The 60,948-nt window shown below is 41.2% G+C and overlaps 2 protein-coding genes, 2 long non-coding RNA genes and 1 pseudogene across 5 annotated transcripts in view; 1 reads left to right on the plus strand and 4 right to left on the minus strand.

The window, feature by feature from the left end:
• Positions 1 to 6,670, minus strand: part of arhgap19 (Rho GTPase activating protein 19) — an 11,367-nt gene extending 4,697 nt beyond the window's left edge. Inside the window, exons 1-6 of one of the 2 annotated variants that reach the window (XM_042066290.1) lie at positions 6,477 to 6,670; positions 3,608 to 3,861; positions 2,003 to 2,083; positions 1,277 to 1,486; positions 721 to 947; positions 515 to 601 (exon numbers count right to left, since the gene is read on the minus strand). In XM_042066290.1, coding sequence (XP_041922224.1) covers positions 515 to 601; positions 721 to 947; positions 1,277 to 1,486; positions 2,003 to 2,083; positions 3,608 to 3,861; positions 6,477 to 6,520 — 903 coding nt within the window. In that variant the 5' untranslated portion in view covers positions 6,521 to 6,670. Of the gene's footprint in view, positions 1 to 514; positions 602 to 720; positions 948 to 1,276; positions 1,487 to 2,002; positions 2,084 to 3,607; positions 3,862 to 6,155; positions 6,275 to 6,476 lie in introns of those variants that run through there. The other variant, XM_042066291.1, reaches the window with a different exon arrangement.
• A 337-nt stretch (positions 6,671 to 7,007) lies between these two features.
• LOC121685343 (neurotensin receptor type 1-like) lies at positions 7,008 to 10,053 on the minus strand. The gene is made up of 3 exons (XM_042065812.1): positions 9,952 to 10,053; positions 8,086 to 9,045; positions 7,008 to 7,987 (listed from the first exon to the last, which is right to left on the minus strand). The coding sequence occupies exons 2-3, from the start codon at positions 8,960 to 8,962 to the stop codon at positions 7,593 to 7,595; spliced, it is 1,272 nt and encodes a 423-aa protein (XP_041921746.1). The 5' UTR covers positions 8,963 to 9,045; positions 9,952 to 10,053; the 3' UTR covers positions 7,008 to 7,592.
• Positions 10,054 to 14,889: 4,836 nt separating this feature from the next.
• Positions 14,890 to 50,970, minus strand: LOC121684893 (annotated as a pseudogene).
• LOC121684895 lies at positions 43,317 to 45,954 on the minus strand. Its single transcript, XR_006023211.1, has 4 exons — positions 45,830 to 45,954; positions 45,646 to 45,737; positions 45,221 to 45,538; positions 43,317 to 44,807 (listed from the first exon to the last, which is right to left on the minus strand). It is a non-coding gene; the product is annotated as an uncharacterized LOC121684895 (long non-coding RNA).
• Positions 50,971 to 59,831: 8,861 nt separating the features above from the next.
• On the plus strand, positions 59,832 to 60,681 carry LOC121684897. Its single transcript, XR_006023212.1, has 3 exons — positions 59,832 to 59,900; positions 60,012 to 60,428; positions 60,509 to 60,681. It is a non-coding gene; the product is annotated as an uncharacterized LOC121684897 (long non-coding RNA).
• Positions 60,682 to 60,948: the final 267 nt, after the last annotated feature.

Consider the following 60,948-nt stretch of genomic DNA (forward strand, 5'->3'; position numbering starts at 1 on the left):
ATGTCGTTTAGATATACGGCCCTACCGTTTAACATCGGCAGAACCTCCGGTCTTACAAGTATGTCTGAAAGCGCTAAGTATGTCAGGGAGAGGGAAGAGGGACATCAAAGTCAGGCAAAGAGAAGGACATTTTTCAGGGTCTATTCACATGCAAATTGAGGCATGGATTGTTTGTCCAGAGTAGACATGGGAACAAGGACCCTTACCTTAAATATTCTGTATTTGGCATTGCAGACAAAGAAATATCAAAACAGAAACTGTTTATAGCTTAACACGACCTATCCTATTATGCAGTTAAATAGTGATGACAAAGACAATATGTGGCATTATCAGAGACCTTAATGAGGCTATTCACACCAACATTGCAGTCAAGTGGGATAAAATCTGATGCATCAAAACTGACCCAAGGAATACAATACCTCTGAGCCTTGCATAAATAAACAGCTGCACCAAGTCGGCTCGCACATCGAAATAAGCCACACAATTATCCAGGTACTGAATGATGGATCCTTACCCTGAACAATTTTTGAGAGTGCTTGATGAGAAAAGTGGTGCTGTCGTTCAGCTTGTTAATATTCTCCTTCAGATCATTTGCATGCACCTGCCGATAAATTCAGACAAAACAGTTAACACGGGAAATATACTGGCATGGTGCCACACAATTACAACTAAAAGAACTGTAGAAAGTCTGGCAATGAGAATGTGGCTCCTGAAACATACTTTTTTGGGCCAAATGATGTGCGGGGCAAACATGAGTGCCAGATTAGAGGCCGACATTTTGTTTTTGTCTTGGTGTTTGGCCGTCTGGTAGAGTAAGTCCAGGAGGAGCTTAAGCATACTGCGGTTGGCAGGGGGCAGAAGCATGAGCAGGAGCTGGAGAGCCTGGATCTGACGTTCCTTATCTGGAGTGCTGGTTCTGTTGCCCTTCTCATCCAGCAATGTGAGCTCTGAACGCAAAGCAGAGGTCATCAATGGATGAATTCCATGTGTGCAATTCAAGTTTCAAAAGTAAGGTATCTCTAGCCGGCTTTTAAAATCTGCCTCAATTAACGATGTGGACCCAAAGAAATGCTATTGTTCATGCAAAAGATACCAAAAAAAAAACAACAAAAAAAATCATGGAATGTAGCAAAAGCAAAGAGCTTTCAGCCTTTTTCTGCACTATTGATACATGGATGACACGATCCCAATATATTCTCTTCTTAGCCTCAATGGTACCACACAAAACATAAATCAGGCTTGGAGAATTTCTCTCCCTTCAATGTGATGAACGTACCAACTATTTTCAAATGGGCATGGAAGTGTCGTTGAGTCAGTAGTGGTTCAGGCAGCTCTCCCAGGAAGACCTTGAGAACAGTGGCCACGTCATTGGGATGGTAGTCCCCCGTCTCCAGGTCAATGTCCGCCCCGTTGTTCAGCATCTCTCGCAGGGCCTGCTGCCGGATGCTGTTCCCCGGCACTCGGAACAGACCCTCCACATGCAGGTCTGACAGGGGCAGAGCAAAGTGCTTCAGCATCTATTATTTACCAACCATTCATTCCCTGTCCACTTTTTTTTGCAGGAGATGACATCATTCTGAGTCAAAAATAAACGATGAGCTCATGCTCTTCCCTCTGCCTCCCCTGAGTTGTTCGCCTCAGTTAGAGAACATCCAATAAAGCCATTTATGCCAAAAATAAGTCAGCAGAGAATGAACTATTAGCAGTGACGTCATGCATTCGGACAAAGTCTAAAAGAAAAGAAAAAAAAAATCTAGGCCTTAGGGAAGCAGTGTTTCCCACAGAATTGAATTCCATTTGTGGTGGTAGATTTGCAGAATTAACTTGAATGCAACAGTTTTTAACAAATTAGCACAGCGTGGTTATGATGCTAACCAGCTTTAAGCACAATTTAGTACAACCTGGAAAATCATTGTGTGGTGGTCAATGTTGATACTGTGGTGGGCCGCCACAAATAAGTCAATGTATGGGAAACACTGGGAAGATAGGGTATTAAACTTACTTTTGCTGAGGTACTCAATGAGTTGGTATATTTGAGCTATTCCCTCCTCTGTTAGAGGAGCTCCAAATATGACTCCCTTATCTGAACAGAAATCAAAGGACTCAATAAAATACATGCAACTGGCCAACCATTATAATGCTGTGACGCATGGCATAATGAACATAGCAAAGACTTCTAAAGAACTAAATGAGAACAATTAAGTGCCAGTTAAAAGCGGGTCATTCCACGTCAATTCAACCAGGGCCCACGCACTTAGGTCTCAAAAAATTATGAAAAAATTACCAGGTGTACCTATGTTACCCAGGAGACACACTGTAAAATTACTCTTATGTAAGATCAATACTTTCCAAGACACAGCCAGTTTTACAGGGGGAGGGGGGTGTCGATTTTGTCCAGCCTCTTTTTTTTGTCAAAGTTCACAAGCCCACAGCGCAAGAACTAAACCATGTAGGAGGCTCAAATTTTGCATGCTGGTACATAAATAGGAATAGTATGTAGCAAAATCGTCACGTTTGGTCTGGATAATCCTGCATGGTCATAGCTGTCCCTCAAAGTTGATACAAATTTTATTGGAGTTTTTGGCTGGGCTCTGTTTAAGCCTTCAGAAGACATATTTGTACTCAACATAGGCTCTTGATTTATTTTCCTTACTGAGATAAGTAGAAACACTCACAAAAAACAATGAACAGAAAATAAATTCCTTCAGGGTCTGAACAGCAGACCTTAGAAGTCTAAAAAATCATTTTGGTTCTCATTTTCAGAGCACCTAAACACCTTGTGGGAATATACAAAGATTTGTTTAATATTTTTTTCTTTATTCTCCATGATCTTTTTAAAAACACCCATTTGACTTGTCTTATGCAAATCTTTCTTCTTCACTTTCCACCCTGAACATGGGCAAAATGCACCATTGACATCAATATGTTTTGTATAGAGCTACCACAGGTTACTCTATACAACCACAGGTGGCAGTGTGGTGACTATATAAAACATATTGATGTCAATGGGGCATTTTGCCCATGTTCAGAGTGGAAAATAAAAAAGAAAGATTTGCATAAGACAAGTCAAATTGGTGTTTTCAAAAAGAAGGGATCATGGAGAATAAGGAAAAACATATTTAAATCTTTGTATATTCCCACAAGGTGTTTGGGTGCTCTGAAAATGATAACCAAAAAGATTTTTCAGACTTGTGAGGTCTGCTGTTCAGACCCTGAAGGGATTTATTTTCTGTTTATTGCTTTTTGTGAGAGTGTTTCTACTTATCTCAGTAAGGAAAATAAATCAAGAGCCTATGTTGAGTACAAATATGTCTTCTGAAGACTTAAACAGAGCCCAGCCAAAAACTCCAATACCCCCCTCCCCCTGTGGGTAACATAGGTACACCTGGTAATTTTTTCAGAATTTTTTGAGACCCAAGTGCATGGGCCCTGGTTGAACTGACGTGGAATGACCCAAGCATATTAATACACCAGTAAGTATTGTATGAGACAAATGTAATACATTTTACATCACTGGCCTTGGCTTTTCCAGGTTTGACATCACCATCTCTTTGGTCTAAAGAGCAGAGCAACACGCTACAATGCATAAACATTCATATGCGAATACCTTTGCGTTTGAGGAAGTTGAAGGATCGGAGGAAGCCAGTTGAGGCAGGTATTTTTGTTTCAACCTCTCCCAAAAGTTGAGCAAATTCTACCCCTGGCAAATCAATGAGCCGAGTGATGTTGCTTAGCACCAGCTCTGTAAAAATGTCTGGCTTTTCATGACGAAGTTTCTCCACAAAGAAGTCGGGGTTGAAAATGACAGGCTGGCCCTTTGGGTTCATGTCGTGATTGTTCACAACGCTGCACAAGGTTTCTCTGGAAATTAAATAAATAATGATATCGATGTACTTTATCTCTCTGGCATTGTAAGAACAGAAATATGCAAGTTTTGCAAGACTGCAATGCTTTGCTTAAAGGAATTATCCAGAGTAAAATGCACTTTAGATTAATTTACGGATGATTGGGAGTACATATGTTGAGTTGACATCCAAATCATGTCATTCGGATGTGTTTTGAGAAAGTTCGATGTTACCGTTTTTAGTCAAAACTCGTTAGCCTGGAAGTGACGCGGGCATATCATTTCGCAGCTACAAAACGCTATTTTTATACCTCTTCTACAGTTCCAAACAACATTACACTTACGTGGTAGTGAGTAGAGGGTCCCTAAAGCCAAACCGAAGTATCCCGAGGTCTTTATGTAGTCGGATAGAGTCCAGAATGAATTTATATATATAAGTATATATACTCTTTTGATCCCGTGAGGGAAATTTTATCTCTGCATTTATCCCAATCCGTGAATTAGTGAAACACACACAGCGCACAGTGTACACACAGTGAGGTGAAGCACACACTAATCCCGGCGCAGTGAGCTGCCTGCATCAACAGCGGAGCTCGGAGAGCAGTGAGGGGTTAGGTGCCTTGCTCAAGGGCACTTCAGCCGTGCCTACTGGTCAGGGTTCGAACCGGCAACCCTCCGGTTACAGGTCCGAAGTGCTAACCAGTAGGCCACGGCTGCCCCATAAAAATTTCATCAAGCCAATACCTTTCCGGAAATGTTGCCATCTTTGCTGCCATTCTCAGGGGAAAGTAGAAGTCGATTGCTGAGTGTGGACTAACACGGTCTGGAAATTCACAATTTCGTCGCCGTTTAAAAAAAAAAGAAAAGAAAAAAAAGTCCAGTCCACACAACTTAATTTCAATTTCGAAAGAAATACTGGACTATGTTTAAAAAAAAAAAAAAAAAAAAAGCGACGAAATTGTGAATTTCCAGGGCGTGTTAGTCCACACTCCCTGAAGATGGCAGCAAAGATGGCAAAATTTCCGGAAAGGTACTGGCTTGATGAAATTCATTCTGGACTCTCTATCCGACCACATAAAGACCTCGGGATACTACGTATGTACTCCCAATCATCCGTAAATTGATCTAAAGCAGTGTTTCTCAAACTTTTTCAGACCAAGGACCACTTAACCAATAAAAAAAAAAACCCTCACGGACCACCTACAGTAGCTACAAAAAGAGTAGTAGGCCTACACAATAGGCCTACTCACTGAACCACCTTGCTTATTGTCTTTGCACCTTGCTTATTGTGTCAGAGGATTAATATGATTTAAACTGGCATAGCTTACATAGGCAATATTGCAGAACTGTTTTGATTTACATACAAGTTGGTTCAATATTGCATCTATACTATATTTCACCACGTCTGCTCGCGGACCATCAGTGGTCCCCGGACCACACTTTGAGAAACACTGATCTAAAGTGCATTTTACTCCGGATAATTCCTTTAACATCGGTTATTACATGGCTCTTCAGAGTGCTGCAGAAAGTTCCATTCACATGAATGGGCCTTCCCAACGTTCGGGCCTATGTTAAATCTATATAAATCACCGGCAAAGTATATAATCACCGCTGTTAATGGCAACGGGTTGATTAACGTCTTTCATATCCCTCCGCAAGAATTCCGTTCGCTTATTGCAATGGAATTTCATTGAAAGGGAAAGTAAACCTGAACTGACACCTGAAACTGTCAAGTTCTGTCTGTGTGGCGAACTATTTATTTTGTCAGCGGAAGACACGAAACGGTAGCAAAATCATTTTTAAAGATTCATTGTGTTAGGTTTCTTTTCTCGTTTTGGCAAGTAGCCGTGTAATAAGCGGGATAATGTATTGTCCGCCGGTAATTATCAGAAAATAAGTCCCGACAGGGAGAACAGAACCCCGACGCGCAGCGGACAATACATTATTCCTTACATAATCAATGCTGGTTGACGTTAACTCACTGCTAGGCATGATATTACTTTTTCCAACTGATGCTGTTTTGAAATTACCCAGCTAACGTTAGCAAGCTACACAATTTCAAAATGCATGTTGATTACAACACATTGCAATTGTAACGTCAGACGTTACTTAAGATTCAATTGCAAACTGTCAAATAATGGCAAGGTGAGGCTTGGTTGGTGTGGTTTCCAACTTATGCTAGCCAGCTATCGTTAGCTAACGTTAACGTAATGTTACTTACAAGCCAAGCTTGCACACCGTTTAAATTGCGTCTTGATGATAAACGATGATTTAGTATCATGCAGTAATTTGAAAATAGAAAAGTACTCACTTGTAACTTAAATACAGCGTTATCAAACTACGCGATGTGTCAAGACATACAGTTTTTTTAATGGATATATAAGCTGGCAAACCTCACTAACGTTTCTCTTTTTCAGTTGCTATCCAAACTAACGTTAGCTGTTGCTAGCTAATTTAACCAGCTTATGTTGTTTTAGCTAGGTAGTTTTAGGCAAACTTCCGCCTAGCTTCTAGCCATATGTGAAACTATGTTTAGGTATGAATAGAGGCTTTTAACTCCTCTATTAGTAGATTTTGTATTTTCAATATAATAGTCTGGGTGGCTGCAAACAACTTTACTCAAAGACGTTACCTCCTGATTTGTTTATTTTCGTCGACATCCTTATCGGCCGCCATGTTCAGTTTGAATCTTCCGCTGTTTTACTTTGGAAGGCACCTATCTTTCTTCCGATTGGTTTGGTACCAAAATTGGGCGTGGCAGTAAAACCGTCTGTCCAGTCCAAGAAAGACATACAGCTTTTCAAAAACAGTAGGACCTAGGACCCTATGTAGCCTACACTTCTGATCATGCTGTGTTAATTGTGCCGTATGATAAATACCTTATACATTTTCTGTGCTCTTTGCACTTATGACATACCATAGTGTACTTTGCAATGTGCAGTATTAATTTCGCTGTATGAAGCCACATACTAGGCTACCAGTAGGGGGAGGCATTGCACTTGACGAGAAGCTAAAATGTCAGAAAGCAACTTTTCTCTTTTGAAGTTTATTGTGACATAAGACACGACACCAGATACAATTATATACAATTGCAAAAAACTGTCAGCTGTAGGCCTGCTTGGTGCCATCAACTCATTAAAAGGCTACATTCAATTACTCAGGATCGTATGGCAGGCACCACAATGTCCTTGGCAATATACAGAAGGGAAGTCAAAAAAGGCAATGAAAATGAATGCTTCTCTACACACTGAGCCCAACATCCAATGTATAACCAGCAGACATAGAATAAAAGGTCCTTCAAAGGTCCAATATAGAGGGTAATAATAACAAACCATAGGCCTACCTAACAAATAAAGACTGAAAAGTGTTTATCCACTTAACATCACAGAGCAACAACAATGTACAGAATACAATCCACATCACTACAACACAGTTGCTTTAATTCCAGCGATTTTTCACATCTCTGTTTCTTGAGGTCATGAACATGCCCCCAGAGCGTAGCACTAGCTGCCTGGTATAGCTGTTGGCTGCAGCAACTCAAGCTAAAACCAATTTATTTTCGTACTGACAGTACTCTGTGACTCTGAAACAGAGATCTATGTGAAACATCGCTGAAATTCTCCTTTAAAAGAGCAGATTGCACCTTCCTAAGTGTTGTTTATTTAACACTGTTGAACTGAGTTTAACATAATCACCTTTTTAGAAATAAGTTAGAAAGAAAATGAAGTCCTCGCAAAGACATTGGTTCCTACATTCTGCAACTGTGCAGAGCTATGAACTGAGTGTTTTCTGCTTCTAGTTGCCTTATCCTAAGCTCACTTGCCTCTCGGCACGACGCACTCCCAGATGTCTGACTCAAATGGCTGGTCACCAGTGCATGCCGGTTACTCTGCAACATCCTTGGACACCTGGGCTTCAGTGACCTCAGGGTCATCCAGCAGGCCCTTCGAAAGGTTTTGGAGGAGATGCAGAAGAGCACAGGGTCCAGGGCGCTGTTTACATACCACAGTGGCACAGAGAAGTAGGTCTTGACCACGGTATAAATGTTGAGTAAATGTGTGGACCAGACGCTATGGTAAGCCTGCATGAGTGACGAGGCAATGTCTGGGAAATTGCAAAGAAAAAACGCCACCACCACTGCACCTGTTGAAAAAAACACAAGACAAGAAACAAATTGAGAAACAAACCAAGACACAAATGCTAAAAATCAGCTGTAGAATAATTAGACATTTTACCCTCACCCATAAGCCGTAGAGCTCTTTTCTCTTGACACAGTAGCTTCCCATTTTGATGGCAGGGTACGTTATTCTCCATGGCCATTGTCCTGGTCAGGCCCATGGCCTGTCTTTGGTGGCAGTTCTGTCTGAGGTGGCTGATAATGAGGATGTAGAGGACCAAAATGCAGATCAGAGGCACTAGGAAACAGAGGATGGCTCTCAGCAGAATGGCTGTCTTGTACAGCAGATAGGGCTTGGCCTCTGTCATCTCACACATCGTGGATGCTTTGAAAAGCTTGTCTAGGGAGTGGGCGGTGTAATCCATGATGCAGGCGCGGTCGTGGCTGTAGACCAGCGCAAAGGGCACCGCAGACGCCAGGGAGAACAGCCACACCAAGGCCAGCAGGTACGGCAAGTGCGACTTCTGCAGGCTGGACACAGACCACATGGTGTGGCAGATAGCTATGTAGCGCTCCATGGTGAAACCCAGGATGATCCAGCTTGTGGTGGCGCAGTAAATCTGCCGGGCCATGAAGTAGGCTTTGCACAGCGCCCCTCCCAGCCGCCACGGGTAGATCTCCCAGTAGTAGCGGTAGAGCGTGATGGGGATGGTGAGCAGCTGCATGATGTCGGAGATCACAAGGTTGAGCAAGTAGAGCTGGATGGCACTGGCCTTCATCCGTGTGTCCATGAGCAACGTCAGGATGCTTACACCATTGAGGAGGACGCCAAAGATGAAGAGCAGACAATAGAAGATGGTCATAGGGATGGCAATGTGGTAGGGCTCGCTCTTCATCGCACCAACAAAGACCGGAGGCTCAGAGCCCCGTGTATAGTTGCAATAGAACTGGATTATAGGCTCTGTGTCATTCATGATCACATCCATGTCAATGGCCTTCATTGAATTGGATTTACAAAAAAAAAACACTTATATGCAGAGTTCACAGCCAACGCATGAGATGCTTGCTAGTTTGTCCATAGAACCTGTGGGAGCATAATGAACACAAAGATATTTTCAGTTTGGTGGGAGAAGAGAATTCACAGTTTATTGGAGAAAAAAAGAAAGAAAATCCACATTTTAGAGCACGGCAGCCTCATATTGGGGAGGACTGAAGTCATAAAAAGGCAAAGAATAGCTCTAGATGTCTAGATCTCGTTCCTCCTCATAATCTGATCAAATATAATTTCACATTGTGGACAGTGTTACATTTTCTCTGCCAAAGTCCCTGGTGGTGAGATGTTCTTATGTCTAAAAATTAATTTAAAATGCCTAAGGGCATATGCTGCGCTGACTAGTACTACTGCTTCCTTCATATCCATCCAACTGAGCATAAAGACAGACAAGACAGACTGTTTTGAACTGAGTTATTGGAATGTGAAAAGGATGGTGCTGTTTACACAAGGATTTAAATAAACATGGACTGCCATATCCAGTTATGTAAATGAATAGCCATCTCCCCTAACAAATATCTATGTTCAAGAAATTATTGTAGCAAAATGTCTTCATAGTACAAATGAATGAACAACATCAGGGTCTCAACATTGCAACACAATATGTTATATATAGTGTCAAAGGAGCATTTTGTGTTTGCAGGCAATGTATTACATTACGCCATTCCAAGAGGTAATGAGAAGTTATATGGAAGGATGCACTTCATCTGTCTCAACCCTGATAATTAACACCTGATGCTATCCAAAGAGTGTATGCCCTCTCTACTGTAGTCTCCCCCTTATTCTGTCTTCTTCACATGTAAAGCAACCTTGGGTTCACAAAATGTGTTATACCTAATTTTCACAGACCAAACACTAGAAACATGTTATTGATACTCAACATTTAATCAATCATAATTTAACTGCAACAAAGATGAAAACTGTACAAAACATACTTACAGCACGGTTCCCTGTTAATTCCACTATCAAAAGGGAAAGATTCCTGCTGGTGTGAGTCCATGAAATAGAATGAAAGTCTCCCTGCTCCTTCCTCCTCCTCCTGCTACCAGCCCCTCTCTCTCTCATTTTCTTACTCCCTCCTCCTTCAATCCGCCACCTAGATTGTCTTTGCCTATAAAAGCGCCAGCAAACCTCTTCTCATACCCACTCAAACGTTATACCCACACACAAAGGCACTTTTTAAAATCCCCCCCCCTTCTGTTTATTTTACTCTTTGAAGTCTCACCCCCAGCATTGGAAACAAATGTCCATGCTTTATGCATATGCTCAGATGTGCACCTGTGTCAGCCCATGTCTATGTAAGAGATGACCATGAGTTTTGAGGTGTCATATTAGCATGCTACTGTCTTATTATCAAAATTATTCAATATCTCAAACTGTCATTCCATGGGAGATCAGATTAGACAATGGGAGTTCTCAATTCTCCTTGACACAAGCTATATTAACACTTTAGTCACAGAGCCATTTGGCTTCCATAAACATGGCAAAATAATATAATTGATAGAAATATGGTATATTCCTGGATAATAATTTATAATTATGAACCTCCACTGAGTGCTGGTCATTAAAATGATATTGCCATAATTATGGGCATACCAGATATGAATCTCTTGGCCCTTTTAACTGATGCAGAAACAATGGTTAGCATGGCAACCAACATGATATCCCATAGTCTTTTCATAATGAGTCCATATGATGGTGTTTAAAACTCCTCATTCATTCAGTGACAATATGATTTATTACTGGATAGATGAAACAGGAAATCCATTGTTTTTTCCAGTCATGGACAGCATGTTTATTTAAATATAAAATAAATGTACAAAAGTAAGAGATTTCACAATAGCTTCGGCTAAAACTGTGCAAAACACTGGACAATATATCACATCAGCCTGATACCGAATGGACAATTTAAATGTGACATGTATAAATCATTTTAAAAACGGAAATGTCAGTGGTACAAATGTGGAAGATAAACAAACAAAAAAGATACAGCGATATGAAGTACTACAATGTGTAGATCCTACATGCAGGTCTTCTATCTCGTCACACTTACAGTGCACTATAGTCAAGAGAGGTAATTCAAGCATCCTTTGCCATAGAGAAGAAGTGCCCCAGCTTCTGGAACAATGCACTAGGTGAATCAAACTCCACTATCTTGCCAGCATCCAACACCATCACTCTAGAATGGATAGGGACACAAACACCTCAGATGTTAAAAATTAAAAAAAAAAAAAATCCCCTCCACTTTTCCCGATAGAAAGATAAAAAAAAGATGCAAAATCAGTGACCACAGTCAGCTACTGATTGATCTGTCTAAATATAGATTTTTTGACAACCTGTATTGACCAGGATAGACAGCCGATTTAGCTGTATTGGTATTTATGCCTTCCCCCAGACACCCCTACCCTCGTAATCAACAAATAATATAGCACGTATAGATGGCCATTACAATGACCAAGATAACTAGCTTTTCTTAGATTAACAAGCTGAACAACACAGGTGACCTCTGCATAGAGTGCTGAAATGTACACTATTTTTGACCATTTCTTAACTGTGAAACTCAGCAAATATGCTTTGTGGTTGTGAACATATGCAGTATCATTATTCCACCTGTGTGTGTGCATGGTTAAAATTCTGAAGTGCAAAATAGTTTAGGCTGCAGCACAAATATTTCCATCCATAGATAAAAAAATAAGCAAGTCTAACCTCTGAATTACTTGTCAAAGTGCATTGATGCATTTAAACATGAAAATATACAACATTTTCTTGCACGCCCCCAGACCCCCATAGGGGGACTTGTGGGGGGCGTGTTCCGGCGCAAACGGTCCCTGTTGATATTTTGCAGTTACAGAAAACAACTCCGCCACAGACCAGGAACCTCCTGGTCTAAAGTCAGTGGCGCAAATTCAGATGCTATTTTAAGGGCGCACGCATGGCCACTGGCCTGCAGGAATGAATGCTATGCACACCGATCTACAGACACCCTGTGCACAGATGGAAACATTCAAAGCCTTAATAATATTTGTCTGTTTCCCGGTTTTGTTCGTGCATTGGTCAACTAAAAATGTAGTAGCCTATATAGTACATCTACATGCAATATCTTTACAACAACAACACCTAATTACAACCTATTAATTTGGACAACTTTATACAGCCCTATAAAGGCTAGTTACCTTTAGTTTTGTTCCAATTTACCGTTGTGTATGGTTTTAAACATCGTGTGCACTTTAACACCAGCCTATAAGCATTATTCCATCTGCGCTAAGGTTTTGACAAGCACCACAATTTTGCCTACCTTGTTGTAGCCCATCTGAAATAACTCCAAGCTTTGCTATGTTCCCTCCATCCTTTCGTTGTTTTCAAAAAACGTTTTATATCCATGAAGGCCTTGAAGTCTTGAGTTTGTGAATTAGCTTAAATCAGCTTATTATGTGCTGTTAACCATAGATAGTAAAAGAAAGCAGTAAGTAGCCTTGGCTACAATTTCTGTAGTTGCTGCGTCCATTCATTGTTATTCTCTCTCCTGCTCAAACAAAAGTTGTGCGTGCATTAAGTTGATGATAACATGTTTACAAACTCTACATAAAATATTGTGAATAGCCTACTGTCATGCAGTTAATGGGATACTGTGCAGAGTTGGAAAGGTAGGTCAACTTGAAAACTGTTTCTCGTTGTTGAGTTGCCTGATCGTAAGGTACAGCTGTAGCTTACACCTGCAGGAGCGCTTGCTTGGGCGCCTGTGTTGCGCAATGCACTTTGCTCCTCTCATCTATACGATGCAGTTCCCATTTCTCCAAACCATACATAGTTACAAGGACAAATATTGCTACACGAGGGAAATCAGTGTGGTGTCCGATGTGAAAAAATACCTATTTTCCGGACTATAAGTCGCTCCTGAATATAAGTCGCATCAGTCAAAAAATGCCTCATGAGCAGAAAAAAAAAACATATATAAGTCGCACCGGACTATAAGTCGCATTTATTTAGAAATGTATTTTACAAAATCCAAAACCAAAAACAGAGACTATGGATCCAGAGACTGGATTATTGAGGCCTAAAAGATGCATGTTAATGAAGATGAAGGAGTGAAGGCAGCCAGAAGGAGGGCAGGAAGGTAATTGCAAAGCAAAAGATCCACTGAAAGAAAATGCCATGTGGTAGACCAAAATGTATCTAAAATGTGGAGAATACAATGCAATCAAGCATTTTTTCGGCGATGTGGAGTCACAAGCTGGCAGCAGATTAAATGCTCACAAGAGAGAAAAAGATGCAGTTTTAAAAGGACGTGACCGAAGCAAGCAGGCGATAGGCCTATAGGCCCGACGGTAATTGTAAAGCAATTTACAAAAGATTCACTGAACAAAAATGCTGATATGGTACATGAAAATTTAGCTAAAAATGTGGAGAATGCAATGCAATCAAGCATTTTGGACGATGTGGAGACACAAGCCGGCAGCAGATTAAATGCTGGAGAGAGAAAAAGATGCGGTTTTAAAAGGAAGTGCAGACCGAAGCTGCTGCAAGCAGGTGATATTTACAAATATTTCAGAAAATCCAAGACCAAGAACAGACAGGCTATGTAACTGGACACATTGAGGCCAAAAATATTGAGAATTCTACAGGGAATGTTACTGAAGACGAATGAGTGATTATGGCAAGAGGCAAGCAGAAGGCTGCTGACAAGGGCCCTGACGCTAATTATAAAGTGATGTGATGTGGTACATGAAAATTTAGCTAAAAATGTGGAGAATGCAATGCAATCAAGCATTTTGGACGATATATTGGCACAGGCTGGCAGCAGAACAATTGCTTGGCTGGCCACCTCCGAGAGAGCGAGAGAAAAAAAGATGCGCATTTAAAACCAGTGTCTAAATTTCAGCATTGCGGGTATTGCGAATAAATTATTACTTAGTATTGAGCATAATAATAAAAGTCCCGCAAATCTAGCCATCATAATGCGAGAAATTCCCACACATTTTACAGCGCTGTCTGACGTTAATATAATAATAGAGCGGCCTGAATGCGGGACTATTGACGGACCAACTCTGACTTCAATTGAACCCCATGCAGAGACACGCACATGCGCGCGCAGGACCACTTTGGGGGTGCCTCTCTCTCGTTGCTCTCTCTCTCTCTCAGCAGGATTTGTCACCGCTGAAGTCAAATTGACCTTTCGCCTCAGAACGTGTACTGTCCAATCCTACGTTAGCAACGGTCGCCATCCAAGGAAGGTCTGTCAAACATTGGGCTTTTTTCGGTCATGCCTAAACGCTGCGCATACGGTACCTGCCACTCGGATACGAGATATCCAGAAAGATTGGAGGGTGGTGTCTGTTTTTTCCCCTTCCCCTTCCCCAAAACCCAACATGAGAGATGCCTTCAGTGGATTAAACTATGTGGGAGACTGCATAGTCAGCTCAACCCAACGAAAATAAATAAAAATACCTACGTCTGCTCCAAGGTAAGTTGTTGATAGTACGAACTAACTTGTCATCTCACTGTTTAGTTCATATAGTTCGACTAGATTTTATTATACATCGTTAAAAAGGTAATGTAGTTAGTATGTAATAACATTATAGGCTAGCGTATGAAACCAGTGTTATGCTAGTGTGTGCCCAATGAACTAACGTAGCAGCTGTAACTGTAGCTAACTGCAGCAGACCAACAGTTAGCTATCTAGCTTCTATCTATTCTGGTCTTGTCAAAACAATTAATTGATTGCACCATTTAACTTTTGCAAAGACAGCCTAGGATGTATCATTCTAAATATGGCGAAACAATATATTTCTTGTTTTTAAAGAGCGGACATCTCTGTAACTCTTAGAAACAAGGACCAACGTGTTGTGTTATCATTGCAGCATTTCGTAAATGGGATTATCCAAATCCCGTCGGCATAGCAACACCAGGCCAAACCAGAGACCTTGGAGGCTGCAGAAAGCCCCCAGCTAAACGGTAAGTATGTTAAAAAATACATAGAAATATGGCATTAAGAACATGTTATTATGTTGTTATTTTTGCACAGATGGAAAAGTGATGGTCAGTCCTCCATCTCCCTCACTACTGATGAAGAAGAAGAGAATAATGCTAGTGACAAAGGTAAGTGATATTTATTGTTTGTGATATTTATTGCCCTCAAGTAGTAATTGAAAAAGAAAGAGTCAAGCTTGTTCTTCATTTGCTCCCATTTGGCCTCATCAAAGCATATCCGCTCCAGCTGGTAGTTTTGTACACACAGTACAAAGAAGTCACACCACTTCAAACCACTAATGCCAAGCTGGCCCATCACCTGGTAATAGTAGCAGTGGGACTCTTTTAGTTTGTACCTTCCATCTTCCAGCTTCGCAAGATAAGTTAAGGTTTCAAAGCTGTCCTTAGTAGGGCATTTTATCTCAAGAAGTCCATATTCTGGGTTGTTGCTCTGTCCTCCCTCTATTACTTTATAGTCTGGTGAAGCACCAAGGTGTGGGGCATGGGGATTTACAACAAACCCACAGGGTAACACAATATTGTTACTTAGTTTTGTGTATTCTGTTGCTGCTACACTCTCTAATGCCAAGCCCCTTCTCATAGCCTTGGTCTGCACTGCTGATTTGTGCTTAAGGCTTGTTGCAAGTTTTTCATAATCTGCTCTCCTAGAGCAGATTCTTTTAAAATCACTTGCTGTAAGACGCTGTGATCTAGCATCAAACCACAGAGTTGATCTACTTTGAGGTTTGGTGTTGTATTCTAATAATTTACAAGCTGATAATGGCATTGTTAATTTGTTGTAGCGTTGCATGGCAATTTGACTCATTACTGTGGTGAAATGAGAGGGTTGGGGTGGTAAAGGGAAATCAGGAAATTCAGGTTGTTGGGCCGAAGATTCTCCATCAGTAGGTATTTCTGTGTTAGTAACAAGGGGAAGCTGTGAAAAAGAAAAGAGAAGTGGTAAATATAATGAAATGGAAGGAGTTGATGTATAACTATTTGTCTTTCCAGAGAATCTTCAGAGTCCAGAGTCTGAACACCAGGATACCCTGGAACAACAAGCACAACTGGAGAGAGTGAAGAAGTTAGAGGAAGAGAATGAAAAGTTAAGGGAGAAATTGGATTTAAAAGAAAAAGAGATTGTAAGCTTGACAGTACACGTACACACACTCCGAAACAAGATGGTAACACCTGAACTGCTACAAGACAATCATAGCCCTAAAATGTTCCAATACAGCACTGGTTTTACATATGACCGCTTTAATCAGTTGTGCGCCCTATTTGGCATTCCAAAAGATCCTCTGTGCAGTCTACCAAAAAGTCCCATAGCATACATCAGAAAAGACAGAAGCACTGATGAGATGCCCATACGCAGCCAGCTGCTTTTTGTTTTAATGAAACTACGCAATAATGCAGATCTGCAAAACCTTTCCTTGTCCTTCAACCTTAGTGTACAAAGTGCTAGCAATATTTTCAATTCGTGGATCCATTACATGTACAACATACTAGGTGAATTGCCCATTTGGCCCCATAGAAACATTATTGCACAGAACATGCCCACTAATTATAAGGAAGACTATCCAACAACATTTGCTCTATTAGACTGCACTGAATTAAAAATTGAACGCCCGACTTCTCTTGTTTTACAAAGCCAAAGTTATTCAAATTACAAAAGCACAAACACTTTAAAATCACTTATAGCGTGTGACCCCCGTGGCGCTGTGATGTTTACATCAACACTTTACACAGGCTCCGTGTCGGACAAGGAAATAGTTAAACAGTGTGGAATCATTCCACAGCTGGAAAGATTCATTGAGAAAGGGTACTTGCATAAGGGTGATGGTGTAATGGCAGACAAAGGATTTCTTATAGAGGATGAACTCAATTCAATAGGCATTCAGTTAAACATGCCACCCTTTGCAAAGTCCAAAATGCAGATGCCAGTTGGTGATGTTGTTGAAACAAAGCGTATAGCAAAGCATAGGGTGCATGTAGAGAGGGCTATTGCCAAAATAAAAAAGTTTAAAATAGTGTCACACAAAATTCCAAACACAAGACTGGGAAATATTAATCAGATTTGGTATGTGGTGAGTGTACTGTCCAATTTCCAGCCTCATATTTTGAGAAAGTAACAACTGTGAGTGTGATGTGTTGGTTGGCAATGTGATAAGACTATGCTTATAGTATGTATATATGTATATATTCTCAATATAAGAACACATAATAAAACAAAAATTATAAACCTGGATACTGCATCTTTTTTTGTTATTTCTCTCACCTGGTGGCTTAGACCACATCCCAAGGCATATTTCTGGCCTTTCACTTCTAGCTGAGGTGGATCTTTATCTACAAGGTAGCTGATAGGTGCATCTGTAATTTCCCTCAGCAGATCGAATATTTCTTGCCCTAGTTCACATGTACATTAATACATTGTTTGTTTGTAAATACAAGTTTTTGACAATGTGCTGAAGAGAGAAACATCTTACTTCTTGTGTGTGTAGGTATTGACAATTGGTTTCCTTTTTCTTTGAATTTTGGCCTTGGCAACCACTAAATTTACTACAGGTGTGGCTGCTATTTTGGTCCCTCTTGGTTGATGCCATGTTTGTGGAACACTTGTTGAAGCTACCTCTTCTTGTTTCGCACGCCAGAGGTCCAGCGTGTATACCAGACCCACAACATGGGCACAGTAACCTGGCAAGCTAATATAGAAATCCTTAGTTTCAGTTAGCTACGTGTTGGCCACACACACACACTGTAGTGTACTTTTTATTTATTCATTCGCTCGTATGTGACAGTACATTGTTAGAACAGTAGCTGTTAGTCTAACTTGTAGCCTAACGGTATCATTAACGTAAGTACAAGCACAGGCCTAAAGGCTCTGGCATGGTCCTGCGTCACATTTGCGCGTGTCCAAGACGTGCGTCATTTTTGCCGTGGACGTGAAGCATACTCCAATTTCTGCTGTCCTGAATGCGCGTTAAATTGTTAAGGTTAGCGCCTGCGCACTACGGATTAACTGTGATACTCTGCCCCACCAACTGGGGGCGGTACGTCGAGCCTGAAAGTAGGACACAACCACCAAAGAAGCCTGAAACGCCTGAAGAAAAGAAGAACTTGGGATGTGCGAGCACTGAACGAAGGAAGAGCTGATGAAGGAAAAAGCACCATGAGTACGTTCGCCTGTCTGCTGGGAAGTTTGATAAGCTGGCCCATCGCATCGCTCCATTTATCATCCACCAGAACACACCTGTTGGTATAGCTGAGAGACTAGCTTAGCCTACTTGCTTATTAGGCTACTTAGCCTATAGCTATAGCTTAGCCTATAGCTAAGTGAGTCGGTGCTGCGAGGGCAGCAATATTGGTGTGATACAAAGTAAAGACATTTTTCTAAACACAGCAGTGTCATGGTAAGAAAGAGTTGTGCGTACAGATGTCCTCAATTAAATTTGTATTGAGTCTTCACACCTGCCTCATACCAAAAAGTATGAACCAAAAACCTGTAAATATGACGTGTCAATAAAAGTTTTGAAGTAACTATTTGTGTTCATAATGTATAATGTCTCACTGTGATAATGGGTGTATTTAGAGCGAGAGGTAGCCTCTTCAATTATTATTATGATAACGCATTATCTGGTGTTGACAGGCGAGTTTCGAGATTTGAGTTCAGCATTGTTCAGGAGTAGGCTAGGTGATAATGATTGCACCTGGGAGAGGTAGGCTACATTCCCTTTATTATTATAATCACTATTGATAACGCATTATATACGGAACAGGCGAGAATGCATCTCGATCAGCAAGTGTTACTGGGTTTCGCCTGAGCGTTGTAGATAGATACCAAAGATTCTAAAGCTTTGTTCTAGAATCTTTGATAGATACCTTTATATGGCTCTGGGTTTCGCGATTTGATTTCAGCATACGCTCATTTTTAAAAGATGCATTTAATCCGAAGTCATGTCAGCTCTCTATGCAAGGAGTAGGGCTGTCACTTTTTATTTGAACATGACGTGAAATATCTGTAGTCAAACTATAAATAAACTATTCGGTTTTTAGTGCTGTGTAGCGCATTTCTACAGTCTATGATTAGTTTTATTTTATTGCTCATTCAGTGCTATATGATCCAGGGCTCATGACCAAATCAAGCCAATATAATAGCCAGTAGTCACAATGAGCCCATGCAGCCACCCTGTTTCGACAATCAAAGGTAACGCACAGAACGGCCAGCAGACAGATAATTACGTCCCCAACTCATCTAAAATGTGGTGTCTTGAAATACTTTGGGTTCTACACCATAGATGGTAAAGTGACCGTTAAATATAATGTTAAAGAATGTATCTGTGGATTGTGGCTTTACATCGGTCGAAGTTGACTCCATGTCGTGGTGTCTCACGTAACTCAAAGCCAGGCAAGCTGAGGACAGGCGCTCTGTTCCATCGTCGTTATGGTAACCAAACAAGTCTTCTTCTGTCTAGGTTTGTTTTTAGGTTTAAGTGTTGTTCTTCTATGTGGTCCACCTACTGGAGGGAAGTGTTTACAGCAGTTCCGTTTCACACATGCGCAGTCTACGCGTCACTTTGACGCACAGTCTTAAATTTCGGTCGACTCAAAGAATCGACGCATGCTGTAAAAATGACGCAATTCTCGTCATGCGCTCACCAGTGCCGCAGACGCGGGACCGTACCATAGGCTTTAGTCACTATGTGTAACAGATATCAAAGATAGCTATTCATTTAGCTGATGCTTTAAGTGAAAGCGACCAGCTGTATTTTTTTTAACTTACCCTACAGTACACGAACATGACTGGTCCACAATAGTATTACTAGTATATTGTAAAAAAAGTTGGTGAGGCTTCTCGTTTTTACATTGGGACCGATAGGCTTTAGCTCAAATTGTATTACTACCCCCCTCGTTTGTAAACTCTAAATTGTGAATATAGCCCTCCACAGCGAACTGCAAACCCTTTTGCCTTGCTCTCGATGATATCAAAGATGTATTTCTCCAAAATATTTCGCTTAATTCTTCATTAAAATCCTCCATACTCGGTCTCCCCCCTTGTTGTCAATGGTTGTTTACGGCTACTTCCTGGTTAATTCCGCAATGTTTGACAGACGTAGCAACAGTATCTAAGGTCTTAGAACACTTGCGAAAGGTCAATTATAGCCTAGGTGCTTCAACTTCAACCGCTATCGACAGGAAAGATTACGTGAAAGATAATTAGTAGCAAAACAGCGATCAAATATTAGGCTACATGGCAGTGAGTTTTGTTTTCAAATGTTTTCATGCATGTCTAGATAACGGGTGAGGAATGTTTAGGAGACTCATAAATCCTCAAATTTAGGCTGCGCAAAGCACAGCACCTTTATTTGGCCATGGCTTGTATTCGAGTCAGCTATATAGTCCTTTATTTCTTGCGTTTTATTGTGAGACATAGGCCTACTTTTCGTTTGGAGCGGCATGGGTAGGCTATCAAAGCAGATGTTCAATTTGAGATTTAATTTACGTTTGGACTGTTTGATTATATTGCTAAATATCGGGACTGATGACCACTGAAATCTGTGGGGTATTTAATGGCTCACTATTAAGTTTCATATAGTGTCGGGATTTCGATTGCCATCCACTTATTGCGAGATAAAGTATCCGTGCTTTCATTCATTCATAGAACGTCTGCTGCATGTGCTGCAAGGGAAACCTTATTCCGTATAGCCAAAGAGGTCTAAGATAGCCTAAATGTAGTTATTTTTTAAATTATGCATGATTTACTTTTTTATAAAATTCATAGGCTGATGCCTGGCAGCAACAATTGTGTTTAAATGTAGGTTACTGCTTCAGTCTCTAGCTCACAAGGGAGCGGCATGCAGCTTGAGAGCAATGAGAGCAATGTGTTGGAGACTCATGGTGTAGGACAATGACTTTTCATTGGCAACAATACCAACCAACAATATAAAATATTAAGAAGAGCTCTTTTATGAGTTAAATTGAAACACAATTATACTGGCTTTTATTTGTCCAAATCTGAGGCCCGGCTATGAATAGAATCCCGGCCATAATTTGACGATTTAGGTATGCACATGTGTTTCAGGCATAGCCAAGCACTAATCTCTGACTGAAAGTGCACAGGACTTGTGCATTTGAGAGCACTCTCTCGCGGCTGTAGACGTAATGTTTACCGTAGGGTTCATGTCAGTTAATATAAATTAACATTTAAAAACATGTTCAATTATATATTTTTTTCATATATAAGTTGAACCTGACTATAAGTCGCAGGACCAGCCAAACTATGAAAAAAGTGTGACTTATAGTCCGGAAAATACGGTAGGTATAAATCTAGCGTACACATTTCTACGAATCACGGATGTGTTGATGACATAAATTAGGAAATATTAGAGGACTTAATGAGACGTGATGTTGAACTGCATGCCGATGCCATTTAACCCAAATGCCCCAGCAGCAGCATGGGAGAGGAGAGCTTATCTGACAGAAGATCTGCATTGTCTATAGTGAGGTAATGTTAGATTACATTGCAAAAATATCACCATGCATTCATAACCTTGTGATTTAGTGAGAGTGATCCCGGAACATCCCGGAACATCGGAAAGTGACATTTCTGTATTACATTTTGTCAAGAGGAAAAATCAATAGCAAACTGTTCCCAACTGACTATAGCGCTGTGAACCGTTCCTGGCTGCGCCTGGCAAATCCGCCATCATAATAGCAATCCGCTATGGAACAAGCGTGCCTGTTGTTAAAGGGAATGTGAGATGACGCTCTGATTGGTTTATTGCACGTTACGCCCAAACCACACCCATGAGTAATGTAGCTACTACAGACCACCCCATTTTAGATTTGCGTCGGGCGCAACAGTCAATATCCCGCCGGTAAAATAGCAACAGCGCCCAAGATCTGCCCACAAAGTGATTTGCGAAAAGTCAATTGCGCTGGAGTGGAAGATAGAGCCCTGTCAGTGTTCTTAAGGGGCAATAAAGTATCATTATCATACTGTGGTAGCCATGTCTGTGGACACATTTGTATGCATTCACATGGTTATGATGCCCTATGTCAGTGTTTCTCAAACTTTTTCAGACGAAGGACCACTTAACCAATAAAAAAGAAACGCACGGACCACCTAGCTAAAAAAGATTAGACCTACTTCAACAGTATATTAGCCTACACAATAGGCCTACTCACTGAACCACCTTGCTTATTGTCTTTCCACTTTGCTTATTGTGTCAGAGGATTCATATAATTTAAACTGGCATATCCTACCTAGACAGTGTGACAGAACTGTTTGGATTTACATACAACTCATCTATATTATATTTTACCACGTCTGCTCGCGGACCACTTGGGATAGCTTGCGGACCACCAGTGGTCCCCGGACCACACTTTGAGAAACACTGCCCTATGTGATACACTACAACGTTCCTTGTGCACAGTCACCTCCCCTTACCTTTTTAGTGAAAAAGACAGGGCATGGGAGTTCACAAAGTGGGAGCACACTCAGATCTCGCACACCTGTGGCTACTTGACTTTCATCTATATTTATTTCCATTGTACTGGCTATTAATGCGGCAGCTTTGAAAGCTTTCTTTTTAAGACTACCTGATTGAATTTATTTATTATTTTTGATTTCTCCTCCATCTACCCATGTCCTTGATTGCCTAGCCTTTCTGCCCCCCCCACCCCACCCCACCCCCATCCCCAACACACACACTTACATCATCACTGTCATCACTTCACATACCCCCCCCTCCCCCCCCCCCCCCCTACATACACAGCACATTGTCTTCAGGATCTTCTCCAACACACATCCTCTACATACTTACAGCACACTGCCCCCACCTACACACACACACACACAGTCACTGCTCCACTCCCCTCCCGCCCACACACACATCTTCACTGTCATCACTCACATACATCATACATACAGTACTCTGCTTGCAATAGTAAGTCCTGAATCAGGTCATCTGTCTCCAGGTCCACGGCAGCTGTGGCCTCATCCAAGATCAGGATGCAGGACTTCCTAAGCAGAGCCCTGGCCAGCCCTGCAAACAAACAAAAAATAGCAAAAATATATCAGCTGTATATATTTGGGATCTGCAGTTATAAAGTACCATACAAACATCTCATTGAAAGTGAATTTAAAAAAGTGAACTGAAATATAATAAAAAAAAGCCTAATTATGTCACAGAATAGGTTAGATGAGAGTTGTGAGTTCTATCAATTTTAAAGGACTTTCAAGAAATGTGATAGAATAGCAAGAATAGTTACTGTGCCATTCTTTGTAGATCTGTCGTATTCAATTAATTTAATACTGGTATTCTCCATTTCCAGTGACATAAAAAAATATCACCTGCAAAGAGCTATGTTCATCTAATCATCTAATTAAGAGTTAGAGTGAAACTGCAATGGCAAGAATGATGCCACGAGCATGTTAAAGAGAGCTGATGTCTGTCCCTCAGCTGTGAGGAATAATTATGTCAGAGAGAAGAGACAATCTCTGAATAGTTTTCTTGAATGAAATCCAAAAAGAATGCATTAATTAAGTAGTCCACGGCAACTGGAGGATGCAAAGCGGCCAGCACTGGCTTATGTGACAGCTGTTAGGTGGCCCTACACGATTCGAAAAAGAAATGCTTGGCAACACAAGGCGTTGTCCTTGCCGTTGGCCACCTGAGGTTCTGGCCTCCTTCCGAGACTTCATAGAGCAGCTGTTCTGGCAGACCCTGTGCAAACTCCTTCAAGTGGGAGAGCTCCAATGCTCTCCACAGCTCCTCATTGCTAAACTTCTCAAACGGGTCCAGATTCATGCAGAGACTTCCAGAGAACAGCACGGGATCCTGCCGAGATGGGCGTGAGAAAACCATGAAGATCTCAGATCACATCTCACAAATATGATCTTGCAAAGCTGACCATATTCTAATTTTGATTTTATATGCTGAACCCATATTTACATTTCTGGAGTTGATATCCATATTTCATTTAAGGTGGCGTAGACATGAAAAGAAAAACACAAGTGATACATTTTTGTTACATTTGCTTTCAAGTAGTTTTCACATGCCCAAGACCAACTGGTAGGCTAATAAAAACGACAGTTAACTGAACCACACGTTGCACTTCAGTTCCAAAATGAATGTGTCTCATGAATACAATGTTGCGTTAGCCACCTGTGGTATGATGGTCAGTTTACTTCTAAGATCAGCAGGCCAATAGTGGTGATGTCCACTCCGTCTATGAGGATTCTCCCCCCAGCAGCTTCGATGATACGGAACAGGAAGTTTGTGAGACTGGACTTTCCTGCCCCGGTGCGGCCGACAATGCCAATCTGTGAACAAGAGCTGTGTGGTTAGCTGTGACAGCATTCCACTGTGTAATAATAATAATAATATGTTTATTTTATATAGCACCTTTCTCAAACCCAAGGTCGCTTTACATAGCAGGAAGGCAAGGAAACACAATAACAAACAAACAAAACAATACAACAAATACAAGTTATCTGTATGGAGCTATGTGTTGGGTGTGGAGGAGTGATCATTAAACAGAAAGGTCTTGAGATGTGCTTTGAAGAAAGGAAGAGAAGGACAGGCACAAAGAGGTTGGGGGAGGGAGTTCTAGAGTTACAAGGACTTCAGGCCAAGGCACTGAAGGACCTGCCACCCAGGGTGGAGAGTCTGGAGCGGGGGATAGCCAGGAGGTTTTGGTCAGAGGATCTGAGTGAGCGGGAAGGAGTGTAAGGGGTCAGGAGGTCGCAGATGTAGGGGGGAGCAAGGTTGTGGAGGGCTTTGAAGGTGAGTAGTAGTACTTTGTATTTGATCCGGGACGGAACTGGTAGCCAATGGAGTTGATGGAGAATGGGGGTGATGTGTGCTGATCGTCTGGTATGGGTGAGGAGCCTGCCTGCAGAGTTTTGAATATATTGTAGTCTTTGAAGGGTTTTAGTGGGGATAGCAAGGAAAAGTGAGTTGCCGTAATCTAGACGGGACATAATGAAAGAGTGAACCAAAGTCTGTGCATCACTAGCAGAGTGGAAGGGTCGGAGGCGGGCAATGTTACGGAGGTAAAAAAAAGCAGTCTTAGTGAGTGATTTGATATGAGGATCAAAGCTAAGGGTGAAGTCAAGCTGAATGCCATGTTTTTTAACAACAGGGGTAGAGTGGACAGGTGAGCCATCAATGTTGAGAGAAAGACGGGGAGATTTGGTGAGGATGTTTTTAGGGCCAATCAGCAGAATTTCGGTTTTGTCTGTGTTGAGCTTGAGAAAATTGTTTTGCATCCATAATTTTAAGTCAGAGAGGCAGTCAGTGAGGGAGCGTGGTGGGGGTCAGTGGGAGAGGGAGTGGTAAGATAAAGTTGGATGTCATCTGCATAGCATTGGAAGTTGAGACCGTGGTTGTGAATAATCTGGCCAAGAGGGAGGATGTATATGAGAAAGAGGAGGGGCCCAAGAACAGAACCCTGGGGGACACCACAAGTGACAGGGGACTTGGAGGACTGATGTGATGTGTAGTGGCTTTAAAGGAAAAGGAGGATAGATAGAGGCTATTCTAGTAGATCTTACAGAAATAGCAGGGCGATAGTAAGCAAAAGCCAGTAAGCATACGGGGGTCAGGCCGTGTAAGATCTTGTGCACTAGAGTCAAGTTTGAAAAGTTTGCTTATTGTCTTTCTTTTAAAATTTTCAAAACTCAATAAATTATGTTTCTCTAGGATCTTGCAATGGTGGTACTGAAATGGCTTTTTATCAAGAATCTTTATAGCTTGCTTATATAATGATTCTAGAGGTCTAATGGCAGATTCACTGGCCTGTCCCCAACAGGTGATACAGTATGATAAGTGTGAAAAAATTAAAGCATAAATATTTTTGCTACATCCATAGGGAGGGATAACCTAATCATAGGGCAGCCGTGGCCTACTGGTTAGCGCTTCGGACTTGTAAAAACGACCAGTAGGCACGGCTGAAGTGTCCTTGAGCAAGGCACCTAACCCCTCACTGCTCCCCGAGCACCGCTGTTGTTGCAGGCAGCTCACTGCGCCGGGATAAGTGTGTGCTTCACCTCACTGTGTGTTCACTGTGTTCTGAGTGTGTTTCACTAATTCACAGATTGGGATAAATGCAGAGACCAAATTTCCCTCACGGGATCAAAAGAGTACTTATACTTGTATCTGTCTAAAGTTTGCCAAGTTATATTTTATAGTTTTTTCCATTTTCTTGATGTGTTTCTTGAAGTTAAAGGAGAATTCCGGTGTGATATTGACCTAAAGTGTATTGAAACATGATACCGAGTGTGAACGTATGTCTCATAGCCCATCTCGACTTGTCCCCTGCACTCCAAAATCTGGCGCTAGTTAGCCGATGCTACCAACAACTTTTTCAGTAGTGGTGCTTCGGCATCGGGCTAGCCATGCAAATAAATCACTGTTTTACACCCATTTACGAGGCTCAATGTATCTCCACACTTCATTGGTAGACTTCCTAGAGCCCTGACATTTAAAACGAGACATTGAGAACTTTGAAAAAGCACTGGTAGTTTACTTACAAGACGATTTATACAGACAGTATCTTCACGAAGTTTAACGTTTGCAGCCATCTTGAATTTAGTCACGATAAGTCGAGCAACGAGTAAGAATGAACAGGTATGATAAGGGATCAGATTCCAAAAATAATTCAGTGGAAATGCATGGATTCCAGTTTCTTCCAGTAGCAGCAACTGGAATCCATGCATTTCCACTGAATTATTTTTGGAATCTGATCCCTTATCATAGCTGTTCATTCTTACTCGTTGCTCGACTTATCGTGACTAAATTCAAGATGGCTGCAAACGCTAAACTTCGTGAAGATACTGTCTGTATAAATCGTCTTGTAAGTAAACTACCAGTGCTTTTTCAAAGTTCTCAATGTCTCGTTTTAAATGTCAGGGCCCTCGGAAGTCTACCAATGAAGTGTGGAGATACATTGAGCCTCGTAAATGGGTGTAAAACAGTGATTTATTTGCATGGCTAGCCCGATGCCGAAGCACCACTATTGAAAAAGATGTTGGTAGCATCGGCTAACTAGCGCCAGATTTTGGAGTGCAGGGGACAAGCCGAGATGGGCTATGAGACATACGTTCACACTCGGTATCATGTTTCGATACACTTTAGGTCAATATCACACCGGAATTCTCCTTTAAGGTTTGAGTTTAAAGTGGAATAAGATAGTGCAGTGGTAACAGACCCAGGTTAGTACTGTATGTGGGAGACCGGGGTTTGATTCCTGTGTGATGCATTTTCAAAGTCAAAGTCAAAGTCAGCTTTATTGTGGCAGATTGAGTTTTGATTGCAACAATTACCTAGTTCATGCACCAGGGTGTAAATAGCATACAGTACTATAAACACCAGGGTACGAATAGCATCCACTTCTAACTGTACATTGATGCAAACAGCATACCTTATTCAGAGTGTCTATTGCACAGCTGAGCTATTCACACCCTGTTACATAACAACAAAAAAACATGTTGCTTGTTTTTTTTTTACAATTATTATTACATTGTGCGATCAATATGCCAGAATAAATGCACAGGGGTGCAAATAGCATACACTGATATTTGTACCAGACGGGGTATTAATAGAACACATTGCTGTGTGCACCAGGGTACGAATAGCATACATTGATGTTTGTACCAGACGGGGTACTAATAGAACACATTGCTGTGTGCACTGGGGTACGAATAGCATACATTGATATTTGTACTAGACGGGGTACTAATAGGACACATTGCTGTGTGCACCGGGGTACGAAAAGAATTCACTTCTTATTGCACCAGTGTACGAATAGCATACACTGCTAATTGTACCAGGGGTGCAAATAGCCTTACCCTATTTATATTCACTAACTACCGGTATATCAATTGGGTCATTGTTAATAGAGATGTCTGCAGTTGGAATCTGCCCCCTAGATTTACAAAAGAACATACCTTTCGTCTTGCTAATTTTAATAAATCTAGACAAGATTGTTCAAGCCACTCAACCACACCTTGCATGGCATGAGTTAATTTCTCAGCTGCTAGCTGAGCATTTTTTGCATGTGTGTATAAAACAGTGTCATCGGCATATAATTGTATATCTACTCTGTGACAGTGTTGTGAGAGATCATTAATATAGAGACTAAAATAAGGACCTAACACAGATCCTTCCCAGACAGCAAACTGACTACAAAACGCATCCGCCGCGGAGGTATGGTGAACTCCGGAACGGATCCCGAAATCGGATCTGAAACTGTGTCCACTTGCACACCGCGGCGTATCCGTTGCGGTGGCGGCTCGCGGATCCGATCAGACACCGCGGCGGTTCCTTTGCGCATCCGTACATAAATGGATACATCCGCCCCGGTTTCGCTTTGGATCCGCAAATGATCCACAGATCCGCTCCCAAAACGGACCCGGTTATATGAGCAGCGTATCCGACCCGGGTCCGTTTTGGATCTGTTCATGTGAGCAGCGTATCCGACCCGGGTCCGTTTTGGACCCGTTCATATGAGTGGCATATCCGGCCCGGGTCCGTTTTGGACCCGTTCATACAATTCCGGAGAAAGTCTGTAATGCCACTGTCTGATAACATCCCAGATAGCAAACATACACTGGGACGGAACTGGGCCACACCTACCACAACGTCCGGCACGGATCTGCATAATGGACCTGATCCGGCGTCCAAACGCACATCGGTCCAAAATTGGTCTGGATCCGTTTGACGGATCTGGTACCAATAAGGGCTAAGACTGGCCCAGTTCCGTATGGTAGTCTGTGTTACTGACGTGTTCCAGATCTGTTTATCATATGCAATACGGGTCCGCTTATTGTGTGTGGTACGGACCCGTTTATCAGACATCAGCCGGCTTTATTTGACATGTGAAATGTGATTGGTAATATGGGCTAATTATCCTGAAAAATCTGTTTGCTACACATTTGCTAACAGGTTCGTTATAGGTTCACCCAGGCTAAAGTTCGTAACGTTTTCCCAACAGCTCAACTGATAAACATAAGCTAGGCTACAAACACAAGGGGGGTAAAAAAAACTTTACACATAAGTGTCTTATTATTTTTTTTATTCAACAACCTGGCTGTAGAAGTGCAATCCCAGACAAAGTTTAAGTCGTGTTAATTCCACTGTTCCCATCGATATTCAGGCTGTCTTCCTCAGTCATCTCCATGGTCAATCTGAAACAAAAAAAATAAACATGAGCCATTTATTCCTTTTTGAAAATAGGTTAAGTCACAATTACACTCGTTTTTTTATCATCAGTGATCCTGTTGGCGTTAGCTGTTACCAAAATAGGCTAGTTATTATGATGGCTGTTTTGCTCAAGCTAAGCTAGTAGCCTAGCCTATATTGCTGGAAAATAATAGTATAACCTTACAGTAAAGTTATCAATCGCTCGTTTGCTTATTGTTGTCTCTGAATAAACCAACAGAGATAAAAAGCAGAAAAGCAGAGCCTACCTTGAAAAGTTGGGCTGTCCTAGACCAGGCTGGCAAATCATGTCAAAAGATTGATAGTGAGCAAACCAAAGATCCTTGATTAACGTTACTGCTTGGACTTCTGCATGCGTGGCAAGAATATGGGGTTGTCTCATAGCACTGTTTGATCTGACACAAACAACAATTGACTATTTTTACCACTGCTAGGTAATAATAAAAATAATGAAACGAGCATATGATCAATATTGAGCCAACTATATCTTCTTTTCCAGCCTTACTGTAGAAATGAAGTGGCCATGGGAACATAGTGCACCCCCATGGTTTCTAAATTTGTGCCATTCCAAAATACCTTTTTTTTTCTTTAGCAGCCAGTTGATAATGAAGTAGGGAAAGGTCAATTTAGCAGAATCAGCACCTTAATTAATATCATTACCACCTGGGTCTGCTGTGAAAAAATGGTCCTTCGGCTCATATCCGTATCACAGGTTTGGGCCAAATCGGTGTTTTGTATTTTAAACGCATCTCCTGACTTCCAGTTGAGTTGCGGAACTTGGATCTGGGACAAATCTGTAAACCGGTGATAAAACAGCATTGCTAGCAGAGCTGAAACCTGTATCAGGAGCAGACCTGGCCCACAGTCAGATACCGTATGTCCGCTACAGGCGGATCTAATGGCTTTTATGCGGATCCGGCCCAAAGGAAATTGCTATCTGGGATCCTCCTCATCCCAAATTGGTGGTAAGTGCTAGGATCAGCAAGAGTAAGTGCTACGAGAGATGTTCTGATTATAAATACAGATCAATGGAATTTGTAAAAGGCATATGGTCACTGAATTGGAAAACAACAATGTGTAGCCTGCGACAGACTATTTTAAAACTGAAACAATTTGGAAGAAATAAAACATTTTATTTAACAACTATGAGTAATGATTCATCAAACAAGTCGAACGAAATAACACAAATTTAAAGAGCCTATGATTCATTGGCCTCGGCCTGGTTACGGCTCGTGTCCATTATTGTGGCGCGTAGACACTTGCAGATGCCTAGCCCATCTCGCGGTCGCCGCTTGTGGGCGTGTAGTTTAAACTGTTCAATTCCGGCACTATCGTTCCGGTAGGACCCGCAAGAGACGAACTTCACTGGCTATCATTTAATTGGCTAATCGCCTCTCGTTATCCGCTCTCATTTGCATAAAGTTCAGCCGAGCCCAGCCTTGCCGCTCTCCATAGGAAATGAATGGGCTATGTGCGGCGCGGTGGGCTTTGTCGCGATAATGGACACAAGCCGTTAGACTGGAGACGTCGCCTCGCCACGCCACGGTCTGCAGCCAAGTTAAACAATCTGATTACATGCCGTTGAATGTCTATGTCAGTGGCTGTGCAGCACAATCCATTTGCTCGTACTGCACCTGTAAGAACAAAAATAAGACTTTCAATTCAGCATGCATTTGGTAGGCTACTTTACCCCCTCTTCACCCCCATGCATGCAACCCCGTCTCCAAACAACGTCTAATCGTGCACGGTAGAAACCATGCTCCCGTTTCCTACTAAACAAATGGTCAGGGCAGTGATAGCATTTCACCGCAATTGAAACGTATGCATTGCAAAAGAACGGCTTTCACAGTGCAGGTCCAAAGTGGAAAACTGCACAGCTCGCACGCATCTTTGCAGCCCGGGCTGCCTAGTTATTGGCTGGATTGTGTTGCCAGATTGGCCATCTTTTGACTTCGTGGACTGGGGAAAATAATCCTTAGGCTTAGGCGGGCAGATACAATTTGAGTTAAATTGTTTATCTGTGACAAAATAGTGACAAACCGTTGTTGGGGCGGTTTTTCTGCTGAAGAAGGCGAGTTATCGACCATGATTGGGCGGAAATCACTCAACTCAAATAATACTTATACTTAATACTAACTCAATCTGGCAACACTAGTCGACCCCAGGCACGCACTATCCCATGGCACAAGCACGACGGACACACGTGGAGCCTCAGCAGATTTTCTACAACATCACATAAAGGTATGCTCCCTTTTTATTTAATTTAGATAACCACGCTAAGTTTTGCTGATTTACGTTACAAACAAAAGTTTTTTGTTGTTAACATGGAACAGAAAGGGTTGAAGTGGGTTGTCAGTATTCAATGACCTGTGGTAACGCTATGCTAACAGGTGTAGTGAGCTTGTATTCGTCTGAAATGGAGCTAACTGCTGTAGGCTACCATTTATTGCATACAATTGAAGCAAACGGTACTACTTACCAAGACTTAACTGCTCATTTTAATACTGCTAATGTTATAAAACAGAGCCCTCTTGCTATTTAGTGGTAAGTTAAGTTGCTTTGGATATTATATTCTCTATGCCGTGCCGTAATGGTACAGTTGCCAAGCAAACTGTGTGTGTGTGTGTGTGTGTGTGTGTGTATGTGTGTTTTAACCCTAGGGTCACTCCACGTCAACCTGGTTGAATTGACGTGGAATGACCACCTAGATACTTCATAGCCTATGCTGGGGAAGACGGTAAAAGTGACATGACCACAGGACATAAGTACCTTAACATACACATTGCTGTGTGATATGCTTTAAGAACTATATGGAATTTTAACGTTAGCGCTCAATAGTTGAGATACCCAGCAGCTAACGCCATGCGCGGTAGTTGACATTGGAAGGGGGTGGGGGGCGGCACGAGCCTATAGGACACGAGTTCCTGACAGAATGCTAACGTTTATGCCTCTCAAAAAGTCTATAGTTGCTATTTTTATGCCTCGTGTAATAGATTTAAGATGTATGCTTCTCAAGTGAGAAAACCCTTTGATGCTATTGTCACTGGCACTTCTCTTAAGACCTCGAGGGAGGCTTACCAATGTACACACCACACACCGCCTTATTCACAAAGAATTTTAAGGCTAAAAGCACCTAACTGGCGAATTTAGGAGCAACTCTTAAAAATAATGGGCGTGTCACTCCTAACTTTAGGAATTTTTTTCACTGAAAGTAATAAAGCATTTTAGACCTAAAAGTAGCACCGAAGTCTGGGACAGCTTAAAAGAAGTCGAGAGGACTCCTAACTCCCTAAGACCTATTCACAAACAGCTTTTTGTGGCATTTCGCGTTGCAATGTTTTGAAATCCTATGCGGCTACAGGAGCTTCCAATCGCGAGGAAGCAATTTTGCATTGTAGGCATAACTAACATGCAATAACGCCACCAACAACAACCAAAACTAGGCTACTCATTGTCAACATGTAAATTAAATGTAATGTTATTATGAATCAAATTAAAATGTTTGCAAACGTAGGCATAGGCATAGTGACAGATTAATTACAGTGCATGAAAATGCACTGTTCTGTTATCCGAAGTCTTCTTCTTCTTCTTCTTCCCACCAAATTTCTGCGTCTAATTCAGCTTTAACCCTTAAAGGTGTAGGTTTTTGAACATGCTAAGTTCCGCAACAATTGAAGGTTCTAAAATTCTATGTTGAATTCAATGAACCCAGATATTCTTTAGAACGTTCATTTCTCAACATTCCCATCACACCGGTGTGACGGTACTCCTTTAAGGGCCGTTCAGTGTAGAAACTTCGTTCAAACTTTGTAACGTAGGTCTTGAAAAGGACACGTGGGGAATGTATTTTTCACTTTTGTAAACTTTATACTTTTTGAGATATTAATAAAAAACAAGCTTATTTTTCCCCATAGACTTTGCATTAGCACTATGACATCACAATGGACTAATTAACTTGATTTGCACCTGTATCAACTTCCAGCTGCTCAACTAGGTCCCATCAAAAAGCTAGTTAAACTGATTGCACCTGTATCAACTGCTTTCTGCTCAATTAGGCCAACTCTCTCTGTGTATCTCCATTCTACAAGGATATAAGGCACATTCCATCCAACTTTCTATCCATTCATCCTCTTCAAACCATTCACTCATCTACCCATTAAACTATCCCATCAACATCCATTAAACAATCTGCCTATCAACATCCATTGATAGGCAGAACTTTCTGTCTATCAACATCCATTACACTATCTACATTTAACTTTTAAACTATATACTCTGTCTCATTTTCTAGTTATTATTACAGTGCATGAAAATGCACTGTTCTGTTATCCGAAGTCTTCTTCGTCTTCTTCTTCCCACCAAATTTCTGCGTCTAATTCAGCTTCAACCGTTTAACGTAGAAACTTTGTTCAAACTTTGTAACGTAGGTCTTGAAAAGGACACTTGAGGAATGTATTTTTCACTTTTGTAAACTTTATACTTTTTGAGATATTAACAAAAAACAAGCTTATTTTTCCCCATAGACTTTACATTAGCAATATGACATCACAATGGACTAATTAACTTGATTTGCACCTGTATCAACTTCCAGCTGCTCAACTAGGACCCATCAAAGGGCCAGTTAAACTGATTGCACCTGTGTCAACTGCTTTCTGCTTAACTAGGCCAACTCTCTGTGTCTCTCCATTCTACAAGTATATATAAGCGTGTTTACATGCACTTCAGTATCCCGGTTATTATCAGGATTTTAAAGTATCCCGGTTTTGTGTTTGCGCATGTAAACATCATATCCCGATTTCAGAAACCCGGATAAGCCCTTATCCCGGTTTTGAGTATCCCGGTTATGCTAGGTGGAGTACTCCGGAAGAACACGATACACTACACGATACTGTTCCATGTAAACACCTTATCCCGGTTTCTGACAACAGCTGGCTATATGCGCAGGCGCGGTTTCGAACGTAACCAGGGAACTGCGGTGGTAAACAGTATAGCCTTAAGTTTACTAAACTTAGTTATAAAAACCATGGCGGCAAAATCGTCCCACTTTTGGACCGATGAGGAGACAGAGTTTTGTCTATCGGTAATGTCCAAATTAAACATCGTAGGGAGTTTAGACGGAAAAAAACATCGTAATGCAGACCTGTTCAGAGTCGTAGCTAACAGACTGAGGGACGCCGGCTTTCCCCTTACGACTGTGGAACAGGTTCGCTCGAGGTGGAAAACGCTAAAAAAACAATACTATATGGCCAAAACCCAAAATGGAACAAGTGGTTCAGACCCAGCTTCGTTCAAATTTTATAAGGTAATGAATGACATGCTCGGCCATCGTCCTCTGGCCACTTCAGAGGACGGTGGCGTCGACATTGGCTTCCATCAGCCTCCTCCTCCACCTCAAGACGACACATCGAATCCAGGTAACGTTAACGTTAAGGTAACAGCCCTTATTAGACATTCTCTGGTAACAGTTAGGCCTAGCAGCTAGGCTACCATTTGTTAATGTTGACACATAGTAACACCGTTATTGAACTATCACACGTAATCAATGAGCAATATAGATCATGAAAACAAACATTAGGCTATTGTCTATTTCCATCTTGATTAATGAATGCGTTGTCATTTAGGCTCTGTAAAACTGTTTGCCACCTAACGTTAGTATTCTGATACTTATGTTACAATATCTATTATAGATGTCGATGTTGAGACTGTTGAGGTGGATGAAAGCCTACCAGCGGAGGACACAGACACAACTCTTCAGCCAACAGCTGATGGACCCCAATCAACAGCTGAGGGACCATTGACAACACAAGGTAATCAGCAGGGAAATTCAACCACATCCACACGAAAAAGATCTCATTTGCCAAAGCGAGCCGGGAGAATGAAAGGTTGCATGAACTAGGTTATTACATCTTCAAAATCGACAGAATGTAGAACCATAGTCCAAACATAATTATGTTTTCCATATGTTATGCACTCACACAGGTCGCTGTCACAGTAGGCCTATAGCCTACCGGTAATACAGCTAGCTGCCAGTCTACGTTGTCATAGCCTAATAACGTTACAGCAAACAAAACATGATTTTCACGAGCCAGAATAATGAGCACCTTTATTCACTTTCAGACAGGTGAAATTGACCAGTGAAACTTCACAGAAAAACAGAGAGAATCTTAGTCTCTTGCACATAAAGACGCTACACTACCAAGTTAATCTATTCATTACTACGTTAACAATGTGCGAATTTGCCCATCCACACATAGCACAACAGTGCTATTTGCCCAATAGCGTCACTAGCGTACACCTACTGCATAGTAGGCTACGCTAGCATACAAATGCGACGGATAACATTAATTAAAATGACGAGAAAACCAACAAAGTTAACTGACTATACATCTAGATAAAGAATGCAGGTTAACCATGAATAACAAACTTACAGCCAAGTTGTCGTAGGCGTGGGAAAACTCAGTAGACTTCATAAACGCACTCAGCCGATACACCATGCTTCGACGCAACAAGCTTAAATTTCTACTATCCACAGATATGTAAACACATTACGTGCCACGCATATCAAAATAAAAGTTTGCTTCAAACTCTGTCTTATTTTCCATTTTACAATGATTTCATTTCAACACATCAAATTAACTACTGTCAAACATTTTAATTGACTAAATAAATCTGAGGACACAACAAGATATGTAGATATCTTAAATTTAAAGCTAAATATTGCAATTATGAAATAACTGTCTAAAACTGTAAAGTAATGATCTTTTATCTAAAGTTGTGGTTGTATTACTGTTTTCCAGAAAGGCCAAGACGGAGGCGACAAATGTCTAGCCAGCAAGATTTCTTTGAAAGATTTCAAAGAACACAGAATGAATGGATGGAGCGGCAGATGCGAGAGAGCCATGAGAGAGAAAGCAGGCTCATTGCAGAAGTTGTTCGAGAGAGCAGCCGGTCCATGGAGGCAGTAGTGAGCCAGCTGTTGGTTGGGATGAGGGCCTCTCATGTCCCACCCACTGTGCCTCAAAGGTTCCCTTTCCCCTATGATTTCCCTCCAACCTACTATCCTGTTTCAAGCACCCCTCAACAGAGTAGAGCAATGGAGGATGACACAGAAGCCTCTTTTTTTGATCTGTAAAATGTTTTTATTTACTAAGAATTTGTTTGTTTAATTTAATAAATATTGATGTTTTATTTAATAAATGGTTCAATTCATTAAAGTTGTGTTCTTTGTTCTGACATTAAGTGGTGTGAACAGCTCAAAGATGTAAACCACGGCGTAGTGGAAATTTTGCTGCCATATAATTAGTAAGTGCCTCTCTGACTGCCTAGCCACCTTCATCGGTGGTATTTGCAACCTCTCTGGGCTGAGGGAAACGTTGCTCCTCAGTTGCTGCCTCCTGCATCCATCTTGGGTGTACTTGTTCTTTTTGTCGTTCGCAAAAATTGTGTAGGGCACAGCAAGTTGCAATAACATATGGGGAAAAAGTGTAGTGCAGGTCACTGCGTTTCAAAATAATTCTCCACCTTGACTTTAGTCTCCCAAATGCAATTTCAACGCAGGTACGGGCAGAACTAAGGTACACATTGAAAGATTCCTGCTGAGGGGTCAGTCTAGGAGACCTTGTGTAGCCTTTAATGAGCCACTCCATAAGCGGATAAGCAGGGTCACCTTGTTGAAGTGGCGGCATTAACATTAATTTTCAAGCGTCCCACTAGAATAGAATGCTGTTGGGTTGTGGTGGTTAGTACACTATAACATTACAGCTACTTGTCAATATGGACTTGTAGTGCAAGGCAAGTATAACTGTATAATTATAGGCTGTTTATCTTATTGACTCCAGAGCCCCCCCCCACCCCCCTTCACCTACCACCACAAATACAATTCAATTCTCTGGGAAACACTGCCTTCCATTATCAAACCCTTCATCTTATCCACGACAAATAAATAGTCCTGTAGAATCAAGTATTGTTAGAATACTATTGGGTTGTAGTGATTAGCACAGAGTTGTAGAGATGAGTACTGTTAGAATACTGTTGGGTTGTGGTGGTTAGCATACTACAATAGAGTATTGTTAGAATACTGTTGGTGAAAAGATATTTATATATATATTTTATTATTATTATTATTATATTGTTTCTAATTTCTCATTTTCAAATGTACACTTAAATCTGCACAAAGTCCTTGAGGTGAAAGTGCTGTGGAGAAATTGCAGGATTGTTTGGCTCTGCCACCTAACCACACCCAGTTTACCTGCTGGAAAACCCTGTAGCTCCGGAGCAGGGGCTCAGACCAGGATAAATTGTTTGCTCGCCCTCAGTTCACTCTTTTGTTTATCTCAACCCAGCACTCCAGTGTGTTCTGCTTTGTGTGCGTCTTTGAGTTAACGTAAGTCATCACTTTAATGACCCTCACTATGACTTTTGTGATGTTTATCAGTTTGTAGAGTAGCTCTGCCATCATGTGTAAAGTTAAGGTCTTTGTTGGTTTGGTGTGTTGGAGTCCCATGTGAGAGATGCATGTGAGAGATGATTAGATGATGTTGGTTGACTTGGGATGTCAAGTATTGTTTAGTTGTACCTTATATAGCCATATGATTTCAGTTTATTGTTGCGAGTTGGGATCTGTACTGATTTACCCCATTTCACTGATTACTCCATTTTCAGTTTGTTTCCTCTTTGATGCAGCACACATACAAGTAAAGAACAAAAGAACAGATGAATCACAGATGAAACTCACAAGTTCACTTGTGTTGCACCGAAACCTGCCATCTCCGTGTCATCACTCCATACCATTAAGCCTTCTGACCGAGGCTCTGCCTGCTCGCAGAGTTCCTTTAGTTGGGTTGTGGAGGTTAGCATACTAGAATAGAATACTGTTAGAATACTGTTGGGTTGTGGAGGTTAGCACACTATAACGTTACAGCACAGGGTAATCCTAATTTTATGGATCAAATTTATTCCAATCCAACTCAAAAGTTTTGAACAACACAAAGGTTTTATCCTGATCAAAACCAAGAATAGATTATGTGATCTAATCCAATTTCAGGATCCTTGTTTCCCTTTGAACAACTTTGAACAACAATTTTCAAGATTTGAAATCCGATAGCCGAAATCCGGTAACTGAAATCCGATAACCGAAATCCAATCACGTTTTTTTTTTAACAATTGGGCCCAAACAATCGAAACATATGTAAACTAAAAAGCTATGCTACCTCATGTTCATTTTGCTCGGACCCCGTTAAATCACCACTTGCGGTTATATTTATTATTATTCCACCATGGAAGTCTATGGCAGCCCATAGAACCGTCTGGTCAAAAGTTGTGAAATTTGGCACACTAATTGGGGACAGTCCAATAATTAATTTCACCAAGTTTCATGCCGGCACCTCGAGTGCTCTAGTGCCGCCATTTTGGATTTCATCAAAAACACTTAAAATGTATCAGGGGTCACATATTTTCTCTGATTCCCACCAAATTTGACACAGATCATCTTCAGACCAGGCCTCATTCAGCTCGTGCTTTTCGTCTTCGGAACTATTACCATTCTCCCATAACAGCCAATCGAAATTTTCGGGGAAGCCGCCAAACAGGAAGTGAGCTCATATCTCAGCAACCCTTGCAGTTATCAAAACCAAACTTAGTAGGTGGACTTATGACCCCATCAGGAGGACACTCAAGAAAGTTGGTGACCTTTGACCTGTAGAGGGCACTGTAATTCAGAAACATGCTTTTTGGCCTGTAGCTGCTGTTGTGCTTAGAATTACAATCTACAATGGTGTCTGGTTATACTCTGGAACATCTTTATGTTGACAGATGGCAACTTATGACATCAACATAATTGATTCGGCCGCCATATTGGATTTAATCAAAAACACTAACAAATTTCCCTAGGTCACAAATTTCATCTGATCCTCACCAAAATTGGCACAGACCATCTTTAGACCATGCCTTGTCAATGCATTGGTTTCTGTAACAATTGACGGAAGCGTTTGCCCGTAACAGCCAATTGAAATTGGTAGCGAAGCCGCCAAACAGGAAGTGAGATCATATCTCAGCCACCGTGGCATCTATCAAAACCAAACTTAGTATAAGGACTCGTGACCCCATTGGGAGGACGTCCAATACATTTGGTGACCTTTGACCTCTAAGATGGCTGCAAATAGCAAAAATGCAAGTTGGCTTGTATTTTTTGACGTGCTAGACATGAAACTTGCTCTGACAGCTTATGGCCATATGTCTGATTGCAGCATTGAGCTAACAGCATTGAGTTGCCGTGGTTACTCCGGCCTACTGCTTGGCCCCCACATTGCTGCTTGCAGCTATATTTATTATTATTATTTTTGTGTGTGGAGTGTGTAAGTGTGGACCAAAAGTCAAATAAATCAAATGTAAAACTTTATAGCTTACTTTACTTGGCTGGCAGGCCAGGATGAGAAAGGGTAGACCAAACCAGACTGGAGCCACTGGTGAATGACCTGTAACACAGATGTAGAACATAAATATACATTACTTTTATCATCAGAAAGAAACTGCCAAATATTTAACATTACCAATCTTACACTCCGTTAAAAAATTAGCTTTATATCGGGATCCAGAGAGTGTGATGCTGATCATTTAAGCTCATAGTTCCATTGAAAATCTTCTGGTCTGTGACAAGGCAATGATACTTGACCGGTAGAAACACCTCCGCTCCACAATGAAGCATTTAAAGATGTGAAAAAGTAGTTATAAGAGGCAAAAGTCAAATACTGCCCCTTCTCATTAAATCTTACTCCAAGAAATATTCATCATCATTCAATGAACTCGTTGACGGCGGTATGTCTACTTAAAACAAATAGCTTCAGGATTTGTGGCCTTATATTAGATAAAAGTTAGCAAAAGCCCGGTTTTGGCACCAGGAAACGTCTGCAAAAACGGACTTTTTATATCGGCTGATCGAAAATCCTTCCCTGCTTATTTTGTGCAGCCACATAGCAGAGCCCATAGTAGGCCAGTTAGCCGACTTCTCGCTAACTTTTACAAAATATAATGGCACTAATCCCGAAGCAGTTTGTTTTAAGTATAAATATTGTTCAAAAAGTCCATTAAATATAAATAAGTTCAAAAAGTCCATTTTTGGAACCAACAAACACATCTGAGCATGCACGACTCACATCGGGCTATGACAGGGAATATCATTATAACGTTAATTAGTTTATCAGCTGCTAACGTTCAAGTCCAAGACAGGTAACGTTAACCAATGTGAAATCAGCCCCCTACCAGAACGAAATGATGTTTAAACACATCCAAAGTAGCCTAGGTTTTATTTAAGACAGCGCCCGAGTGCATGATCAATAAGAAAAAAAAAAACGAGTTTTCCTGTTAACATTATCGTTAGCCAACAAGCTAACGCTAGCTCACGCAAGCCAACTTTTGTTGTTCGCAGGCAAACACATGAAGTTAGCTTAGCTCATTTTAAACGCAATTTTGAGTTAAGTTATGAAACGTTAACAAAGCTCAAGTTAGACAGGATTTAGCCCTGTGAAAGGTGAGCTAAATTAGCGTCCGCAACCTAGAAACTAGCTGGTGTGTAACTTGGCAGCTAATATGAGCTAGCACTAGAAGCTACAGCCATCAAGCTGGCCATTAATGTTACGTTATAAGTACTTTTTGATCCCGTGAGGGAAATTTGGTCTCTGCATTTAACCTAATCGGTGAATTAGTGAAACACAAACAGCACACAGTGTACACACAGTGAGGTGAAGCACACACTAATCCCGGCGCAGTGAGCTGCCTGCTACAATGGTGGCGCTCTGGGAGCAGTGAGGGGTTAGGTGCCTTGCTCAAGGGCACTTCAGCCGCAGCCCACTGGTTGGGGCTCGAACCGGCAACCCTCCGGTTACAAGTCCAGAGTGCTAACCAGTGGGCCACGGTTATAACAAATTTCTAATCGGATTATATCAGCAAGCAAACCTAAGTAAGTAACTTGTGTTATGGAAGTACATTTTCACTGGATAGACTAGGTAACTTCAAAAATAAAGCATATAGGAGCATACTTACAGTGAGCCTTCAGACGCCGCCGTCTTCCACTCCATCAGCGAGAAAACTGAGGAAAGAGCCGTTAGCAGACACAAGAAGCAATTCCACGTTTCAGATAACAGCATTGGTTGTTTTAAAAGTGTATATTTTGTCTTTGAAAATGGTTAAGTTTCAGGAAGTAAACCAGCGTTTGAATTAGGCGTGACTATTAGTGCTCTTTTGTTCTGTCGGCCAATCAGCTGTATGCTAGAAGTAACCTCATGGCTACTTATACTGAACCAGCATGCTGTTTGTTTACAATTGGAATGGAGATGGACAAAGCACAGCGGATTGCAGATGAGCTGAATCGTGGTTGCAGCAATACAGATGTATGGAAGTACTTCTGCGAAGAGCCCACAACAGATTCTGAAGATGAGTGCTCTGATGATGAAGGCGACTGCATTACATTGGAGAACATCCCTAATTTAGAGCTGACCTTAGCCGAAGATAATTACAACGAGGAAGAATCTCTCGGTCTGGCAGCAGAGGAGCTAGATCGTAAGATATGAGATGCTATCTCCACATTTACATTTGACGGGGATAAAGACCGCGAAATGGAAAAAATCCGTACCCTTGACTGCAAATGTTATGGAAGAAGAAAGGAAAACTCACTCCTTGGTACACATTCGTGTAGTCACAAACTTTCTCCAGAGGTTATGTACAACATACTGTAACGTCGGTGTCTTTTGGACTGAGTGCTAGCCTCCCAGAATGCAATGTGTGTGAATGCTGGTTTGTGTAATGTCGGTTTTAGTTAGTGTAATTGCTTTTTCCCTGTCATGTATGTGTTAGCTGGTGTAGTCTTTCTTTATGTTGTACCTCATGTGTTTTGCCCGGTGTATTGTATGTGACTACCCTGCTCGTGTATCGTGCTTGTTTTATTGACTTCCCTTGTGTTTCCTATGTAATGGTGTCTTCGTGTGTCTGTGTCCTTGCTCTCGTTCTCAGCTAATAAACCTTTTGATTGGACAATTGTGTGTGTCGCTATCAAAGCGTTACATTGGTGTCAGAAGCGACTTCCGAACATGGCCTCCACCCAGCGAGACAAGCTGGGAATGGAAGACCATACCACTGGGTGGAGGCCCACGCAAGAGGATCCAGAGAGAGCCCTTGTAAGGGCTGCTAAAGAGCTTGAGGCCTTTTATTGTTCCTGCCGCCAGAGGAGAGGAGCTGTCACCTAGACCTGCCTGCTGCCATGGGAGGAGATCTTGCCGGAAGAGGGGCCTGAAGTAGTGGTCGCGGAGAAGACGACGCTGGCCTGGGCGCTGACTCTGCTGCGAGCCGCAACGCGTGAGCAGAGCCGAGGGAGAGCGGCGAGGAAGAGGTTCCTGTAATTTAATTTGTGCATTGACAATAAAGTTGAATATCATATGAACTAAAGATGACAAAAATCGTGCATATACATATGTAGAAGAAGAAACATTCACAAAAATCCATGGCATGACCTCTCTTCTTGATAACTGTTGAAAACTGCAGCATGGAAATGGCAGGGATTGTTTTGTTTGTTAATAAATAAATATATAAATAAATGTAAAACTGATAATTTCTACTTTCCCAAAATACAATGTAGCCTACCTTTTCATCGGTCCAGTTGCAATGGATGAACTGCCCTACTTGTGATTGTTTCGAGATTTTAAAGGTTTTAGAACAATGATACACATTTTTTGGCTAGTACAAATCTATTCACCTTCGCAGCGCCAGTAGGCTACTTGCTGTGCGGCCCGCACACACACACACACACACAGGCATGCCAAACAAGCATACACAAAAGTTTCAAGAATGGGGGATGGAGTAGAAGATGGATACAAATTGATTAGTGTGATTTATGTTCACAGAACGGATGTCATATTTTGTACCGCTATGCGGTACATCTAGTTTTGTGTTGTTTCAGATTGACCATGGAGATGACTGAGGAAGACAGCCTGAATATAAATGGGAACAGTGGAATTAACACGACTTAAACTTTGTCTGGGATTGCATTTATACAGCCAGGTTGTTGACATAAATAAAAAATAAGACAAAGTTCTTTTCCCTCTCTATTGTGTTTGTAGCCTAGCTTATGTTTATTAGTTGAGCTGTTGGGAAAACGTTACGAACTTCAGCCTGGGTGAACCTATGTGTGGCAAATGTGTAGCAAACAGATTTTCAGGAATTACCAATCACATTTTACATACATATAAAGCCGGTGTTGCACCAAATTCTGTGACCTGTCGAATTTTGTGACTCTACAGGGCACTGTTTTATTGGAGTCTATGAATGTACTGAGCTTTACTGACACACTGATGAGGCAATTCTGTTATGTATGTAATTCTTCTAATACACTTTGCATATCTTTGAAACATGCAACATTGTCTGGGTGTGGGTGTATTACTCCACAGGCCTGCCTGTGTATCTTCGCTCTCTATCTCTATAGAGTAGAGCTAAAGCCTACCCCACCACTCCAGTGAACAGGTGGACTTCAGCAGGACAGGTAACATATTTTGATAGGCCTACTGTCAAATCGGTGAATCAGGGCCTTGTGATGACCGCCCTATAATGCTCCATCCCAAGTCTGTCTTCACAGCATAAGGCTCTTCATTTCCGCCGAGAATGACTCGTTTTGGTGCCATCGCTCTGGAACAGTTATATCCTATTAAGAGGCCTACTTCACAATTCATCAAGGGTGGAATTTCATTAACTACTTCTGAAAGATGAGTCCATTGTTTGGCTGTCTCACAAGTAGGACAGTGACTACGATTTACAGAAATGTTATTCTGAAATTCTCTTGCTTGTGATAACTGTATCTATTCCACTCATAGCAGTCAGTTTGGCTGGCCGTAACGCTGATTCAATTTGCTCCACGCGTCTTGGTAGGCTTCATTGTCATTTCGATAAAAGGTGCCCTCTAGAACCTGGCGTGCTGAACCACTGACATATATCTTCAGATAATACAGTTTTTCAGCTGGAGCGATGGATCTTTGGTCAATTAGTGAAATAAATGCTGCCTTCCATTCAATTAATTGCATAGGATCACCACTGAAAATGAATGGTTCTGGAACTGGAAGCCTGTTCAGCGCTAGACTGTCTTGGAAAACCTGAGCAACTCGTCTTCTTAATTCAGTAGATGGTGTTATGAGCTCTCGTATGTCAGAGTATGCTTGCATTATGTCTTCCCTACCTTTATTGAGTTCATCCATGAGTGGCCCCAGCTGATTTTCTGGGATGAATGACTTCAGTTGATGTCTAGATGTGCGTACTTGAATCTTCCATTTTTCATACATAGCCGAGTAGTCTTTTTGTCCTTTTCTTGGCCCTTGGCTTCATTTTGAAGTGCAATCATCTTTTCTGTGGGATTCCGTGTACGTTCAGAGCGGCGAAGACCCTCTGGTGGCTCATCATCTCTCTGAAGTTGTACCTGGTGATCATTCAGACTTTGTTTTGTTTGCATTACTTGCCTCCATAGTAGTCTTTCAGATGTTTCTGCGTCTGGATGAGGTATTTTCTGCAAGTCCTCTGTTCCATGTTGGACACAAGCCATCTGTTCTTCCAACTCCTTTACACCATCTAATACTGACATTATGACTTAGTTTCTCAATTAGATAGAGAGAAAACCCTTAATAGTATCGAAGTATCAATAAAACACTGTTTATCTATATATTGTTATTATATTATCACCATAAAATGAAAGCATTTAAGTATTACGTAAACTCTCTGATTACTGATAATGTGAAAATTAATACAATGGAAAATATGCAAACAAGAAAACATGCAGAAATTGTTTTCAATTGCAAGAGTCATTTTCTTTTGTGAATGCAAATCAGTATACGCGTGTGAGTGTGTGCGTGTATGTAATTGTGTAAGCGACAGATCCTTCCCAACAGTGCCGTTACGCTTGATTAGGGAGGAGAGCCGTTCTTTCTTAATCCGAAATATGAATCCGTTGATCACCCTATTGAATGTAGCTTCTACTGTAGGTTACTCACAGTTCAGTGCCGTAAAGATGTAAAAGGTCTTGACTGTTGCATCGAATCCCACTAACTGTTTTCTGAATAGCTGATTAGACGTGAGTCCTCCGAAAGTGCTCTGCTCCACGAAGAACCGTCAGTTAGAGTCATGGCAGGCAGACACACCGTGTAGACCTTTCCTTGTGGACACCAAGCCGTCACAGCACCGTAGAACAGCAGACAGTCGTCAGGATCGATGAGGGTCAAGCTCTTACTGTAGCAAACTCCAGCCGGACAGTTGTAGCGTACTGATGGTTTCTTTATTTCTTTGTGAAAGTCCTGAGACCACCGTGAGAGCTATGTACAATATAATACAATAACATATAATAAGAACTTATGACACACATAACAGCAATATGTTAGGTTACAGTAAAATGAATAAAAAGAAAGAATAGTATAGCCACCTTGTTCCCGTTCCAGCTGAGTGCTAAGATTTATCCTTAAGAATCCACTTCTTTAAGCTACAAAGTAGCACCGTAAGAGCTAAATGATAAGCCTATAATACAATGATATTAATTAAGAACAAACAATATAATTTAACACGATATATTAAAAGAAGGATAAAAAGAAAGAAAAGTATTTAGAAACCTTGTTCTCCGTAAGAGTCGTGTCCTTAAGCTACAATGTAGCACCGTGAGAGCTATACAAGTAGCCTTGTTCTCCGTAAGAGTTACTATTCCTAAGCTACAAATAAAGTAGCACCGTATCCAAGACTTTACTGTAGCCTAGTTCCTTTAAAAGTAAATGCATTCTAAATAATGCCGTTGCCGTAGTGACAATAACAAGCGTGCAGCCTAAGCCTAGAATGCACCTTGTGGAATGGCTTATGTAGGCTACTGTACCAATGGAATTAAGTCAAATATAAATGACACATATGAATTGAAATTAAACAAAAACAAATAAACAACAGGTATATTTAAACAAAAACAAATAAACAAGACATGTTTATTTACAGGGATGCTTATCAGTCTATAATTACTTGCTTCATAGCGGTCTTCATATTTGAAGATGGGTGTGAGATTACTGCAAGCTTCAAGTTTTCAGGAAAGCAACTGTGTGTAATTGAAGGATTTCTGATGGAAGATAAGAGGAACATTAGGCCCACTTCACAGTCCCCCAATGATTTACTTGAAGGTTATGAGTTGAAAGACACATCCCATTTAACTAGCTAATATGTTAAAACAAAATTGAATTTGAGGCTACAACAGCTGGGTCCTTACTTTCTCAGTGCTGTCAATATCACACGTGACCCCATGCAGCGGACTATGTAATCTTTGAAACGAATCTTCCCAGTTTCAGGCCAGGCTTTATCTGGACGCTGGCCTGTGATCCAGGCAGCCTAATGAAACAACAGGAGAGAGAAATTGGTTCAACTCTTGCACTGTTTCTAAGATACAATATGGACAACTATCACAGGGGAGTTAAAAAAATAAATAAAGGCAAAAACACAAACTAGAAAACATCCTTAAAGGTGATAGAAGACCACATTAGGATAAATGAAACTGAATTTATTACTGATTTTATTACCCCTTTAAGGTCATTACTAGTTGTATGTTTTTCTTTTGTTCTGCTTCAAGATGAGGTATACCTAATTTTCGATCTTGGTGTATTCGCTCACTCTCTCCACTGCAACAATGTTGGTTTCGAGCTGAGAGGTCATTCTCACCAACACATTTAGGGTCTGCATCATCTATGAATATGCAAGGGAATAGGTACAGGAAATCATTAAATAACAATTGTAGGACTATATCAGACAATAAAATAACTGTAGTGCATGGTTATCTAAGGGAGCAATTAGAGGAAATAACATACATTTAAAGCACTGGACTGCCAGCACTGCAAACAATGCAGCGAAAAACACCACCAAATTTCCCAGAAAAGCCAGTCGAATTTCGAGCCACCTGCAGAGCGTTTCAACAGAAAGTGCACACCACCTAGCCTGACGAGCCAGACCCACATTAAAATGTAGGGTCTGAGCACTCACCGTTCGCAGTGCTCAGTCCGAGGGGCGGGATAATCGGTTGTCTTTCAAATTCCATCTGCACGCAATAGGACAGCGCTATGAGTCCCATGAGTTTTCCCACCAGCGGAGCTAGTTGGCTAGTTCAAACTTTTGCCAACTTAAAAAAAGCTTAACTCGTGTCACACTGTTCGCCAACAGCAACATCCATCTTCTTTGTTTTCAAGTAGCAGGGAATTCAAGCCAAACCGTTGCAACTCTGCCATCAATCATTATGTTAAGCCCGCCTAACGACTCTATACACGATTTGATTGGCCTGATAGAAATTTAATTTTTCGAGCTCACAAGCCAACGGAAAGTTGCTAGACTAGCCCTGGCAGCAAATGTAATTTGCTGCCGCTAGGGTGCGTCTAGATTTCTAGGCTACACACCACCAACAGTTAATCTACAAATGGGCAAATCATCAGACACACATCTCAAGAATGTCAGTATAAGTCAAAAGAAACTGCTTTTTCCAACCTGTTGGAGACTATCCATGGATAGACGCTCTTGAGGTTCTCGTCCATGGTTTTCTCGTTGTGTTTCAATAATCGCTCTTGGTGGCCGTAAGCCCTGATGACGGCCCTGATGACAATCTCCCCAAAGTGGGAGTAGATGGGTGAACGGGAAACAGAGTCCAGACGCCTGAGCTGTCTAGACGTTGCCACATAAAACCTCTGTGGAATATGCAACAATGGAGACTTTCAGTCTTCAATTTTGGTGTTATTCACTTGCACACAGACAGTCGTGCATAAGCCATACAATTTCTATTCGCATTAACCCCCAAGCCTTATGACAAGAAAACAACCACCTAGCAAGCCCTGTGTGTGGGTGTACATTTTTAAAGTCATTCAAATTGTGAACAAAAGGAAATCTCTTAAAAAGGCTCAGAGAGGCTATATTGCTATATTGCCATTTTGAATTACAGCGTAGAGATGGGACTGAGTGGGCTCCTCACTTCACCTGCACAAAGTAATAGACGACAGCCAGAGGCACGATGACTGCTAGAAAAATTGGGGTGGCCAGACAGATCACAAACAGGGTGCCATATCCTGACGGGGAGAGAACCAGACTTTACAGAGAGTAGACAACATGTCACATGGTGATGTGACTAGGGATCAGAAAACTAGCAATCTGTAGACACTCTGAATGATCATGCTCAGGCTGCCTCATGATGGGGGTAAGACTGATGATGGAAATATTGTATTTTTTAATTATGATAATTGTGAGTAATAATTAGTCTAAAAATAATGATTACAGTGTCATCTTAATGAACACCCCCCTCACCACTATCATTAGTGCAGTATTGTAATTAAAGTTAATTACCTTTTTGTTATGCATAAAAACCTGCAAGTGCCCTGTTTAAAACGTCTCTTTTATCTTGCACTTGACACTATAATCATTACTTTGCACAGCACAGTCAGCTTAGTGCTGTCGTGCACGCAGGGTCCATCAGGATTTCAGGGGTCCAGATACCGTCACACCTTACAAACACATCTCTTTCTCTCTCTCTCTCTTTTCTTCTACCTTGGTAAACCGGTTGACCACTCTGCCAGACAGTGTGGTGTCGAAGAAAACCATGGGCACATGCAACACGTTGACCAGCAGGCGCGTGTGTAGGATCCGAGACGCCGACACTGATCCGTCTGCCCAGGAAGATGAAGATCCCTAGTGGAAAATCACAGCAAAGCTGCAGAGGTCAGAGGGCTGTTTGGGGCACATCATCTTGGTAGATGAAAAGGTGATAAAGAGGAATTCAGATACAGCAGGATAATACAGAGTAAATCTGAATTAATCAAGAAAGCTGATAAAGAGTTGTATAGCTGCAAAGTAGTCTAAAATGAATGGCTCTTCGGCATACTGCAGTATACTTTGTTTATCATTAACGCTCTCTTGCACCCTAAAGTGTACTGTACCCTGTGCTACGCCAAGAGCACCGAAGACCCCCACTCTCATGTCTCTCACACTGGCAGGGTACATCTGGTTGAAGTACGTCACTGCGTCATTGGTCCATGCACTCAGCCACAGGTTGGAGCCGATGAAAGCGATGTTCTGGATGAAGTATATCAGGAAGACCAAGAAGGAGAAGCACCAGCCCATGGCCCGCAGGTACTGCGGGTAGACTGAAAATTTCACCTGTTTGGAGATTAGAGAAACCAGGGCAGAGAGTTCACTTGGTTAGTTGCAGAGAGAAACCCAGAACAGATCCAGAGAGACCATAAATTAAAAAGTAATTATGAAAGAAAAAAAAAGTAATTATGTAAGGAGTTTGTTTTCATATTTTACATTTATTCCAGTTTTTCTATGCCATGCACTTCAATCATATTCCTTTTTTTCAAGACACATCACAAAGTAGGGGATAACAACATACAGTTCCAGTTTCCATAGTTTCTTTCTCAATCAATCTCTGGCCTTTTTTGGTCTCATCTGAGGTATTTTTAGCCCGAACAGAGTTGTTTTTCCGCAGCTGGATGCTGAAACACATACACATTAGCATAGCATTAAATTACACCAAAACGAACACCAAAACAAACTATACCATGGAACTATTCTATGGAACTGGAGAATGTGAGGAAGTACCACCCTATTCCCTTCAATGGCCAATACTAGGCTAGCTAATTCAACCAAAAATATACTCAGGGGGCTACTGCCATCTTTAAAAATTACATCTAACATGTGCTTACGTCTGGTCACATTTTCACAAATAAGCCAATTAGGTGCCACATTATAGATGGTCACAACAGTTTATCCACCAATCCACACAGACAACATACTTTTGTATCCATCAGTAATGTGGCACCTAATTCAGCTTATTCAGGCGGCGGCCATTGTAAACTAAAACGAGGCTACGGGGTACACAAACCATTTAGGATTATTGTGTTCTATGCATTCGCCAGTGGTGAAAATGCATTAATGATATAGTCAGTCAGTGTACCTTGTAGCCTCATTTTGGTTTACGCAATGGCCGCCACCTGAATAAGGTGAATGTCAAATGGCATTTTTAAAGATGGTGGTGGACAACTGGGATGCTAAGTGGCTGAAGCTAGTCCTCTAAATCCACTGACCCCCTAACCTATACAGAGTGCATAACATTGAAATGTGAATTTGACTCCAGCTGCTTTCTTTACAATTTGTCTCTGGAAGGAAGGAACCTTAAAGGGAAACTTCAGGGTTTTTTTTTACCTGGGACCCAATTTGGACCCATTTTTAAAATTTGGACCCAAAAACATTGCCCAAAGAAAAATATAGATGCTTCCCTTCAAGACTGAACGTCTTAATATGATTTGTGATCTAAAAGGGTTCCATTTTCCCTGACATTTCAAAAGCTTTCCATGACTTCAAGGACGCTTAATGAAATTTACACAACCTTTAACAACATACAGGTACTCCATCTCTCCTTCCATGATAATTTTAGAGGGCAGTACACTGTAAACTGATCTTAGGCGAGCATTCACTCAGAAAATTGCTGTCCTTCATCCTGCACTGTTGATCATCATAGCAGGAGCTGTTGGCAGTCTCATGTTGTCACAGGCTGTTTTTGATGACAGTGACAATCATCAGCAACACAGTTTATTTCTGTGGTAGGCCCTTTATTTAATGCTGGTAGCAGGCCATTTCTTATCAACCTTGGAACTCTATGTTGGAGGAACATACAGTCTGTTGTTCTGAGCTGGGCAAAAACTATATACATTACCATATATTGAGTACTTGGTGTTGTAGGCAAGTTAGACTCAGATGCAGAGAACAGTTTCTTTACTTTGACAAAATCAGAGGGCAAGTCCAGTAGCAAAATCTAGGTACAAAATCCAAGTCAAAACACAGTAGGACAGAGTAGTAGTACAGAGGCAAACAATCCAAAATCACAAATCCAAGAATCGTAGTCAGGGCACACAAGGTCAATAATCATTCAATGTGGTTTAACAATACGTTTTCTAATAAAGCTCAGTACGTTCAGAACAAACAATACCTCACGCTGTGGCAAGTAAAACAGAGTTTTTATAAAGCCTGCGGTTAATTAGTTAACAGGTGACAGGTGATTAGTACTCTGGTGAAGTGGAGCAGGACCGGAATGGCCGTAAACGACGCAGCTGACGGGACAGAGAGGGTCTTGGTGTCCTTCATCACTACTCTTCTTGAATGGTCTCTCAGTTTGTGGTGACGGCCTGCTCTAGGCAGATTTGCACATTTTCCATATTCCTTACATTCCTTATGGATTTAACTGAACTCCAGGGGATGTTCAGTGACTTGAACAGTCTTTTGTATCCATCCCCTCACATGCTTTTCAATAACCTTTTCTCGGAGTTGTTTGGATTGTTCTATCTTCATGGTGGAATTATAGCCAGACATAATGACTGACCAGTGACTAGACCTTCCAGACACAGGTATCTTTCAGGGTTGTGCACAATTCAAATTGCAATTCTGCTTCCTGTTTGCTACCTCAATTGAAATGCAAGTGAAATTCAAGAATTGAATTGGAATTTAAGAGCCAGTTTCAATTAAATTCTGGAATTTTGCAAGCCTGGTATCTTTATATTACTATACTATACACATTCACTGCACTCAGGCAATTTCACTAATTGTGATACTACTAGCAACAATTGGCTGGACCACTGTTGATTTAGGTCAGTCTTAAGGAGGGTGAATATTTAAGGAATCGCTTATTTTGCATTATATATTTTATATTAGATATTTTTAATTAATTAACATTATTTTACAAATTAAATTGATCAAGATTCCATTTCCAAAATCACTAAAAGGGGAAATATCCAAGGGGGGGTAAATACTTTTTATAGGCACTGTAAAATGACAATTCAGCATTGACCTTTTAGTTTCTTGCCACACAGGCACATTAAAGAAACATCAACAACGTCCCCTCGCTAGGTGTGAGTCCACCCGTGCTTTAACCTTTTTGTTCAGACCTATGCCGTGTGGCATCCAGGCTTAGTACTAGGGGGCTGGTCGTGTCAGACACAGTGTCAGATTTTGTAAAAATCGTTAAAAATATACTTTGTTGTGGTCTCCACTTCATGTCATTCTCACTCCGAGCCAAGTGTTTACGACATCAGCCATACAGCTCCCTCCAGAATTATTGGCACCTTTACTAAAGTTGACTAAAATCAGGTATAAAAATAATCTTTTGGTGATTTATTGTAATCACACAATGAAAACAATGAGGAAAACCTTGAAGGGAAGCACATTTATTCTGAGAAAAATGAAAAAGACATAAATATTAAAAAAAAGTCGCCCACAATTATTGGCACCCCTACAAAATATTTAGTTAGCTACTAAGCGTGTCGGAAAGGTGAAATCACGTATTTGAGTAAGGCGGGTCTTGGTGTGGCCATATTAGGATCCGTAAATACGCGTCCTGGCCATCGGAATTGGTCCAAATAGCCCAAAAGGGTTCACTAAAATATTGGTGAAAATGAAGAGTTTGGTTCCAAAACAATATATCTACATTTTTAAAAACATTATTAAGTCATGTTGTTCAATTATTTCAGCTATAACATTAAAATATAAAATAAAATTGCAGCTGTGTTGTTTTGATTGAGTGATAATGTAAAAAAATATTTCTGAAAATTCATTAAAATTGAGAATATAGCTTTTTGGAACCAAACTCTTTGAATATTGATGGTGACTAGTCACCATGGTTCCTATCTAAACTTACACCCATGTACACGGTATCATGAACCCCAAGAAAAACCTGAACATTTCCAATGGAAATCTGTCAATCTCTGCCAAGACACTATACAATAAGTGGGTCATGATTGGATCATTTATCAGGTCAATGAACCAAAACAAACGTCCAGATCAAAACAAAAATGGTTTACTGAACACAAAATCAAGCTTCAGCCATTGCCATCTCAGTCCCCTGATCTAAAGTCCATAGAAAAACAGAGGGGTGAGTGAAAGAGGAGAATGCTCAAGCGTGGACCTAGGAATCTGGATGATCTGGGAATATTTTGTAAAGATGAATGGTCTTAAATCCCTTGGTTTGTATTCTCCAACTATATGGTATGCCATATTACGGAATGTTACAGAATATTACGAGCTGTTTTATTGTCAAAGGGAGGATTAAGAAGTAATTACAAGCAGGGGTGCCAATAATTGTGGGCAATGTGTTTTTGTTAAAAAAATATTTGTCTCTTCATATTTATATCTTAAAAAATATATGTTGTGTGTGTGAGAGAGATGTGTGCGCGCGCGCGTGTGTGTGTGTGTGAGAGAGAGAGAGAGAGAGAGAGAAACCAACCTGCCGTTGCGCTGAGCATGTCTCTGGCTGTGCCGCAGACTGTTTTCCCTCTTCAGGATCACAGACACCACATCTTCAGGGGAAATGTCTGGTTGGGGGTCCTGAGCTTCAGGGACCATGTCCACCTCCACATCTGAAGGTTCATCTGATTATAGGACACACAGGTGCACACATGCAGGTAAGGTACATACACTCTGAAATGAGTGAAAAAGGCTCAATTATAGTTGAAATTTACATTTGACAATGAGTTAAAAAGTAGGCCTACAAGACATGAAAAGGGCTTTTGTGCCCCTTCTGTTACAGAGTAGTACATTTGATTTTCAACTGATAGTGAAATACTTAATAAGATATAACTCTAGGGATATAACATATACTTGGGTGGGTCTATTGATGACAAAAAGGTTTCCCATGTTTGATACAAGGAGCCAACCTGCCAGTAGTATCAGGAAGCAAACTTGGGTGGAAAGTAAGTAGGCAACTATATATAATCCTAGATATAAGCCCCATGTCATTACTGTACCTCACCATACAATGTATATGATATGATAGCCTATCCTCATGTTATTCTATCGGTAGTTGTGAGGTGCTCCTCTGATGAACATCATAATACAACTATTTTCTTAATTTAGTTGTTTGACAGAACCCTATATCTGCCTCATTTTTTCAATCTGTTAATCCACTTCTGGTCTTTTCAACATTAAGCAACTATAATTGCAGTAATCAAATGACAAGGACACACACAGTGTTGTGCCTGAACGCGTTCATTGAACGATATTTCATGAACTCGTTCATTATTTGGGCGAACGAGTTCAGTGAACTGAACGTGCTGTATTACTTACTGCCTGATGAATGTTACTCTGAACTCGTTCATTCAGGTGTCTGTGAACGGCATGCTCTCTCAGTTTAACTTTGTTCAATAGGGTGCCAGATTTCTATAGAGCCTTCCAGGCGAAACCCCTGCTAAAACATACCGTAAACAGGCCTTAATATGTAGCCAGCGTTTCTCACATTATGGGCCGCAGACTGGCACTGGTCCGCAACGTGGACACTGCTTGTCTGCGGAGCCACGGAGTGAAATTATGCCCGATGCTTCGTCTGATAATTTGCTGCGCAATTGATCAAGGCACCGCATACCGACAGAAAAAGAAACAAACGTTTCTGCAATCAGGAGGAAATTGCTAATTTGGTATCATCAAACAGAGGCACACAATAAAGTGGTGGAACGTTCATTCAATGCATGCGCACGTCTGCGCGAGACACTCAACCACTCAATAACGTTGGTAGCAAAGCACCACTTCAACCTGTTGGAAGGCTATTTAACTAGATGTACCGCAGAGCGGTACAAAATATGACCACCGCCCAGTCCAGCACATTTTTATCCACAAAAATAAGTCACGTTTGTCAAATTGTGTTCATTTCCTACTTTGTTCCTTTTTTTCGTTTGTAATTGAGTGTGTGCAGAGTGTGTGGTTGTTTTTGTGTATATGTGTGCTTCTGTGTTTGTTTATTGAGTGTGTGTGCCTGCATGTCGGTTAGTTTTTTTGTGTGTGTGTTTGTGTATGTAGGTGTGTTTGTATGTGTGGGTGCATGTGTGTGTGTATGTGTGTTTATGTGTTTGTGTGTGTGTCGTGTGTGTAGCATGCTATTCAACCACTTTACCAATAACCTAGCCCATCTGTTACAATAATGCATACAGAACTGGTTCCTTCCTTCAAAATACTGTAGGGGACTAGTGAATCACCATAACTTAACGATGTTAGCAAACATCAAATGTATAGCCTACCATCTACTCTTTGCGATAAGTGCCATGGGATCTTTAACAACCATGGTGAGTCAGGAACTCAATTTACCATTCATGCAAAGGAAAACATCTGCAGTACAGTGTCCCTGTCACTGCAATAGGCGCATAATAAAAGGTAATATAATAAAAGGTTAATTACTTGTTGTTTGTTTGCAATAAGGTCAGTTTAAGGATAAGCAGTCGTGAATCGTGATCGCAACACGCTACTTTTTCCCATGATGGCCTAAATCAAGCTGTGAGACCACCTTGTCTTCTTTTGAATTAATGAAGGCTTGATTGCAAAACTACTGCGCATTTGCCGCTACACATAATGTTTGCTTGCAAAGCTTAAAGTTGAGAAACGACAACAGTTCCCTACCCTATGTAGGCATATTTTAATGCGCGGTGCATAACGCCGCCGCTATGAGTGCTAACTGGAGAAATTTGCCTTCACCTCAAGTTCTATCATTTTTAGCAAAAGATGAAACCATGCGATTTCAAATGCAATTGGCCTGTTCTACGCCATTTCTTTAGGTCTAGGCCTACTTTAGCCTACATGTCAGCTCACAATGAATGTAGGCCTATCTTAGAAGTCGTCTTTTATTGCAAAGCCAGCTTAAGGTCGAAAAGTCGTGGATCGTGATCACAGCACGCCTGCATATCTTCATGATGACCTCACATTAGATGACAGAAGGGGAGAAATTTTGTTTTGAGTTTTTCCACTGTCTTCGCCTCATGCGAGTGGCGTTGTAAAATCTTAGGGCTTAGGGCTGAAACAGGTCGAAAAACATGATAGGGCTAAAGTCTTACAACATCCAGGATGCTATGGTGTTTTATCGTGATCTGATAACGATAATGTGCCGCAACCATTTTTCGTGATGTGATCACCCCCACCCTACCCTAGGCCTAATTGGTCACGTGTCTCTCTTTGAGCCACCGACCACCGTCTCGCGAAGCAGGTAGGCCATGACTTCACATGGTGCTCTGAATTTTGATTAAAATATGACAAATTTGTTATTGATTTTGTGACATAAAATTGTGTAAGAGTTTGATAAGTATTGATTAACTTGTCTTAAAAAAAAACCTTAAAAAAAGTGAATGATAGGCTTTGTTTTCAACCGTTTTCAACCCAGCCTCTCCTTAACCCATGCAAGGCTAAAACCTGCATGGTCATAGCCTATGTTAGTATCACTGTCCTGAAAGTTGCCCTCACTAAATATAGAGTGCAGGCATAGGCTAACATACTCTGTCTTACGTTTAGATATTAAAGTAGGCTAAGTTACCTTCATTTCTTATAAATATCTCATGGTGCTGGATTTACAGTTGAATTGCTACTTTGACCTAGGCTGCCTTAGGCCTATTTCTTAAAGGGATCCCTGGCTTCTAAGACATGTTTGCCTTATAAAATTGACTTTGTCGTCAGCCACATAAACATGATTTAAACACACTCAAAATGCATTTGGTTTTCTTAAAAGTTTACAGATTCCTTTCACTCGTAAGCTGCCATCTAATCAAGGTCCAGTCAAGGCGCATCAAAATGTTTCAGCTTACAGTCTCTGCAAATGAAGAGATTTTATAACATTACAAAAAAAAGCATTTTTGTGTTTTTAAATCATGTTAGATAGCTGAAACCAATGTCAGTTATTTATTTATTTATTGCAGATTTGTTGTTGGATACTTTTCCAGATTTTGTCAACTCTACTAAGGCATTTTGCTAACTTTACCAAAGGCACTTTTAAGAGCCAAACTCTCTCTCTCATTATACATCTCTCACTCACTCACTCTCTCTCACTTCCTGTATCTCTCTCAATTGTTCACTTTCTCTCTCTCTCCCTATACATCCACCTCTCCCTCCCTATAAAAAACATCTCTACCTATATCTCTCACTCGCTGTCTCTATCTCTCCCTATACATCCATCTCTCTCTCTTTTCCCTTTCTCTCTCGAGCGCTGTCATCACCATGAGACGCGTAATTAATCCTGATGCCAATTTTGAAAACTCGATATTTTTAGCACAATAAACACACAGGTCTATCGCTTGCTGTGGTTGGCAAAGTAAATAAGTACTTTTAAGTCCATTCGCTTTGAAATCTGTGTGAACTTTGCCTTTCTTAGGCTTGGACAGCACTATGTTGCCGCCGCTGTAACTGTATGGAGTGTGTCACACTGCGAGAATCTGTGAGACTGAGTGTCATCATGGAGATGACCTACTGTATACCTTGGTCTATGAGCTTGGGTGTGCCACAGCTGATTCGTGCAGATATGTATATATAGATATTTTGAAATCTGCCCCTTTGAACCCCCCACCCCACCCCCCACCCACTACTAATACTTGATGCAGTACACATGGGAAGCAAAGTGATATGGAGAATGGGACCAGTCTTAACTTGCATAATTTGTATGACAACTTCAGGGCGAATGCTGTAATGCCATCCAAATCCTGTTCATTTCCATGGATAATTTATTGCAATTCTGCAAACACTGCAATACTACAATTAATGGATAAATTAATTCCAAATTATGCAAATTACAACCAGTAGCAGCCAAGTATTATTTCATTCACTAGGCCTATGGATGACAAATCAGTCATAGGGCACTCAACATTTCTAGGTTCACTAAGGGGCCATATGGGGAGTCCTGAATGGACTAATTGTCAATTATGAGGTGGAAACCTTGAAGTCCATCCAAACGCATCACATCAATGGCTCTGACAGGGTAGCATTATTATTCTTAGATTTGAATAAGTGGCTTCCCAGCATATCAGTCTACGGTTTTGGAGAAATCATGACATTATGCTGTTGATCTAAATTCATATTGTCTTTGCAGAAAGAAACATGGAACTCTTGGAGGCTTTGGATGTGCCTGGGATGACCACGGCTTCATCTTCCACTTCCACTTCCACTTCCTGGACTCTTAGGCAGCAAAAGGCTGCACAAAGATGGAAAGAGCCAAGGACTTTCCACCTGCAGTGTCTCCTGCAGACCCATAATGTGGGCCATCCTTTGTGCAGCCATTGCAACGAGGCTGCTGTTATTAGGTGGGAAGTCATTCATGTCTGGTCCATGTTGTTTCTTAGAAAATGCTACATGGTAGTTATTGTTTGTTAGTGGTGTAGCCTTGGTCCATTTAACTGGCTAGTATGTGAGACTTGCCTGTTCTTGGCACTCAGTTGTCTTGTGTATTCTGGTGGTAACAGATGAACCAGATGAATTTTTTTTCCATTCTAAGGTAAAAAGCTATTATTAGAATAGAGTGGATCAGAATTGTTCATGCTGACGTCAACTCACTTAACCTTGTCAGACCCTCAACACCTCTCTCCATCAGTGATATCTATTAGTAGTGTTGATGAGAATTCACCCAGTTAATCTGTAGTTGTAAATGTGCTCAATGAATACCGATCTTGCATACAGTAAATATGTATGCCATATGATGAATGACGGTCTTAAAATTGAGCCAAGTTTTCTTTTCTCTCTGATACCCTACTAGATGCAGAGACTGCCTTCCACTGCAGTGGTTTTGTGGAAGCTGTGATGTGCAAGGGCACCAGCAATTAGTCCTGCACAATAGAGAGTCCATCCATGAGGGCTTCTTTAAACCCATCTCCCCCAGCACCATAATTGTCAAGGAAGATGTTGTGGAGATACAAGCCCTCAGTTATATTATATACTTTAATTACTCTTTCTGCTGTTAAATAATGTGTTTGTGTTGTATGTATGCTGCTGCTGAGACCTTGAATTTCCCCTGGGGATCAATAAAGTATCTATCTATCTATCTATCTATCTATCTAAGGGGCCATATGGGGAGTCCTGAATGGACTAATTGTCAATTATGAGGTGGAAACCTTGAAGTCCATCCAAACGCATCACATCAATGCAGACATCCCAACTTGCAAAAAGTCATTTCAGGGAGGCATCACAAAAAAAAAAAAAAAAAACTTTAGCCTATACAATAATGTCAGTACAACAAATAAGGAAGGCCTATAGATAGAAATTGTGAAAATAAAATATGTAGATTTTGGTAGTTTGGTCTTTTCATGTAGCCTTGGCAACTAGCCATCTAGTAGGCTATAGGCCTGAATAATATGCACATGAATTGACACTTGTTAAACTCACCTCAACATGTCTTTTGCAATCATTTAACCCGCTGTGGGCAATGCTAAAGTCACTGTTTACAAACAGTGCAGCGTGCAAGACTAGGTCCATCATTATGTTTTACTCTTATGAGACAAGGGTAGCCTACACTTTGAAATGGGTCTTACATTTTCCTTTTTTTGAGGCACTGACTCTACCATGACGCTCCTGTTTCTACTGAACTGATTAATTAAGTTCGGGAGAAAAGACATAAAAGCCCGCCTACACTGAAAACTGATTGGTTGATTTAGCGAAACAGGCCAATCAGGATGCTCTCTGTCTTTGATGCACTCAGACACACACGCACCACCTCTCTCTCCCCTCGTGTGCGCGCTACACTCAGATGCACACGCGGTCTCGCATGCGCGCTCTTGATCGCTCACTCTAGATTCCGGGAGATTTTATCTAATTTGCGGGCGTCAGGGAGCCGCTATCAATATGCGGGAGACTCCCGGAACTTCCGGGAGACTTGGGATGTCTGTCAATGGCTCTGACAGGGTAGCATTATTATTCTTAGATTTGAAGAAGTGGCTTCCCAGCATATCAGTCTACGGTTTTGGAGAAATCATGACATTATGCTGTTGATCTAAATTCATATTGTCTTTGCAGAAAGAAACATGGAACTCTTGGAGGCTTTGGATGTGCCTGGGATGACCACGGCTTCATCTTCCACTTCCTGGACTCTTAGGCAGCAAAAGGCTGCACAAAGATGGAAAGAGCCAAGGCCTTTCCATCTGCAGTGTCTCCTGCAGACCCATAATGTGGGCCATCCTTTGTGCAGCGTTTTGTAAAGGACGTTATGATTTGCACGAGCCCCTGTTTGCTTGCAAAAATTGCAACCAGCAGTGGTCTCCTGAATTTAAAGACATCCTTGCCAGTGGATATTGGCCTGCCTCCATCAGCTCCGACACATTGTACACTTTCAATATTTTTAGTACGTTCCAGGAGCTTAAAGTTATAGCCCCAACCCTGTTTAGACAGGCTTTTGTCAAGCTCCTTGAACATCGAACAAGATGTGGTGGAAGGGTATGTGTTTACCATATTTCATATATTTGTCTTCACATTTGCAGACATGTGAAAAGCTATTAATTGAATACCTCTTTCAGTCAGGACCTGTGTGTGGGGACACTCTTCAGCGAAGCTTTCTGGAGTACAGCTATTGCCGCTTCGAAGAGGATCAGCTGTCCTGTGGAACACCTTTAAGCTGCCCTGCCTGTTCACCCAAGATGCTTGCTGTGTCAGTGGATGGTAATAGGAAACTCTACAGGTTTCTTCGAAAAGGAAGATGATTTTGCCATCTATTGAAAAATATTTTATATGTAGATATACGTTATGTGTGTGTGTGTGTGTGCGTGTGTGTGTGCGTGCGAATAACTACTTTACGTAGAAATGTTCAGGTTGCCCTTGGGGAAATTCTTAGTCATGTAAATAGCTTGGCCTACTTCTCTCATGGCAATGACCTCTTTGAAATTTGGACTGACTAGGTACAGTTGATAAGAGTTTTGTAGAATGTTCAATTTCTTGCTTTTCTTGCAGTGACTTCAGT

This window comes from Alosa sapidissima, chromosome 16 (genome assembly GCF_018492685.1).
Source record: "Alosa sapidissima isolate fAloSap1 chromosome 16, fAloSap1.pri, whole genome shotgun sequence".
NCBI classification, from domain to species: domain Eukaryota; kingdom Metazoa; phylum Chordata; class Actinopteri; order Clupeiformes; family Clupeidae; genus Alosa; species Alosa sapidissima.

Excerpts from the sequence above, each read along its gene's own strand:
- LOC121685343 (XM_042065812.1), bottom strand. The coding sequence starts at position 8,962 with ATGAAGGCCATTGACATGGATGTGATCATGAATGACACAGAGCCTATA. Across the intron at positions 7,988-8,085 it reads AAGAGCTCTACGGCTTATGG|GTGCAGTGGTGGTGGCGTTT; the intron begins GTGAGGGTAAAA and ends TTTTTTCAACAG.